This window comes from Olea europaea, chromosome 10 (genome assembly GCF_002742605.1).
Source record: "Olea europaea var. sylvestris chromosome 10, O_europaea_v1, whole genome shotgun sequence".
In the NCBI taxonomy this organism is placed as follows: Eukaryota; Viridiplantae; Streptophyta; class Magnoliopsida; order Lamiales; family Oleaceae; genus Olea; species Olea europaea.
Window position 1 is genome coordinate 43,251,093 of NC_036246.1, and position 56,976 is coordinate 43,308,068.

Here is a 56,976-nt window from a genome sequence, read left to right on the forward strand (position 1 = left end):
CTAAAATTCTCACTTGCCTTTTGATTTCTTTATTTAAATTTCAATTTTAACCCAATTACTTACTGAATTTTTTTCATTCACAAAGCTCCAACCCGAAAATTTATAAATATTTGATTCACATAACTTAAAAGCCTCAAAAATGGTTTACCCATACTAAACCATCAAGAATTTGAACTTCTTTATCACTTATTGGAGCCAAATAAGAAATTTAAGTTTGTATAAAACTTACCTACTTGTGATTGTAGAACCAATGAGGATATGAAAGACAACCCAATACTTGAAAAAGGCATCTCGCCTCCTACATATCTCCGCCAGCATTTTTTTTCCTTCCCTCGGTCTCTCTCGATTTCTCTGGTTTTTTCTGCCTGTCTATATGTGTATATATGTAATGTAAAATGGAACAATGGATTGTTAAGTTGACATTTGTAATCCACTATCAAAAATTTGCATGGAAGCCCCTCATCTTCAATTTAATATGACATTTAATCCTTTTAACTTCCATTAATAGAAAGTAGTAAATCCCCAACTTTAAATTGTATCCAACTTAACTCTCATATATTGCCAATATATAAAATAAACCCAAATAAAATATTTTATTACATTTTAGTCCTTATTTGATTTTGACTTTGACGAGTCAACTTTTGATTTTTGACTAAGAAAAATTGGGTTGTAACAAGTATACTCGCAGAATCAGAGAAGGGATAGAGGGAGGCAACTCTCAGTTCCCGGTTTCCTCCAGTTTACGATACTACAGTTTTTTCAAACATGCAGATAATTTCACCCAAATAAAATATTTTATTACATTTTAGTCCTTATTTGATTTTGACTTTGACGAGTCAACTTTTGATTTTTGACTAAGAAAAATTGGGTTGTAACAAGTATACTCGCAGAATCAGAGAAGGGATAGAGGGAGGCAACTCTCAGTTCCCGGTTTCCTCCAGTTTACGATACTACAGTTTTTTCAAACATGCAGATAATTTCGTTTTCTATATAGAGTACAAAAATCATCGCATATTTGGAGGATATTCGGCTTAAAATTTTGTTTCATGGGCCTGGGCTTTTGGATTAGCATAGGTTATGCCGTAGACTGGTGGCCCAATAAGTAACAATCCTTTTACCTGGTACACAACTCTATAGCTGTGTAAGTTGGCCCATTAAGTGAGCCTACTTTACTAGGTTAGGCTTCGGATACGAGCCCAGTTGCAATTAGAAGTTTAGATAGTATTGTTTGCAGTGAAGGACACAAGGTGATGTGAACGCACGTAACAATAATATGAAATTTTTCACTTTCTATCTTGTTATTAATTGAACAGAACTTATCAAATATTTTCAATATTTGTGGTGTTCAAACTGTCCGAACTTATCAAATATTCATACTCTTTGTGGCGTTCAACAATTCAAGTAAGGTTCGTAAGTTTTTTTTATCGTGGGATCAAGATATTGTTTGCAATTGTCTCAATTATTTGGTTCAATAATTTATTGGGTCGAGCTTTCAAACAATCCGGGTGAGATTCTTGAGTAATGTGATCAAGGGGTTAACATATTGTCGGCGATTGTATTGGCTTCTTGGTTCAATATTTTTGGGTCAAATTCTAAATTTTGATTTCCTGGCTTTTTTTAGGTCTAATCAATCTTTTGTGGGTTTTGGAGCCGCTATTTCTACGTGAATTCACATCATGACGTTGCATGGTTGGAAAAATCTTTTTTTTTTCCCCATATTTTACCACCATTGATTTTTCTATGTTTTTGTCAATGGCGCGCGAAATGACCGATCGTAGCTAATGTTACGGCTTGTCAAATTAAACTGTTTTAAATTAGTATTTCGAGAATTTCGATAACACATTAACTTTAAAAATTCTCAGTAGATTGTCCGCTAGACGAATTCACAAATCACCCACGTCATCTCGAAACTTATTTCGAGACCTATATCATAGATATATCAAAATGATCTAAATAAATATTGAAAATAGTTAAAAGTAAGTCAAACATGCGTCATTAAAAAGAATCTAACTCATCTTTTTTTTTTTTTTAAATATTTCAATTATTTCATTATCATTTATTATTTTTATGCAACAAAATTTTCAGTATAATTTATATCATTTTATTAGAAAATTTTACATGGGATATCACATCAAAAAATTTCAAAATTTTACATCCGAAATGGTCATATCCCATGTAAATTTTCTGATGTAAAACTCGGTATAAATTTACATAGGTATGATTTTTTTTTAATGTAAATTTTCAAATGTATAACTTTTCATAACTTTTTTAATTTTAAGTTTAATTGTAGCCTTAATTCAAAATGTCTGCATCTGTCACTGCTTGTTTGGCCTCAATTTTTTTTAAAAAAAAAAAATTCAAATCCATTTTTAAACATATAATTTATGAAATTCATAAATTTTATCAAATTTTTATTATATGTTTCATCAAATTTTATCTGTATGTACTAAAGATTTGATTTTCAGTCATGCAAACTTAAAATATGTATACATTCGCTCCCCAAAACTTGGCTCGACGAAACCAATACTTGCTCTTTTGGGCTCAAGCTCGAAGCTTGATACAACCCATCCCGCACCAACCCAATAGACTCAAGATATAGTTCGTACGTTAGAGGGACAAATTAGGTCCTATACCCTAAAAAATTAATTTATTTGATAAATACTTAATATCTAATTAAATCACCTAAGGACCGTAATTAATAGGTTATAAAACCCCAAAACTTCCAAAACACCCCAATATATATCTTATCCACGACCACAATTGTAATCGGCGAGCACTATTTCATCTATTCAAAACCGTCAACTTCTTGCAATATTCATCCAAAAACTGCAGAGAAATTGCAAAATGTTGATGATTCCAAGCTTTTCTAGCCGTCGATCAATCGGTTACTACCCATTTTCCCTAGAAGCCTGGTACTATTTGAAGGCTGGCCACTAAGCACATGTTCTTATCTACTCTTGTGTAATTTATGTGTTGGAATAATTAATAATTCTATATGTGGGCTTCACATTCGACTGAAAATTTTATGGGTTAGATATATGGCTCATAATGATATTTGTATTTGGGCCAAATTTATTAAGTGATCAATTGAGCCCTTTGCACCTTACGGGTTGTGATTTATTTGGTGTGGTAATTTTCAAGTATGTGGGCCAGAATTGTGCGTAAACCCTAATTAGGGTTTAAGTCGATAATGGGACGACTAAATAAATTCCTATGTAAAGGCTATGTCTCCTCTCCTCTCCACATTGTATTTTCATTAGCTTGCCCCATTGATAGCTAATATTTTGTGAGGAGTAAGGAGGGGAAGATTTGGCTGCTATTATAACTATTATTCATATCAACAATGGCTTCCGCAAATATTAATTTATTGTATTGTGATTCTCGATTCTAAATATGATCAAAATTAAATGCAACCCTTGGTATTAGAGCGTGTTAAGATCAGAATCCATAATTAAAAACTAATCATTGTTTTAAACCTTTTTGTCCCTGCATCAAAAGGTTTCTGTGCATATAATTCGTGTATGTATATATAATTATATGCATAACTTGAACTCGCTGTGATGCCCTCTTTCTGCTTCCCCAAAATTTACAAAGAATCAAACCAGTGAACCACCATATTCTTGCCGCCTAAGACCTTCCTCACGGCCACGGCAAGTTCTTGAAACACCACCATGAATGCAAACTATGTTTACCAATTTATTTTTTTTTTGGTGTTGAAAATCTTGCAGACTTGAATCTAAAATTAAACCACTATTGGATGATGAATGTTATGTATTGAGTGTTGGATTAATATGGGTGGTAATGACCACAGCGACGGCGTCGACAGCCGCTGCTTGCCGGCGGGACAGAGGCAAGCAGCAGTGTTGCTGCTGCGTTTTGTCTCCCTCGGGAAAATGCAGCAGCAACGCTGTTGTTTTGGCCATTGGGTACTGCTGCCCTTGTGGCAGTAGCACCGGAAGTACCTGCGCCGCAAAACAAAAAAAAAATTACATTTCTGCGATTTCAGATGTAAGGGGAAATTGGGGTTCTTTTGCAAATATTTAATTTCCAAGCCCCTGTTTGCAATTATAGATTGGGATTAGGTTTTGTAGATGATCAAAGAGGGCCCTGTCATGTAATTTGTATAATTAGAGGACCTGATTTTAATTTTTTTTATTTGGGTCAAAATGCATTTTTCAATAAGGGGCTCTTAATTTGAACATTTAAAGTTTTGACCCTAGAAATTTTAATTCTTACCCCGTTAAAAATTTTATTCAATAAATGACTCGATTGAAATATATTAAATAATAATAATAATAATTTAATTGACGACTTTTGTATTATTTCATTAAAATGTTTACGTATTTAAATGTAGTCATTATTTGAGTGCCTAAATTTCAATTTTTTGAAATATTGAAATTTGTCGCCTATTTTGTTTCCAAATCATATATAAATTTTGCTGTTTATCAATTAATGATTATGATTTGTTATATAATTATTGTTTTGTGATCGAATTTTTTTTTATGAGCATTGAGACGATTCTTATTTTCCCACTGAAAGAGAAATATTTTGAAATAAAAATGGGTGGTAGCTGCCAAAGTGGCACACTCATTTTTATTTATTCGGTTTTCTCTACAATAAAATATTTTATTTTTTTTTGCACAAAAGTTTTGATTTATTGCATGTAATATCTTGCCCAAAGATGTTATTATATGTAATAGTTTTGAAAAATAGCATAAGACAGTTAACGAGCTCATTTTGGTTTAGAAATTTCATTCTCCCCAAAGGTGTTGGTGTTTTCGAAAATCGGTGTAATTTTGTTTAACTGGCTACATGTGTGTTTTAAGAGTACCTTATAGCATGTTGTATTGTCGACCCAAATGTGACTTTATGATGATGCATCTAGGCTTTTACCGTAATAAAATTCATATGTTTCGATTTAAATTACGGATTATCTAATTAATAGCCCATATTAATTAGTTGAATATTTTATCATCCGTTTGACTACATGCATTATGTTTGGATGATATCGAATATGATACTTTATGTTTTCACAGTTTATAATGCCTCATCTCTTTCAAATCAATTGTCTGCTATTGAGACCTTGACTAGAAATAACTATGTGAGATTGAAACGAGACGTAGAAATAATACTTGGTCTTTTAGGCTTGGATTTTGCATTGGAGAAAAAGTTTGAGAAATCCACAGATAAGAGTACTGTTGAATATGTAGCCGAGCATGAAAAGTGGGAAAGGGCTAACAAACTCTGTTTGAAAATCATTAAGTAATCCATATCTGATTCCGTTCTAGGTGTCATACCCGATAATGAAAATACCAAAAGTTTTATGGATGTCATAGGAGAAAAATTTATTGAGTCTGATAAAATCGAAATTGGGGATCTGATGGATAAATTGATGAGCATGAAATATGATGGCACAAGCGGTGTTAGGGAGCATGTCATGAAAATGATAAATATATCATTTAAGTTAAATGCTCTTGACATTCCTATTACAGAGCATTTCCTGGTCTATCATGTTTTGAATAACCTTCCTAGCAAGTTTAATTAGCTTATGGTTGTTTACAATGCTCAGTGGGATAAATAGGATTTGAATGACCTCATAGCAGTGTGTGTCCAAGAAGAGTATAGGATGCGCCGTGCAGCTGTTGAAACTGTGCAATTAGCTTTTCAGCCATCACAGAATAAGGGGCCTTCTCATAATCATAAACCTAAGTTTCGTAAGGGTAATAAGTTCCACCGAAGTTAATAGAATAAAAAATGTAGTGGTCCCAAAGGAGTTGTAAAGAAAAATGATCAATGCAAGTTCTGTAAAAAGAAGGGTCACTGGCAGAAAGACCGTTTTAAGTTCAAGACTTGGTTGGAAAAGAAGAAGAGTTCTCCAGGTATTCCCTTGGCCTTAGTTTGTTTTGAATCTTCTTTAGTAGATGTGCCTTTGAATTCTTGGTGGTTAGACTCGGGAGCTAATATTTGTATTGCGAATTCCTTGTAGGGTTCACAAGCAAACGAAGGCCAAATGAGAATGAAGTAAGCTTAAGCGTTACAAATGGAGTTCAAGTGAAGGTTGAGTTTATAGGAGTAGTGAAGTTGATTTTAGAGCCTTGTTTTGGAAAATACAATTTATGTACCGCAAATGAGACGGAATTTAATTTCTATATCGAAACTTGATGCTTGTGGTTTTACATTTAATTTTGGTAATGGAATGGTTGAGTTATTTAATGATTCTCGTTTGATTGGGAATGATATTTTATGTGATGGTTTATATAAATTATCTTTGGCTCCTCTTGGTGATGTCTCGTGTATTACAAATGTATCAAAGAAAAGAGCTTTAATTCGTGAATCATTCTCTATATTGTGGCATAAGTGCTTATGTCATATTTCTAAGGATAGAATGGAAAGATTAGTAAAAGATAAGATACTTCCCTCTTTAGACTTCTCTAATTTTGAAACCTGTGTAGATTGTATAAGAGGAAAGCTAACTAAATCTACAAGGAAGGGTTCAACTAGGAGTAATGGAATTTTAGACTTGATACAGACTGATATCAGTGGACCTTTGCCTTCCACTATATGTGGGAATAAATATTTCATAACTTTCATTGATGATTTCGATATGTTTACTTGATTAACAATAAATCGCATGCACTTGAGAAATTCAAAGTTACCAAACTGGAAGTAGAGAAACAATGTGGAAAAAGTATCAAAGTTTTAAGGTCTGACCGTGGTGGTGAGTACTATGGGAAATACGACGAGTCTGGTCAAACTATGGGTGATTTTTCAAAGTTTTTACAAGATTGTGGAATAGTGCCCCAATACACCATGCCAGGGATACCTGAGCAGAATAGTTTTTCTAAAAGACGTAATTGAACTCTAAAAGATATGGTTAGAAATATGATGAGTAAAACAAATTTTCCTGAATATTTGTGGGGTGAAGCTTTGAAAATTGCTATGTATATTTTGAACAAAGTTCCAAGTAAATCTGTTGCAAAGACACCTTTTAAATTATAGATAGGAAGTAAGCCAAGTTTGGCTTACTTTAAGGTTTGGGGATGTCCAGCTGAGGTTAGGATTTATAATCCATTTGAAAAGAAATAGACCCTAAGTCATATCCTGGCTACTTTATTGGGTATCCGGACAGATCAAAAGGATATAAGTTTTACTGTCCAAATCGTGGAGTCCATTACTGCTAAATTTCTGGAGAATGATATTGGAGATAGTGGGAGTAGCACATTGTTAGAATTTTTTGTTGAACTAAGTCAAGTTGTTGTTCCAATTCCTCTTATACATGAAAGAGTTAGTTCTTAACCAGTTGAAGTTGTTAATAAAGAACCAAGAAACCAATGGGAACTTCTAATCCCCCTAACAACGATTGAGTCAGTTTCTAAGCCACAAGTTAGGAGATCACGAAGAGAAAGGAGATCCGCATTGCCAGGTGATTATATTATATATTTATTGGAGAGTGATTTTAATATTGTGCATATTGTTGATCATGTAACTTATAATCAAGTATTGACAAGTCCTGAGGTAAATAAATGGATAGTTGCCGTAGAAGATGAAATGATTCTATGGAAAAGAATAAAGTTTAGGATCTTGTTGAACTTTATCCAAATGCTAAAGTTATAGATAACAAGTGAATTTTCAAAAGTAATTAGATTCAAAAGGAAATTTTGAAAGAAAGAAAGCAAGACTGGTTGCAAAAGGTTTCACTCAACGAGAGGGCATTGATTATGTTGAAACCTTCTCCCCTGTTTCGTCGAAAGATTCTTTTCTAATTATCATAACTCTTGTGACACACTATAATTTTGGAGCTTCGTCAAATGGATGTTAAGACAACTTTTCTGAGTAAAGATCTTTCTGAAAAGGTTTACACGAGACAACCTGAAGGTGTCGTTGTGAAAGGAAAGGAAAACTTGGTATGTAAGTTAAATAAATCCTTATATGGCATCAAGCAAGCATCTCGACAGTGGTATTTAAAGTTTGACGAGGTTGTGACGTCTCTTGATTTTGTTGAAAATACTGTTGATCAATGCAGTTATCTCAAAACCACTTGGAGAAATTTTAGTTTTCTTGTCCTATATGTTGATGACATTTTGCTTGCTAGCAGTAACTTGGGGTTGTTTCATGAGATAAAAAAATATTGTCTGCTAAATTTGAGGTGAAAGATCTTGGAGAAGCTTCTTATGTGATTGACATTGACATACATCGTGATAGAAATCGTTGCTTACTGGGACTTTCTCAGAAGGGTTATATACGACGTGTCCGAATAAGAAAAGCAAAGCAAATGAAGTATGTCCAAAAGTCAACCAACCCGTTAGACTGCTACGAAAAACACCATCGAATTTCAAAGTAGCACGATCTAATTTGCTTAACCCAATTTTCTAGAAATGTTTAATATACAGAACTGTGCACCTAGTGATGTACCTATCATAAAAAGAGATAAGTTTAACAAAACTCAATGCCCAAGGAATGAGCTAGAAAGGGAATCTATGAAGATAATTCCATATGCTAGTGTTGTGGGGAGTTTAATGTATGCTAAAGTTTGCACTAGACTGGATATAGCCTATGCAGTCAGTGTCCTTAACAGATTTCAGTCTAATCCAGGACAAGAGCATTAGAAAGCAACCAAGAAAGTTATGAGATATTTGAAAAAAACTGAAAGTTATATGCTTACATTCCAGCGTATAAATAATCTTGAGGTGGTAAGATATTCAGATTCTGATTTTGCTGAATGTCAAGATGATTTGAAATCAACCTCAGGTTATATTTTCACATTAGCTGGTGGTATTATTTCTTGGAAAAGTACTAAATAGACTCTAGTGGCATCTTCTACTATGCAAGCTGAATTTGTAGCGTGTTATGGGGCTACAGTCCAAGCTGTTTGGTTAAGAAATTTTATCTCTGGCTTGAAAGTTGTTGATTCCATCTCAAAATCGATCACCATCTACTGTGATAATAGTGCAGCAGTATTCTTTTTAAAGAATAATTAAAGTTCTGGTGGATCAAAATATATTGATATCAAATATTTGGTTGTTAGAGACAGAGTCAAAGAAGGGCAGACGAAAATAAAGCATATCAATACGGAGGCAATAATTGCAGATCTCTTGACTAAGGGACTCGCTCCAAAAGTCTTTAAGACGCATGTTGCTAATAAGGGTATTGTGGAAACATTTGATATTTTTGGTTAGTGGGAGTTATTTATGTAAAGAACTACGTTTTGGGCTTGATCCCTTTGCGAGGTACGTAGGCAACCCATATGTTTTCGGGTACAGCCCCTTCTGATAATAAAATATTTTTTTCCCTATCCACGAACTATTTTGAGCATGCATTTGACTTATGTCTTTTTATTATAATATTATTGTGATCTCGAGATATGACAGATAAAGACATAAGATGAGTCTCTTTTAGAGACATATGGCTTCATTTTGATCTGAAGCATTATGAGGACCGATATTAATTAGCACAGTTTTGATCACATTTGGTGCTAAGTTCATACCACATACTACCACATTGGTTCGAGGATGGGGATCCATGTCAATAAGAATGTTGGCATTTGTAACTGTAGAATGGTCTTACATCGCTTAATTGGTGTAATGACTTCCATGTTCGGTGTTAATGTTCTTGTTGGATCGAATCATGTTACATAAGGTGTCATCATTGGAGCTATACTTTTGTGGCCATCTATGTACTCTAACCCGGGTGTTAAAAGTTTTGTTATAGCAATCAAATATTTGCCCAAGTCGGAGAATGTTGGAATAATTAATAATTCTATATGTGAGCTTCACCGTCGATTGAAAATTTTACAGGTTAGATATATGACTCATAATGATATTTGTGTTTGGGCCAAATTTATTAAGTGATCAATTGGGCCCTTTGCACCTTACGGGTTGTAATTTATTTGGTGTGGTAATTTTCAAGTATGTGGGTCGAAATTGTGCGTAAACCCTAATTAAGGTTTTAGTCGATAATGGGACGACTAAATAAATTCCTATATAAAAGTTAGGTCCCCCCTCCTCTCCACATTGTATTTTCATTAGCTTGCCCCATTGATAGCTAATACTTTGTGGGGAGCAATGAGGGGAAGATCTGGCTACTATTACAACTATTATTCATATCAACAATGACTTCTGCATGTATGAATTCGATATATCAATTTATAATTATATGTGATTCTTGATTCTTAGCCTGATTAAAAATTTAATTTCAACATTATGGTCCAAGTTCCGATGATCTTCAAATTCCGACACCACATCATTTGCCCATGCTATGATTGATTGAAAAGAGACCCCCAACGCTCATGTTTTCAAGGTCGTCGTGTTGGGCAGCGGAAGGAAGAGATGATAGGATTCTGCTAATAAGTGGAGATATTTTTGGGGTCGTTTAGCTTTTCAAGTTAAGTTGAATTTCTCGCATGTAGATGCTTGGCTTTGCAAAGGAAATTGCATTAACTTTTCTGCGAAATTGATTTAGAAGTTTATGGGTGGAGACCAGAGTGTCATTGGCGGATTAGGGGAGATTAATCCTTCAGTGAGTTCTAGTGCTTGCAATGTTGGTATTGATTAAAATGCTACGCTAATGTTGTGTTATTTATTTATTTATTTATTTATTTATTTTTGCCAAATCTATCATTATTTGGTATCATTTTGTATACTGACTTAGCTGTTTGTGGTGGGATGAATGGCTGGTGTATGTTTAAGCTAGTGCTTGTACTGGGCGTTTAAGCATAAGAAGGGGATTTGAAGTTCAAAAATTGGACTTGAAGAAATGAAAAGTCAAGTGTGGATATGGGCTGTGGGATTGTTTTATATATTCTTAGTTGCAACTATATGGATTGCTGCTAGTTTTGTAGTACAGACGGTCGTAGATAGAGATGTGTCGCCATTTCTTGTAACATACATTTGCAATTCATTGTTTGTTGTACATTCCTTTACTTGAAATTGGGCATTTTTCCATCGTTTTTTTTTCGTGTTTGTCACCTTCTTCATTTCTATCACTTATTTTTTGAAAAAATTCGTCATTTTTTTTTTAGTGTTTGCCACCTTTTTAAATTCGTCATTTTTTTTTTAGTATTTATCACTTTTTTTTCGATCACCTACTTGAAATTTCTATCACTTTTTTTAATGACAAACTTCATTTTTTTTTTAATAAAAGTGAGATTGTATGTCATTTTTTAATAAAAAAGTGACACTAAAGTTTTAAAAGTGATATTGTGTCAAAAAAAGTGACATTGTGTCATTTTTAATTTCACAAAGTATTTTTTACTTTTAAAAAACTTTTCATATGATTTTTCAAAACACCCCTAATTTTAATTTTGAGGGTAATTTTATAAGTTGCCCTACGTTACATGGAACAATATGATATTTCATAATTTTGTGTAATTTTTCATGTAATGAATATGTCGCAAAAGATGGTATATTAAAATAATAATAATAATAATAAACAAATTTATAATTTGTTGTTTGATTATTAATCTGTTTGGCCCTAATTTTTTAATACTTATTTTTCTCAAACTCATTTTCAATCATGTATTTTATTGGACTCCAACACTTTCATCAACTTTTCAACCTCACACCACGTAACCCTTATAAAAATCTACTAAAAATTTGATTTTTTAACCAAGCAAAATCGACGTAATTATTTCAATTTATAAACTCATAGATATGCAAATCATTTTAAAAACAGGAGGGATAAATAGCAGAGTCCACGATCGATCTAAGATCCTCCCAGTCTGAATGCCTTGACAACTCGTTCGTGTCCGATGAACACACAGATGTTGAATATATTGAAGATGGTGCTTGACCATATACTGGATTGAAGTGCCCTATAAACTGTTGATTTGCAATATTCTCCACATGATTGGAAAAGGGTTTCTTGATCTGATAATCAGGATCACTGAAACTGATAAAGCTTTGATCAGATTTCATGCTGCATGATTTGGAGCTTGAATCCGCTGGATTACTCTTCTTACCAGACATTTCTCTCCAATTTAGTACGCACTTTTTGTAGGAAACATTTCTCTTTAATATTCTACACAGTGTCCAAACTTCCTGTGTAAGGAAAACTCATCTCAAAAAAACCAAACATAACAAAAAAACCCAAAAAAAATAAAATAGTAATAATAATTGGATTTTTCAGAAATTTCTTACAGCTTCTTGAGCAGTGCATTGATTATCAATTAGTTGTTTTGTATTGCTGTGATGAGTAGCCGGAAGACGAAATTCGTGCATCATCCAATCAGTTTTGGTGCCTTTCCCAGCACTTCCTCTGTAATAAACCAGTGATTTCTTTAAGCCAATGCAATCACGGCCTTCTCCATAGATTGGTTTATCAATTCCAGTTGCTTTCCAAAACCCAGAACCTGTCACTCTATTGGGTCTTATGCTATTTCTGTATTTTCTTCCCCTTTTGCAAAAGAAGTACCACTCCTTCTCCCCTACGTTGCTGCCTTCTGAATGTCCACAATAAATAAATAAAAAGCTTACAAATCGGTAGATCTCATAAAATGTTAGGTTTTCATTCATTAAAAAAAAAAGGCCAAAAATTTAAGAAAACACGAGAAGTTCGGAAATAAAGCATGAAATCATGACATACTTGGAAGGTCCCATGGATCGTACTTGTAGATATCAGCCTGCTTGATAAGTTCAATACTAATCGGTTTGTTCTCGACCTTTCTTCGAAGATAAAACTCTACAAGTTCTTCATCGGTGGGATAAAATCGAAACCCTGGAAGAAGAACACCATCTTCTTCATCTTTAACATCAGTTACACTGTTAATATCATTCGATTCCATGGTTCCAATATCTTTCCCCACCTGCTTCTTGTTTTTGAGTGTGAAAAGGTTAATAGAAAATTAGGTTAAGTTTGAAAAATAAAAGTTAAGAACATTCTGAATATATAAACGAAGGTAATGTGAAGAAGGGTTGGAACAGGTGGGTAGGATGGGGCCTCTGCGTTTGGTCAAGTCATGACATTTGACTTCTTGTGGGGCCCTTAGCCCGCATGTTTGAATATGAAGCAGTCTTCAGTCTTCCATTGGCTCATTTGTGGAAGTTTTTGTAGAGCTTTGGGGAAATTTCATAAACTAAACTTCTACGCGATTTATGATAATCTTAGATAGTCTTTTTTAATTTTAAAAATTTCAGAAATTCTCCGCGAGGTTTTTTATTATAATTTATATTTCAAAAAATATGAAATAAATGTAATGGCTAATTTTCACAAATATATTAAGCCCTGTCTAATTTAGATTAAATTTCGATTTTTTAAAATTTAAAGATATGATGAAATGTGTAGTTAAACAAATTGATAAAATTGTAAACTCAATAAAATGAGAGTCAAACAGAGGCTAAACAAAAATAAATGAATATAGTTTTATAATTAACAAAGAGAAAAAGGTAAAATGTAAAATTTATGCTAATAGGGAAGGTTTCTAAAAATTTTATAACTAGAAGGGGTGTATTTGAAATTGTTATAATTACAAGGGAAGGTTTCTGAAATTCAATGAAAGATAAAATTGATTAGTAAATAATTTAAACCTTGCTGATTGCAGGCTTGGCCTTGGCATTGGCATGACCTTCTCGTTAATTAACAAAATCGTCAGGACAACACGTTTGACTCAACTTCTCTTAGTCTAGTAGAATCTGTTTATGTTTGTCCTTCCACATTCCTTTTTAGAGAGTCACTACACTTTGACTATGTGACAACTTAAATATTTTTTAATTTTCCATAATTTGACTAAAACGTATTGTGATGTGGCATTGTAGTTATTTGTTAACTGATCTTATCAATTAGGCCTGCTTGTTCGCATTTTTCTTTAAAAAAAAATGTTATTTTCTAGATTAAAGTAAAAATTTTCAATTGGAAACAAAATAAAAGATTAATTTTCTTATTGTTATATTAGTTGCTAAAAATCTTATTATTTTAAATGTTTTAGTAGATCAATGACATAAGAAACGATGATCGAAAAAGGAATCGTACAATTAACTTCAAATTAATTGGAAAAAAAAAAAAACCTTAAAAAACTTGTTTGCTAAGCTTAAAAATTTAGGATCCCTTTGATTGCAAAGATGAAATTTTTGTGGAAAGAAAACGAATTCCAAGGAATTGAATTGCCTAAAAATTATTTTCTGAGAATTATAAATTATTGTATTTGATTGGTATAATTTTCCACGTGGAAAAAGTTAAAATAAAAGTGTTTTTAATGTTTATTTGACTTGTTTTACATGAAAATTATCAATTAAAGAGATAGATTTTATTAGTATTGGGAATGAAATTTATTTTCATTGTCAAAAAAATCAAAAAATCATCTATCTTTTGGTGTTCGTTTAGCTTTGTTTTACATGAAAATTTTTCAATCAAAGAGAAATATTTTTTTACAATAATTTTTAGAATTTGTTTTCATTTGTCAAAAAAAAAAAAAATTAAACGAAAAAAAAATACCACAATAATTGGTGAGAATTCATTTTTCTCCAAAACATGGAAATGTCTATGTGGCATAAAATTGTAAAAAATGAAATCCAAGAAATTTTTTGACAATCAAACATCAAAAAAATGAAAAGATAAAATTACAATTCCATTTTTCATGGAATTTCCACCCTATCAAACCCACTCTTGTAAATAAATACGCACGCGAGTCTTGAGCAAAATAGTTTTTGCATCAAAATTAGAAAGTTTATAATATTTAGCCCTCGTTTTATGAAAATTAAAATCAGATTTTTAGTAAATTTTGATGAAAGTTACTAAAATATGTGTTTTGAAAGTTGTGAATAACATAAAATGTATAATTAAAATTAATTGTTGATTTTAACATAAATTAAAATTTTAATTTTAACTTTCACCAAACAAGAGCTTAGTATTCAAACGTTCTGGAAGATGACGTGTAGATAATTAATAATGGTCTCCCGGATATGACATATATCAACTAGATGTTGACAACAAACTATGCTCCTTATTATTATTTTCCTTTTTCCAAATTCATTGATTTATATTAAAAAAATAAAAATTGTTTGATTACTCGAGAACACGAGACTCAGTTCTAAATAACCACCACCATTTAGAAATTAGAAAAATGGAGAACCAAATCCGATACATCTAACAATTTCAATCCATTAGCACTCTCATATCAAGAAAGATAAAGTACCAAACTGAAATTAACACCTAAATAACTTCAATTAGAGAGCCAAATAGGTCCAAAAGAACGTTAGAGATTGAGGAGTTTTACGACATGTACTTTGGCTGTTTACACCATCAATTAAGGTGAAGAGTGGCTCCTGAAACTGACTATTATAATGAATGAATATACTAAGGACCCATTTGTTTCTCATTTTTGGGAGAATGAGAATTAAAAATACAACCGTTACGAGCTCCACACAAAAGATAAAAATTCAAATTTGACGACTTGATATGATGAATAACGGTCATATTTTTCATTTTAATGAGAAAAAAATGAGAACCAAACATGGACTAAATCATAGAATTCCAATCTAGTTCATAGTCTAATAGAAGTAAAACACGCTCGACGAAATGAACACAAACATAAAAAAACCGTTGTCTGTTACAAGAAAATAGTACAAAAAGAAGCAACAAATTCTCTTGTCATGGACTTAAAATTTGTGGGGTTAGCATGTCCCCTAGCAAGATGTCCCTTTTTAAATAGCCAAAAAGGAAGAACTGAAACATTCAAAGTCCATGGTCAAGAATTATAGGATCTGAAACAGACATGTTACCGTTCATATGTGACTGACTGACTAGCAATCCTTTTGAAATTTCTACAAGTGTTTTTTTTTCCATCTGTAATCAGTTCTGAAGAAGGACCAACACTTCGAAATTTGAATTTCGCAAGCCACTTGTTTTGAATTTCCTCATTTCAGATAAGAAAAGTGCACTTCATCTTACAGTAGAGTAAGAAATGAACTCTGTAGAAGTGAACTGAAATGGTTGGCGTGGAAAAGGATTCCTGTCATATAGAATATTGTCATCTTAGTTAAGAAAAAAGGATTCGTAGTAAAGAGGCCAAAAATGGTATTTCTTTACGCACCGTCGAGGTCCATAAACTTTGATTTGGCGCACATGAGTATCCCTTCCATTAAGATGATTTGACAAAACTGCTATTTGCAACATGAAAGTATTCACAAATGTTTCCCTGCCACGTACAACTAAAAATTTCTTTAGCTTGATGAGTATCAAGACAGAATAAAAAACATTTGTCTGATTTCAATACATGGACAGAAAATTCCAGAAAAATACATGGACATATGACCGTGCTTTATTTCTATGTACCGAACCAGTCTCTTCTCGAGTATGTTTCTGCCAATTGAAGCATCAAAATACAGATTTGAAGTTATTTTTCCCTTGAGAGCATAGCAGCATATGAAATTGGAGAAACAAAAGCTGGGTCTAAACAAAATGTGGATATGTAGAAGCAAAAGATACAGATCAAGAATGAACAAGGATGGCTTCAAGTTTCAACAATTGGCGAGTCCAAAACGTACAAGCAATTACAATTTTATCCATATGAGAGCTAAAAAGAGATTATCAATTCAGAATCCTTATTGAACCATCCTCAAAACTGGAATATCATATTTCAAACAAAATTTATTTTGAAATCAAAGTACGGATGTATGCAAGCAATTTTAAAACTGTCATAGGCAAGTCTTGACCAGGATGTCAACTACTGCATCTAGTTACCATGCGAATACATAAGGTTATAATCAAGCTGCAACTAGCAAGAAGCATGAAATTACAAAACCAATTTATACAATAGATATGGACATTCAAACCCTTAGATTGAATCAAAGAACTACAAAGCATCAATTGCCCACCTTGGATCGCTCCCCGATAAAGATATATAAACCCAGCCAGTTGGCTTCACAAGCTCCACTGCTTTTATCTCCTAAAAACGTCATTGCAAGAACAAAACGAAATCCAAAAATTCCATATCCGTCAACACAATTATGAAAGCAACATCTACAGAAAAATTATCTATATAATTATGTTCAATGGAAAAGGTTACCTTCAAATTGTGGAAACCATCACCAGCACGAATTGAAATCTTACTAGGCGTATAGCTCTCATCAAGCTTGAAATCAACATAAAGAACAACCAACTGCAGTTTAACTTTCTTTTGGAATTGAATATTCACCACATCAGGCTGTGCACCGTCTGATCTACCAATTTCCAAATACAATGCTGTCACCATTAACAAAAATCATTACCTTGAAACCATGAAAAGCATCCATCAATCAACCATCCTTCCGAGCTATATTTAGCGGACCCATTGAACTATTCAACTCTATACTCTAAAAAGTTTTACAAAGAAATTTTTTTCAGCAACATTATGACTATCCAAACATTTTTTTTTCTCAACATAAGCAAATAAAATTAGCCAAATAATCATGAATACATTCAATTTCGGGACAATAAGAGAGAAAGTTAATGTACTGCCAATAGGTGTCGAGATTGTCATCACGGAGAGAGAGGATGCCATTTCCGGGCTTGCATGAGCTGACACTCCAGGCGGCCTTCTTGGCCATCTCATGAAGATCGTCATCCACTACCAGCTGTTGGTCCCCTCCGGTCAGCTTCCCTTCCTCCTCCCCCTCTGATGACTCCGCCATTCACTTAATGTATGTATCACTCCGTAATTTATTAAGTTTTTGGCGTAAACCCTAATCCAAGGTAAATTTGAAATTATGCCAAAATTCAAATTTCAGATCTCAAATCAAATGGAACAAAAACTGGACTAGGCATTTTACCATATCCTTAAGAGTTACATAGCTAATCATCAAAGGACGGAAACAACAACTAGCCCAAATCAAAAGCGCATGATTAGAGTTAAGGATATTATTAGTGCATGAGACTCTATAACACAATAAGTCATAATTCATAACATCTTTTTCTTTTTAGTTATGTCAATATACCAAACAAAAGAATAAAAATAAATTCAAAATTCAATTTACTTATCATTAGGGTGTGCCAGGGTCAGTTGGGTCAGTCTTAGGCCCAAATCAAAAGCGCATGATTAGAGTTAAGGATATTTTTAGTACATTTGACTCTATAACACAATAAGTCATAATTCATATATCTTTTTCTTTTTTAGTTATGTCAATATACCAAACAAAAAAATAAAAATAAATTCAAAATTCGATTTACTTATCATTAGGGTGTGCCAGGGTCAGTTGGGTCAGTCTTAGGCCCAACTTGACACCAAACCGACCAAGTCAGCTTGGGAATGTTGGACCTAAACCAACCCAACCAGAATCTGAAACCAACCCGGCCCTAGACGAATTTGGTCCTTTGGGTTTTGGTTAGGGTTTGCGCCCAACTAAACAAATAATAATAATTTTGGGCTTTTTTGCCCTCTCTCTTGGCTTTGTTTGGAATTGGGCCTAAATCATTGTTAAAATAAAAAATCTTGGCAGCTTTCACACAATTAAATGCGAAGAAATGATTCTGTGACCAAGAATTGCAATTCAAGGTGTAACTCGAGAAATATTTGCTTCACAAGCTCCTAAGAACTCGATTCGAGATTAAACATGGGTGGAAAAGCCATTACTTCACCAATTGATTATAATTATTCTCACTATATTTTCAGCTCAACGTAAAGGCTAAAGCTACGCAAGTGAAAGACAGCTCAAGCTCCTAAACCCAAACAAATAACATTTTTTAAAATACAAATTAAAAAAAAAATAAAATTAAACCAAACCCAACAAAAATATAGACATAAGACCGTACAGAATATGGATAGTAAATGAGGGGAAAAGATGGGTTTGATTGGAAACTATCACTATCTTAGGTCAATGACAAACCAAGCAACAATAATCATATGCCAATACACCAGCACGGCAGCATTCGTTCAATTTATGAATCCATAACGACCATCAAACAACAAAACCTTCTTCACATACAAAATAATCAGACACCTGCTCTCTAATAATAATTATAACACTAATACCTGAGGGAGATTGAGGCGAGACCGCGAAATTATGGGTGGAGCACAGCTTCTTTCTTGAACCTAGTAGCAATGACTCTGCTCAGATTCTTCAATGCAAGCGAGAAAAATTGAGGTGAGACCGCGAGATTGACTGCAGTCGCCACTCACCAGGGAATAATTTGGGCCTCCGGCGACTGGAGAAAGACGAGAAAGAGATGCAGATGTGGGCAGTGGGCTAGGGTTCGGACGATAGAGAGTGAGAGACAAGAGGCAGAGATCGCAATTGTAAACTGGGTTTCGTTCGGTTTCGGGCCCGTTTGGGATAGCTTTTCGGAAGCCAAAAGGAGCTTTTGTGGTCCAAAAGTACTTTTGAACCTGTTTGGCTAATTTTATAAAATGACTTCTACTAATTAAAAGAGCTTTTAGAAGAAGCTCTTCCACAAAAAAGACGGGAAGCCAGTTTCTACTTTAATGAAAATTTTAAATTCCAACATTACCCTTACATTTGTAAAGAACAAAATGAAATTCCAACCGTGTCCTAAGAAATTACGACCTTTTCAATTCTCTTCATTCTTCTCCAATCCCATTCTCCAGTCTACAGGAAGTCCTCTCCTCTCTAGGTAAGATTTTGCAATTTACCTTCAATTTCTTATCATTTTATTTTAAAATAACATTATTTATCTACAACACATGGGTTAACTACAATAGATTCGTATCGTTGCCTTTTTATTTTTCTTTTCTAGGTTTTATTCAAGAAATGACGGGTTTAATGTGTATTTATCTGGGTATTTTAATGTGCCTTCGGTTTTAGAAGATGGGTTTGTGATTGGGTATTTCCTGTTCATCTACATGCAGTCGATTGATGTTCCGATAGAAATTTCTTTTATCATTGACATTTTCGTTTTGCCGTATACATTTCATTTTCTTCGAATTTCTTGCTTCCGAGTGCTGCTGAGTGGGTTTAATAATGAATGCTTGTGCCGTGTATTTATATATAAAGTGAGAAAGCAGAGCTTGGGAAAATAATTTTTAAATGATTGCAACAATGGATTTAGCATGAAATCAGTAAAGACAAACTGAATTTTTGTAGATATATTGCTCATTCATCAGTCCATCTTCTAACTTCAATTTAAATACAATTTTGCTTGAATATGTCTCCAACATTCCTTGATTCAAATATGTCCCTGTCTCTCTACATTCCTTGGTTCAATTCTTACTAAATACGTCCCTGTCTCTCTACATTTTCTGATTGAATCTATGGTATATTCGCCATTTAATTTGACTATATAATTTATGTCTATGCTTTACTAATAAAATTTTAATATGATAATTAAACTAATACATTCTCACCATTAAGGGTAAAAATGACATTTTGAATACCGTAATAGCTTTTGGCATGATCATGCCAAACACAAGTAAAAGCTCTTCCGGAAGAAAAAGCTCTTTTAAAATTAGTTACCAAACGCTAACTCAAAAGCTCGGACTTCTGCTTCTCTTCTTCTACTTGTCAAAAGCATAAGCAGAAGTTATCCCAAACGGGCCCTTCGTTCTTTTTCCTTGAGTTTGTGTTATTTTAAATAGTTAGCCCCGGTTTGTTATCCATTCTTTTCTCATTAAAATAAAAAATATAACCGTTATCCATTATATCAAGTCATCAAATTTAAATTTCTATATCTTATGTGGAGTTCATAACGACTATATTTTTCATTCTCATTTTTTCAAAAATGAGAAACAAACGCCTCCTTAATTAAAAAAACAAAAACACTTTTATCGAATTGGTGACTTAAGAGATCCAACCCGAATTGAATTGGATACTAATTGAACAAACCCGTCAGACTTGATCAAATCGATTGAATAAGCTCGCTCGAGTTGGATGGTTATTAGCTTACACACAATTTGTTAAAGCAATATTCTTAAAATTATATTCAAATTTTTATATAAAGGCGTCATTTGAAATTGATTTTTCACCCTCAAAAAATTAATTTTTTGATCGTTATTTCACTATTCTAGTCGTAATTTTTGACTTCTTCTCTCATAGGTGGCCCTCACTTTTTTTCTAAATGTCAAAAAATTAATTTTCAAAATCCCTCCCGAATATGCCCAAAATTACTATTATTGCCTTCAATTATATATTATAACTAAAATAAAGTATCATTACTTCTTCCGCCTCTCTCACTAATTCAAAATATGGAGTACGCGAAACGATGTCGCATCGACTTCTAAATGGCACCAATTCAAAGACGCACCCCAATATGCCCTTCAAAATTTGACCGTTGCACAATTCAAAAATCAAATTAGACCGTTACATACTAATAACTCTCCCTTCTTCCCTGTATTTCTTCTAAATCTCTCCCCCCCTCTCTCTCTAAATCATCTCCTTCACTCACACTAAATCTCCATATTCATGGCTGATCAAGACCAAGACAACAGCAAGAATTTGACATCGTTAATAATGGAGTCGAAGCCTCTGCACCCACTCCACCAAATAGCTGAGACCCCATCTCACAAGCTCCTCCTCAAGCAATGGCTGAAAGAAGAAGAGCTAATCCTCAACAGAATCTCCCTCAAAGAGACGCAAATCGACTCGGCCAGGAATGAGATCACGCAACTCTACTGCCTGTTCTTCCTCTTCCACTCCATTGCCCTCATCCTCCTCTTCAGCGCCTCTTCTTGGGCCCCAAATGGAAAAGGCCACTTCTGTAAAAAATCCTGGATCCCATCACTCTGTTCTCTAGTTTGTTCATTGGGTTTAATCTGGGCTATTCGGTACAAAACCGACGTGGAATCCCACTTGGAGAAGCTATTGGAAAGAGAGAAAGAGGATGGGAAATTGTTGGCTAAGTGTGTGGAAGAGTTGAAGAAAAAAGGTGTGGAGTTTGATTTGCTAAAAGAGGTTGATGCTCTTAGGAGAGCCAAGAGTTTAGGGATCGAATCAAAGGCGGTTCAAAAATGGTCGAGTAGGGATTTTGTGACCCTGTTTTTCTTCACTGTTTCTTGCTTGGTTCTTGGATTTACAAGGGTTATTTTGTGTAGTTAATCGTGTACTGGATTTTGGAAATCCCAGAAGATATCTCAGATGTTGTCAGGATACTTAAGAAGAAAATAGGTGAATGGGGTTAATGGGGAGGATCGGATGCAGAACACACTGTTCTTATTTGTTAATTTTTTAGGATGACCCTTGTAATAAATGCTATCATCTTGTTAGTTTTGCTAACTTTGTGTCAATTTGGTCGGTCTCCTTAGTTTTCCTTTTTGTTTTACGAATTTTTTGTAGGGTGCCAGGTGGGAATCTGGCTTTCTGTATTTTAGGCTTTTAGCAAGTATTTTTTAGAAAATAATAATAATGATGATGATGATGATAAATCGTTTTAAACACAGTTAATATTCCATCAAATCATCTGTTGTCAACTGAGATTATGCCACTGCATATGTTGCAATTATTCTGTCAAAGTGGCAAAATCCTTTATTCTATTACAAAAATAGTAAAACCTCTCCATCTGGCCTAGCATTTGGACTTGTCATCGATGTCAAATTGTATGAGAAAATTACCTCAATTCCTTTTTAAATTTCAATTTCAAAAACCAAATTTTAATTAATTTTTTTTAGTTATATTTTTCAAAAAAACAATGCTACATGTACATAATTTTTTTATTTAATTATTTACCTACTACTCACAATAGAAGGTGAAGACCACATTTGAAAATTTTTATATTCACGTGGGGCGGCGTGCATTATGAGAGGGGGGGACAACTTTCGATACCCCCAATTTAATACAAACCGCACTATCTCTCTCTACACAAATCCCAACCCATCAAACCCCTGTCACACTCTCACGCACACAAACAGCTTTATGCACAGTTTTTCAATGGAAAGTTTTTGATATGTGAGATTTAATATTTATTTGGTGAAATCCAAATTAGAAATACTTGAGAGATTCGTTGATGGAAGGGAGGCCCAACCTTCTAGTCTGTGGTGACAAAACTTACTAGACTATATCTGGGTCATTTGATCAATATCAACCCGAATTTCATCAATCTTAGTCGTATGTTCAACACCACATCCACTTGCACCTCAACTTCGTCGTCTTCCTCCTCTTCTCCTTTGAACTTGGTTTGACACGTTCAAGTCGCCTTCAGAATTGAACTAGAATTCATGATTTATGCATGTTACGATGGTTATACTAATTTTTTCTCCATGATTTTTTATCTTATAATCTCTAAATAATTGTGATCAATTTTGACCAAGTCCATATTCGTTGTGGCTATTTGTGATCAGATATATCTTAATTGTAACTGTGTGTGACCAATTAATAGTGACTTGATCACGTTAAGACTAATCTAATCACAATTAGTCACGCTAAAGATAGGTTTGATTATAGTTAGTTACAGATAACACGAGTTTAGTCAGTATGATTCTATATCGAGATTTAATTTGTATTTACTTGAGGATTTATGTTGAAATTGGTGGTTAATGTAGCTATATTAGAATGTGTAGATTTTAAATTAGGTGAGTAGGGATTTTGAATTTGAGGAATATGTGCCGTCTTATGAAGAAGAAGATAATCAATGTGAGGTTCAAGACAATTTTAGAGATTTGATTTTAGGTGGTGGCGGTGGTTGGGTAGCGTACTGGGTGTCCAATGACAGTGCAGCAACTGGCTTTGACGATTTTTGGTATGGGAAAGGGTTGGATTTGTGAATAATTGAATTAAGTGATAGGGTGAGTTCAGGTGGCCGACGTAGGGTATGATGCAATGATAAATTGATTTATTTAACACTTGATTTTTTAAAAATTTCAAAAAGTTTGATATTTTTGAATTTTTAATCTTAATGTATAGTAGTTATGATTTTTTTCCCAAATCGAATTTATGCTAGGCCTAGAAGATTGCATCAAACAATTTAGGCTGCAACCCAGCCAGGTGGCACTTTGCATTAGAAATTTAGATTTCATTTAAAAATGTCAATATTGTTAAGAGAAGTTATTCAAACTCTTATATATTGATTTATATTTTCAATAATTAGTCGATGTTATTTTTATCCAAGCAATGTTGTTCATAGTGACCACTGTAGCCATTTTATGTGACATATGTTTAATCGCTAATTTTTTTTATCAATTAAATATATGCGGTAGTCGCTCACTGTGAATAACATAATATTTTTATCTGTTAACATGTCTCGCAAAATAGTGATTCATGTAGTAGCTTTCAAATTGTTAATATTGAGTAGGGATGACAACGAGGTGGGTATGGGATAGGTCGGCCATTTCCATCCCCGTCCCGTCAAGTATTTTTGTTATTTTACCCCATATCTATATCCGATGAAAGCGAGACGGCATGTTCGGGGCGGAATCAAGGTGGGACGGGGTAGATTTCATTTATCACCCCATTTATTTTTTCTTTTTATTTATTTTATCTTTTTATGTCCTTAGTTAGTAAATATTATTATTTTTTTACCAATTTGTTAAAAACGACTTATATATTCTCCTTAAAAATGATGATAAAATTATTATTTTTTTTTATAAAAACTTAAATTTGAAATTAACTTTAAACATGGCGAATAGTGGGGCAAGTATTATGTTTTCCGTACCCGCCCTATACACGCTTTGAGGCGACGACCCTCACCTTGTACCTGTCGTCGCCTCAAAGCGTGTATAGGGCGGGTACGGAAAACATAATACTTGCCCCGCTATTCGCCTTGTACCTGTCCCATTTACTCGGTTAGGCTAGTAATTTCCGTCCCATTTAAGACGGGACCCCACATTTATTGAATTGAACGGATTTTTTTGCCAATCCTAATACAGAGGCATGGTAAGTCCTGGAGTGTGCATGACTGTACATAATCACTACCTACAAAAGTTGATAAACGTCCATATTAAATTGGCAAGACAAATAGTAACATGGAGCGTAAAAATTGATCAAATAACTTCTACGTATATATCACGTAAGGCGATTACGATAGTTAGCGATTTCAAATAACATTAATCATAAAAATTACATCAATCACAAGCAAAATAAAATTCCCATTTTGACCAAAAAAATAAGGGGAAAACTAAAAGCTTAATTATAAGTATTTTTTTACTTCCTTCTATAATTTTTATTTTTTTTTCTAAGAAAATTTAATACCTAAAATAGAGTTGAAATCTCTTTTTCAATTTACAATTCTTCAATTATAAATTGACACATCGTGAAAAATTAAAATTCATATTATGGTTAAAAACTTAAAATTGATGACAATTTAATTTTTCTTGATGTGCTAATTTGTAGTTAAATGAACAACAAGAATGGACATCAGATTTCCCTAAACTAACCCTTTAAAAATAAAACCCAACCAACTTTTCCAATCAACAGCTTCTCTTTTGACTTTTAGCAACCAACCAAACCCGTAGTTAATGTTCTATTTTTCTAATGAAAAAACTATTATTTATTACGTGCTTAATAATAACATTTCAAACTCAGCGCGCTAGTTAAAATAGAAAAGTATTTTAATTTTCATGAAATTTGTAAAGCAGTTGAAAATTTATGTATGTCTGTAGAAACGACAACGTTTCACCACAAAAATAAATAAGTAAACGAATATATCGTACAGTAGGACAAAAAGTTGAACAATATTTGAAGAAAATGCTCTCGTTGAGAGTCGAACTCAAGACCTCCCGCTTACTAAACGGGTGCTCTAACCAACTGAGCTACGAGAGCTTGTTGTCAATGTTTTGTCAATGCTAATAATTTACCATTGTTATCTGTAAGAGGTAATTTTTATTAACACACAACTTTAAGCCGATGGCAAAGACGTTATTATGTAACTCTCAAATATAATTATTCGATTTTTCAAGTACAATGTAACTCTCATATAATGTTATTATTATGATTATTTTGCATAAACACAATTATTCATTTTCTCTTTTTAACTACACATTTTTTGATAAAATAATATTATACGTAAAGTCAAAATTTTTCCTTAATTTTTAATCACACATTTTCCATCAATCTACTGTTCAAAATGCATTATTTACCTAAAAATGAGGCTCAAACAAGTATTATATAAGAATTACAAGTGAAACATAAGATAGACTTGATCATATATTTATGTAGAATATAAATATTTATATCTCATTCTTGCATTTTCTAACACTACTAAAAATGCTCCAACATAATTTACTGACTGCAACGTTATCAACAACGATGTTGTTTTAAAGATGAATATTATAAAAAAAAAAAAACCCAATAAACATTAGTGACTTGGGTTATGTGACACATACTAATGTAGAAAGCATGTCATGTATGAAAATTTTGTCAATCATGTCATCAGGTCCATTAATTTTTAAAACGGCAAGTAATGAAGTAATTGATGAGATTTCAAATTTTTTTAAAAATTCAATGATAAAAACAATTCTTAAAAAAATTCAATCAACTCAAAATTTTTAAAGTTCGAAATTATCTGAAAAATATGTTCACGACAATTTGAAATATTTAGCTTATATTTGGCAGGGACTAAAATTAAGCTATTAATTTAAATTAAAGTTAACGATTAATTTTAACAATATATTTTATTGGATTTACAACCTTTCATTACATATTTCGTGAACTTTTATTAAAATTTACTAAAAAATTGATTTTAATTTGTGTGGGTTTAATTTGATTTATCAAATGAAAATAAGTCCTTATTTGATATTTATTATTTCAAAATTCTTTAATTCACATACTCATTTTTAATCATATATTTACATAATAAAAGATTCTGCATGTAAGTTCAAATTTTTTTCTATTTTTAAACCATACATTCTAAAAAAGAAATCACTATTCAAGATATCCTTATTTTTTTTTTCAAAATAATGACCATCGAGCAGGGGCTAAGTATTTGGTTAAAAAAAGAAAAAAATAATAAATATCAAGCAATTTTTAAATTTTTAGTGATACACAATAATTTTCTATGGGTACCGTTATTTGTATCACACACACATTTCCATATTAAAATTTTAAAAAATTACTATTTTCATCCACGTCAAATTTCAATATTATCCTTATTAATTTCATTCATTTAAACATTATAGATCCATACAAAGATTATATATTCATCCCACTATTAATACTTATACAATTTCAAAAATCACTGTTAACATTTAATCTTATTCTTACTTTTATTTTCTATATTGTAATGTTAGTGTTGTAATATTTAATTATAAATGTTAGCAAATCTTTTTCTTTTTTTCTTGGAATTTATAGAATTCTCTCAAAAGTGTATTGATCATGTAACCAAAGAAATTTATCTTCAAATCATATATTAATTAATTTTTATTCTTATAAACTCATAATTTTGGTTGTTTGTGTTTCGATCGATAACAGTTTGTGTCTTTTTATAATGTAAGAATATTTGGACAAGTATTGAATTTTTAAAATTTCTCATATATTTTCATATGTCAAATCAATACTTAAAAAAAAGTATAAAAAATAAGATTCCATTTTTATATCATGAAAAAATGAAAAAATTATAACTCTAAAAATGTGTTTATTTATTATTATTTTTTGAATTTCCATTGAAGATGGTATTTTATGATTAGGATTTTATGATATCAGTAAAAGATGATGTTTTATGATTGTTATAATTTTAGTTAAACACAAATTCTAAAAGAATATAAAAAAGTTTGAAAGAATTTACGAAAATAAATATTAGCGGAGGAGTTTAGAATAATATATTTTTATTTAATGATGTATATATAAAAATTGTGGATTTAAATAGCAATATCCATTTTCTATTTACCCGTATTTTTTTTTCACGCTTCACAAACCTTAAAAACGCCGAACCCAAGTTTCATTTCCACTGAGTCACTGACAGTCCCTCCTGTAAAATACCAGCCCATAGCTCATCGGCGGCTGGCCGATTCCGATCTATTCGAATTCTCGTTAGATATATTGCGAATTCAATTGGAATTCTCTTTTTGTTGACAATCTTGGCGCATAAGAAGGAATTCTAAAGAGAAAAAACGTCCCCAGTTCTTCCATACTTGTAAAAATTTTTACGGTAATTCGTGCCAAATATATACAAATGGCATCTTCCTTTCTGTCCAGAGCTCTCTTTGCCCATCGCTTCCTTCAATCTTCTTCTACTCAGTTTCACAAACCCAAATTCTTCACTTCCATCTTCTCCGTAAGTTCCCCTCTCCCTCTCTCTATACTTCCTGGATTTCGTAGATATTTTGCTGTTATTCTACTGGATTTTTTAATACCATTTTAGTTGGGTTTTCTATGTGGGATTTTTTTTTCTGGTGAGAAATTGGACCATAAAAATTTGGATGGACTAATGATTTTTGTATTAGCTGCCCATGAGGTGACCTTTGCTTTACATATTCTATTTGTTACACAAAGATGTAAGTACAAAAATATAAAACAATCAAGAATGAGTTACAAGAAAATATTCCAGATCATAATTTGTTCTGCAGCTCGTAGAAAAACTCAAAACCAAAAGGCATGAGATGGAGATCCTTTTAGTTTAGAGCTCAGACTCATGAAAAACACAAGATTGTACCCGTCTGTTTGACCCACTCGATCCCCCCAACCCTAAAGTTTTCCTCTATCAGTTTAAAGGAAACCACAAGGGTAAAATCACACACCAAACCTTTACCAATCTCTTAGTATTCGGTGTCAGACAGAAGTTTCACTCAGAAAATGAATCCAATCAGAGATTGGATGTTCACGAAGAAGAAGTGGGGTTTTGGAAGGCTCTCGAAATCTCAGGCAGCTGCTCAAGAAAAAGAAAAATGACGTTCCAACTGATTAGGGCAAGGGGTGAGTTTTATTTATACCCACAAAAGGCAGCCGTTGATCAAAGTTTCATCCAACGATCAGGGGCTCCCAAGAGAAACTGAAGAAAGCGTGTTTCTGGCTGCGTTAAAAACGCCACGCCATAGAAACATGCTTTTAAACCTATTTTGGGCCAGGTGGATCGGGTCAAGTTATTGGGCAAGAGCCTAGTAAGTTGTAAAACCAGTAATTTGGGCTTTAGCCCATTTTTGTCATCACAGCCCCTAAACAAAAAAGACCATTGAGCATCACAGCCCAACAACCTCTGCCAATGGGGTTTCTGTACACTTGCAGCTCTCCTATTGAAACCAAGTTGTACCTGTATTGGAGAAATTAACCTGTATCAATATTCAAAAGTGCTAAACATGATTTAAACTTAGAAAGGGGCAATACCTTTGTCTCCATATCTGATGGATTATACTGTGTAGGAATTTTTTCAAGAAGAACAGATTCATTTGTGACAATATCCCTAATAAAATGCAACTTTACATCTATGTGTTTAGTTCTTTCATGAAACACAGGATTCTTACACAGGTGTATTGCACTTTGGCTATCAGAATATATAACAACAGGTTCACTTAACATTTTAATTTCAAATAATAGTCCCTTAAGCCACAAAGCTTCTTTTACAGCTTCTGTGGCAGCAACATACTTAGCCTCTGTGGTTGATAAAGCAACTATATGCTGTAATTGAGACTTCCAACTCACACAGGTACCACAAAGTGTAAATATATAGACAGAAGTGGACTTTCTATTGTCCCTATTACCAGCAAAATCAGCATCCACAAAGCCTTTAACCATTATTCCTTCATTACATTTTTTAAACACTAATCCAGAACTAGATGTGCCTTTTAAGTACCTAAGTAGCCACTTAAGTGCTTCCCAATGTTCGGGACCAGGATTAGCCATAAACCTGCTTAAAGTGCTGATTGCATGAGCCACATCAGGTCTAGTATAGACCATGGTATACATTATAGACCCTACAGCATTTGCATATGGAACCTTTTCCATATACCTTATATCAGATTCATCAACTGGGTATTGCTCTTTACTTAATTTGAAATGACTAGCTAGAGGTAAAGACACAGGTTTTGATTCATGCATGGAAAACTTAGATAAGACCTTTTCTATGTAAGCTGATTGTGTCAAAATCAAAGTGGATTGTGCTCTTTTTCTAAGTATATCCATTCCCAATATTCTTTTAGCATGCCCCAGATTTTTCATTTCAAACTCAGCCCCAAGTGTCTCTTTAATATTATTTATCTGTTTTAAATCAGGCCCAATTAACAGCATATCATCAACATAAAGTACCAGAAAAATAGATATCAAAGAATTAGAATTTTCTTTAAAGTAAAGGCAATGATCATAAGAGCTTCTTACAAAACCAACATTCATGACAAAATTATCAAACCTTTTATACCATTGTCTAGGTGACTGTTTTAAACCATATAAGGATTTCTTAAGTAAGCACACAAAATCAGAGTTAGATTTATTCACAAAACCTTCAGGTTGTGACATATAAATTGTCTCATCTAAATCACCGTATAAGAAAGCTGTTTTTACATCCATTTGTTCTAATTCCCAATTATGATGTGCAACTAATGTAAGTAGGACTCTAATAGTTGTGTATTTTACAACAGGTGAAAATATCTCATTGTAATCTACACCTTGTTTTTGTGTAAACCCTTTAGCAACTAATCTTGTTTTAAATCTTACAGGCTCATTATCTGAACTGCCTTCTTTCACCTTGTAAATCCATTTACAGTCAACTATGGATTTATTTTTGGGTCTAGGCACGAGATCCCAAGTTTTATTTTTCATTAAAGAGTTCATCTCTTCTCTCATGGCAGCTTCCCACTTACCAGACTGGTTGCAACTCATGGCTTCATTATAGGTCTTGGGTTCCTTATAGGCTAGGTCATTATAAGACATGACAGAATAGGATAAATAGTCTTCATATCTTGTAGGTTCTCTAATGTTCCTTTTAGGCCTATCCCTAGTTAATTGATAGTCACTAAGATCATTTTGTTGACTGGGATCAGTTATTTCAGTTTGTTCATGTTCCTGCACACTTGAATGTTCTAATTCAGTCTGAGTTTGAGGTAGTATAGGTTCATTTTCTCCCATATTATTATTAGGAACAGAAACTGTTTGAGATTCCAACTCCACCTGAAACCTTGTCACACTTGGGTTTTCAGGGTCTGCAGACCTTTGTTTTTCAAAACAGGGCATCTCTTCCTCATTGAAGGTAATATCTCTATTTGTTATCATTTTATAGTCCCCATGACTTCTAGCCCATAACCTATAGCCTTTAATTCCTTCAGGATAACCTAAGAACACACATTTCTGAGCTCTTGGTTCCAATTTCCCCAAATTCTGGTGACAGTAAGTTGTACACCCAAAAATTTTAAGGTGGGAATAGTCTGGTAGTTTCCCAGACCCCTTTTCTTCAGGTGTCTTTCCTTTCAAAGCACTAGATGGGGTTCTATTCACTATATATGTGGCTGTCATAATAGTCTCCTCCCACAACACCTTGGAAACTCCAGACTCCACCATCATGCACCTGACCTTATCCAACAAGGTCCTATTCATTCTCTCAACCACCCCATTTTGTTGGGGAGTGTATGAGACAGTTTTGTGTCTTAGGTCACAAAATTTATCGAATTCTGAATTACAAAATTCAAGTTCATTATCAGTTCTTAAAATTTTGATCTTTGTTGACATTTGATTTTCAATAAGGACTTTCCATCTCTTAAATTTTTCAAAAGTTTCAGATTTGTGTTTTAATAGAAACACCTACACTTTTCTTGAAAAATCATCTTTTATTGAGAGGAAATACTTATTTCCCCCTTGGGTAGTTGTGGAGGCTGGACCCCACAAATCAGAGTGGACATATTCCAATGGGGGAGTAGATTTATGCTTCCCAGAATCAAAATGGAGTCTGTGATGTTTGCCTAAAGTACAGCTTTCACAGAAGGGTATTTTTGATATTTGGTCCTCACCAAATGCCCCCCTTTATGTAGGATTGTAAGACCTTTTTCACCAACATGTGCAAGCCTTTTATGTCATTTTAGGGTGGAATCAGATTCAGTGTTAGAAACAGTAGCATTATTTTCAAGTACTGTTTCAGCTTTAACTACATAGATTCCATTTTTCTTTATACCCTTAAAGATGACAAGAGATCCCTTGATCACTTTCATCAACCCATCTCCAATCCTACCACACATCCCTAGGTCATCTAATTCTCCCATAGAAATTAGATTCCTTTTGAGTTCAGGTACAAACCTCACTCTCTCTAGGGTATACTTGTATCCATTTTCAAATTTTAAGGTCACATTACCTAAGCCTTCAACCTTGCAGGCAATGTTATTCCCCATAACCACTTCACCACCTCCTACCTTTTTAAAATCTTGAAGCCAGGACCTTTCATGTGTTATATGAAAAGTGCAACTTGAGTCCAATATCCACTCATGGACATATCTGTTGTGAGCATAATTTGCCACTTCCAGGTCAGGTTGCTGAGCCACCACATATACATCAACTGTATTGGGTTCAGCAGGCTCAACAACATTTCCCTCATCAACTTTCTTTTCTTTAAGTTCTATTTTCTTGTTATGGCAATCTTTTACGTAGTGTCCAAGTTTACAACAACCATAACATTTCCTGTTATTTCTTGATTTACTCCTGAATTTCTTTCTGTTACTGTTTCCCGAATGATTTTGATTTGGATAGTTATTATATTGCCTATTTGGTTGTCTTCCCCTCATGAACAAAATCTCAGATTCCTTCCCTTGTCTTTCAGTTTTAAGTTCCAATTCTTTACTTCTTATAGAGTTTATAATAACTTCAGGAGTCAAAGTGTCTCTGCCATACTTAATGGCAGATTTGACATCCCTATATGCCTCTGGTATGGCATTAAGAAGTATTACCGCTTTATATTTTTCAGAAATTTTATCCCCTGCATTAGTGATATCTTGTACCAATTTATTGAAGGTATCAAGATTATCATCTAGGTCTTTGGTTGGATCAATTTTAAAACTAAAAAACCTTTCTAGAAGGAAGAGTTTATTAGGTAAAGACTTTACTAAATACAGCTCCTCTAGTTTCTCCCATAGAGCCTGAGCATTTTCTAATTTTCCTACTTTTCTTAACACTTGGTCAGAGAGGTGTAGGATGATTGAGGTATAAGCTAAATCATTTGATTCAGTTTTCTGTTCTTGTGTCATTGTTTCAGGAAACTATCTAGTTATTGCCTTAGACACTTTCTGTTGTACTAAAACCCCTCTTATTTTTTGTTGCCATATAGGAAAATCTCCCTTCCCATTAAAGACTCCAAGTTCAAAGCTAGTGGTGGTCATTTTATAGATCAAATAGGTAACACTTAGACTAAAACTGTTTTGATCACAATAAGGCAGATAAGAGGCAGAGATTTTTACTATTACAGACAAGACAGCAAAATATGTGTAAGTGCGGAAATAATAACTTTAACATACACACTATCCAGTACAAAGCTTAAAGATCAACTACCCAGTCCTACCAGGATTTCGTGAGACTCAAGATCTCAGGTCAAGGCTTGGGTGGAGGGTAGAGGTTTTTTGTTAAAGAAAAAATTTAAGAGGTATTAATACAAAAGACCGAGAACAAAGATAATCACAAGCATTGTTATAATATTTCAGTATAACAAGAATCAGAGACAAAATTTTCAAGTATACTTCAATACTGATTAATAGACAAGTATAGGCAGATTATAACTAATCACACAGTTCCAAATGCAAAATCAATTTAGAAAAAAAATCATTATTAGTCAATTAGGACATGTAAAAAAAAAGATCAGACAGTAAAAAAAAAAATTTTGGTTGGGGGTCAGAGAATTAAACCACAGGGGTGGTCGTTTCACTTGACCACCACAGATTTCACGAAGCCGACAGTCTACCATACCCAAGATCGTACTACTCCAGTCACAGATCTACAGTATCTCGCAAGAACGTAGTTCGATTCACCCACACGAGCCAACCGAAGGCTCTGATACCACTGTTACACAAAGATGTAAGTACAAAAATATAAAACAATCAAGAATGAGTTACAAGAAAATATTCCAGATCATAATTTGTTCTGCAGCTCGTAGAAAAACTCAAAACCAAAAGGCATGAGATGGAGATCCTTTTAGTTTAGGGCTCAGACTCATGAAAAACACAGGATTGTACCCGTCTGTTTGACCCACTCGATCCCCCCAACCCTAAGGTTTTCCTCTATCAGTTTAAAAGAAACCACAAGGGTAAAATAACACACCAAACCCTTACCAATCTCTTAGTATTCGGTTTCACACAGAAGTTTCACTCAGAAAATGAATCCAATCAAAGATTGGATGTTCACGAAGAAAAAGTAGGGTTTTGGAAGGCTCTCGAAATCTCAGGCAGCTGCTCAAGAAAAGAAAAATGACGTTCGAACTGATTAGGGCAAGGGGTGAGTTTTATTTATACCCACAAAAGGCAGCCGTGGATCAAAGTTTCATCCAACGGTCAGGGGCTCCCAAGAGAAACTGAAGAAAGCGTGTTTCTGGCTGCGTTAAAAACGCCACGCCATAGAAACACGCTTTTAAACCTATTTTGGGCCAGGGTGGATCGGGTCAAGTTATTGGGCAAGAACCTAGTAAGTTGTAAAACCAGTAATTTGGGCTTTAGCCCATTTTTGTCATCACAGCCCCTAAAACAAAAAAGACCATTGAGCATCATAGCCCAACACTATTCTTAGAATTTACAGAACATATGCGTCTTGATTACTTTTGTATTGGGTAACTGCATGATTGGGTTGTTCATATTCCACCTATGGTGTACATATTTGTATACTATTTGTGATGAAGAGACACAACATTTTACACTTGCAGGAAGTAAGAGAGAAAATTTGAATGATTGAGACTGCTTTTGAGTTCTACAATCTGTTTCTGAAAATAGGTGGACTTAATTTAAACTTTCTAATTGATACAAAGATTGATTACCGTACTCAGAGCAGATTTATTCTTGAACTTGTCTGTGACCAATAGTGACTTTTGATTAGAAAAGGGATTTCGTTTCAATCCAATGAAGACTTGTGATCTGAACATAAACTCTGGAAAGAATTTACATAATGAAACTGTCTCATTTCAAACACATTGATCTATGGTTGGTCAAAGAAACTAGATGGCTGATTGACTGTTAAGGTGTGGTGCTATTATCATTTATGGGATTACCATTCTCGTGCCTATTATACATTATTTTCTTTTTTCACTCAGAAGAGATCATTACACTTGATGTTGGCTCCATCCCAATTGTCACATAAGGCTTCAGGGTCTGTTTGTTGTAGCATGTCTACATCAGCACTCGCATCACAAGCTTCATTTTCCATGCAGTCCCTGCCTACCAGCGAGCCTGTTGTATCAGTGGATTGGCTCCATGCCAACCTTCGAGAACCTAATCTGAAGGTATGCACTGTACCTTTTGACCTTGTTATCCTTTTATGAAAATGACCACTCCGAGTTATTTTGCGATGAAATGCCATGTTCTTTTAATGCATTTTAAGGTATAAGAATCTTAAGATGCCGTATTCAAAGTCTCATTACATACTCCTCTTGTAAAGTGACCATTCAAATAAAAAGATTAGTTTCCTATGTTATCTCCAAAAAGCTAATAGAAATTTTGTTATATTCATTAAAGTAGAAGGTTTACCTTCTTTATGTGATTATGTGCCAAGTTTAAGCTTGAAGACTTAGGTTCTGGTAAGAAAGTAAAATGAATATAGGAGAATTGGATTTTAACATTACTGATCCCCTCACTCGTTTTTTTATCATAAAGGACCTAAAATTCTTATATTGATTCGCATAAGATTCGGTTTCCTTCTAGTTTCAGTTTCCAAATTTGCTAGTTATCGTCAAGTGGGACCCCCAAAGTTTTTATCACCTTTTAGCATATGAAGTCCTTTTCCTCAGTAATAATGTTTTAGTTTCAAAGCGAAGGTCTTTATCATATCACTTAAATATGCAACTGTTTCAGGTATTGGATGCATCCTGGTACCTGCCAGATGAACAAAGAAACCCAGTTCAAGAATATCAGGTGCTTGCCCGTTAATATGTTTCTTCCTTGTACAGTGGCTCAATTAAAATGTGCCTTTATAACTATACTTTGTAGCATTTATAATGGTTAAAAGGCACCCATTTGGTGATGTATCCAAAGTTACTTGAGATGACATTTTATGTTTTCTACACTATTAATGTTTATTTTTTTCCCCTCAAATTTTTATTTTGGAGTTATCTTTTTTTTTTTTTTTTTTTAACAGGTGGCACATATTCCTGGTGCTCTTTTCTTTGACGTTGATGGAATATCAGATCGAATTAGCAATGTAATATGTTATTTCTTTTTTTATCACATGTTCAATGTATGTTCATTTTGAAGTCTAGACATGGTTTCCCACTTCAATTTTCATTTGTGAGATAGATGCAATTAACCTTTGAAATAATGATTTAAGTTAGTGGCAAGTTGTTAGGAAATCTATATTCAATAGATTGATAGCATATATATATATATATATATATATATATATATATATATATATATATATATATGCATGTAAATAATGTATAAATAGTTTTCCTCGGGAATGACGTGTACCAGTTGCCACATATGTTGCCATCGGAAGAAGCATTCGCTGCTGCAGTTTCTGCCCTTAGCATTGAGAATAAGGATGGGCTCGTTGTGTATGATGGAAAGGGAATTTTCAGCGCAGCTCGTGTTTGGTGGTGAGTTTTATCTTCAACACAAAATAAACAATATAGAAGCATTAAACTTGTGGATTCTCTGGTTATTACTGATAACTCAACTGCTTTTATATAACAGGATGTTCCGAGTTTTTGGTCATGACAGAATTTGGGTTTTAGATGGCGGTCTGTCAAGATGGCGTGCTTCAGGATTTGATGTTGAATCAAGTGCATCGAGCGATGCTATCTTCAAAGCTAGTGCTGCCAGTGAGGCAATAGAGAAAGTATACCAAGGACAACGTGTAAGTCATTTTGTTATCTATGTACAATTTAATTAACCATCTTTGGTTCATAATGTATTAGTTGTTTGGTGACTGACAGAAATCATCGATGTAAAAGGGTATGTCTTAGTCATCATGCTTTTAGTTTGTGCATCCCCCTTCCTATCCTTTTCTTTTGTTGAATACATGTGTTATGAGTTAAGATAAAGTGAAGGTTGTCAAGGCCATCTGATTTCTGGCACTGTTGGCCAAACATCTATTTCTTCTGCTTCCTGGAACACTTCATGTTTGTAAGTGACAAAATTATCGCATACAGAATGAGATTCAATTGTCCAAAGAATGAAGGGTTTACTTGGAATGTAATTTTATAATTCAACCATTTACAACACTCATAATGCAGCTTACCAGAAATGTGCATTTTTCAGTCGTATTAGTTAAAATGAAGGTAATAATATTTAGTCACTGATTATTTTACATAGTGCTGAGAGTAAGTTGCCTTCCATCTCTTGCCACTTCCTTAAATGGGTACTAGAATCCAAATTCGACCAGAAGAAGAAAACTGAAGATGAAATTGAAAACATAAAATTGAGAAACTTATTGTACTATATTTATAAATGGAGATGGGAAATGACTGGGCATGAACTACTAAGAAGATAGCAAACAAGATTTTTTATCAGAATGAGTTGAGATGGGTAAGTGATCTGGTCAATTGCAAGAAGGTTTGGAAGAGAATGAGAAGAGCGGCAGCACATTCAGTGTTGTCAATTTGTACATCCTTCATAATTTGGGACCCATCATTGTATTGGGGCTTCCTCTTTTGGATTACTGTTTGCTGATTAGATGGATTCCTCAAATTCAGATAATGGTTTCTTCATGTCAGCTGCAAAATCCTTTCCCCTGTACAGTTATGCCAATGCAACTGATGCGTTAAGCATCAATATGTGGCCTCTCTTCCATCCATTTTTTTTTTCTCATCAGTTTGATTCAAGCCATCATTCACTTAACTTTCACTCATCTAATGTGCCTCTAAGATGACTTTTTGCAATTGATGTTCAATGTTGATGTGTGGTCTGTTTTTGAACTTCTGATGGTAACATCTGCAGGTTGGGCCAGTTACCTTTGAAACCAGATTTCAGGCACATTTACTCTGGACACTTGAACAGGTCTATCGTCCTTTGTGTTGTATTTGATGATGCTATTTGCCTTATATATTTTTATACATTATCAATAATGGTTGTGCATCATGAGAAGGTTATGGCATAGTTTGTCAATATTTTGCACAGAACTATCATATCCTTTTTAAGTGTCTTACGCCACGTTGTAAATAGATATGGACACATATCTGTCATATACTGCTATTATATGAAAAAATATAACAATTCTTTTAATTAATCTTCTCCATCCTTATTAGGTGTTTGTTCCATGGGGCTCAGACTAAGTGCAGAAAATTTCCTAACAGGGGCTCAATCTTGTGCAGAAAAGACTTAAAGTGGGGCCTTATTTTCCAGGGTGTTTTCAGCTCATTGGATCATTATGTGCCATTATAACACAAAAAGAACATACGTAGAAAAAATGCACTCTTGAACTTTGAACTAATAAATTTAGCATAAGGATTTAAGTTTTACTTTTTTGAGGATTTTTGTTTAGCTGATGGTATGCTTAAAATTGGATTTGTTTGGTTCTCAGATCCCAAATTGGAAGCGAGATTATTAATGAATTTGGGTGATGTTCTATAAATGTGGACCAGGGTTTTCTGCAAGTTAGGCTTTGAGGAGGTTTCTCTGTGTCATATATATATACCTCTGGAAAAATTCATTTTCCAGTTTCAAAGCATAGTTTCTCTCTATTTTCAGGTCAAGGAAAATGTGAAGGAGAAAACATATCAGCACGTTGATGCTCGTTCAAAAGCTAGGTAGATGATCTATAATAACCTTTTTTTGTTGTGATAGTTCTTATGCTGTTTAATTGTGTATTCATCATACCAAAAAGGTGCATTCCATGCTGCTCTATAACGCAATTTATTTTTAACAGATTTGATGGGGTTGCACCAGAGCCCCGAAAGGGTATAAGAAGTGGCCATGTACCAGGGAGCAAATGTATTCCATTCTCCCAGGTTGAAAACTATCTTTAATTAGTGATCTTATGATTGGTAGGAAGTTGTCCTTTTGAAAACTAGATTCAGCTGTTTGTATATGTCAGTTCTGAAATCAAACTATTTTGCCTACAAAAAAGTATGCAGAAAGAAATGATCTTAATATTACACGATGTTCAAGCTGTTGATGTAGGATAGTTCTACTGGAATTCAATTAGTACTACTAGTTTTTTAGTATTTAATATTTTAGTAATCAGGATTTCTATAATTTATAGGATTCCATTCGTTTTGTTTCGTCTGTAATGAATAAATGAAGAACTTCCTAGTTTTATGACATTAAAATTTTCCTCGCAGATGTTGGATGGTTCACAGACACTCTTACCTGCAGACGAGCTCAAGAAAAGACTTGAGCAAGAAGGTAAGAAATACTGCAATAACCCTTTTTTTTTTCCCACATCTCCGTGATACTGGTCTGTGTTCTTATGCAGCAGGAACTTTTGCTTTAGACGTAGGACCAGTTTCCCGATCATTCTCTAAATTTTATGCAGTTTGTCCATTTTTGCCGTCTATTTGGGAGAAAAATTGTTGTGTAGTAAGTTGCAGTTGGTTAACTGAAGATTGCACGTTGACTGCAGGAATTACGTTGGATAGACCTGTGATAACTTCTTGCGGCACTGGTGTAACTGCGTGTATTCTGGCATTGGTAATCCCCTCTCTTTCTCTTCCCCGACCCCCCACACACTCGCAGACTGAGGCATGCACACGGTCACAGAAAATTAAAACTCCCATGATTCATCTCTCAGGGTCTCCATCGACTAGGGAAGACAGATATTCCAGTATATGATGGCTCGTGGACGGAATGGGGAGCAAAAGACGATACCCCTGTTGAATCGTCTGAAGAATAGGCTTCAGATGATGCTTTTGATGGTGGAGGTTTGACTTGTTCATATGAAAATGATTAAAATACGGATTCTGGAACATGTTATTTTAGTCCTTTGATATTGGTGGTGTATATTGTTTCTTTATTTAAATGTGAAATTTGCAGAGAACATGTCAAAAATATAATCTGATTCAAATCACCATTTGGCTAGAATCAATCATTATTTACATGGTGGAAAAAGAGGAAAAATGGGCTCTTTTCACTCGGGCCGTCTCTTAAGAGTAAGCTCGACCATCGCCAGAAGTTGATAATTCTGAAAAGTTCTGGAGCTGCCTTTGCCAATTGAGTATCGATTTCTTTGGGAGTCGAAAATATGGATTGTTGAAAAAAAAAATTGCAATGATTAAAATGTTTTTCCTTGAGGGTCCGTTTAATTGCAAAAATGGAATTTGGATAGAAAGAAAACGAATTTTAGGAAATTAAATTGCCTAGAAATTATTTTTTGGGAAATTGTAAATTATTGTGTTTGATTGTTATAATTTTTCACGCGAAAAATATTGAAATAAAAGTGTTTTTTAGTGTTCGTTTTGTTTTGTTTTACATGAACATTATCAATTAAAGGGATAAATTTTATTAGTATTGTGGATGAAATTTGTTTTTATTGCCAAAAAAATAAAAAATCAAGAAAATTATCTTATCTTTTGGTGTTCATTTGACTTTATTTTACATGAAAATTTTCAATTAAAGTGATTTTTTTACAATAATTTTTAGAATTTGTTTTCATTGCAAATAAATAAATAAATGAAAAAAAAATACTACAGTCCAAAACATGAAAAATGTCTCTGTGGCACGAAAATGTGGAAAATGAATTTTAGGGAAATTTTTGTCAATTAAACACCAAAAAAATGAAAAGATGGAATTGCAATTCCATTTTTCATGGAATTTCCATTCTATCAAACACACCCTACGTGTAATACAATGATTGGTATGTTGACGTGACAAGGGAAAATGAAAAGAATTAAGGTAGTGTTTGATGAAGCAAAGTTTTCCATGGAACTAGGAATTCCAATTCCAAGTTCCATTTCTTGCATGTTTGATACCATTATTTTCTAGGGAATATGTTTCTTCGTTTTTTCCAGCCATGTAGACAATTTCCAGCTTTTGTGGGAATTGATTTTCCGGGCAATGTTGACGATTTATTTTATTTTATTTTTTTTGAAAACAAATTCTATCCCTAATTGTAAAAAAATATTTCCATTTAATTGACAATTTTCATGTAAAATAAAGCCAAACGAACATCAAAACATGGATGATTTTTTTTTTTTTTTGCAATGGAAACAAATTTCATCCCCAATACCAATAAATTCTATATCTTTAATTGACAATTTTTATGTAAAACAAAGTCAAACGAACACCAAAAAATACTTTTATTTCAACATTTTTCACGTGGAAAATTATGTCAATCAAACACAATAATTTACAATTCTCAGGAAAATAATTTCTAAGCAATTCAATTCCCTGAAATTCATTTTCTTTCCACCCAAATCCCATTTTTGCAATTAAACCGACCCTAAACTACATTACTCAAAAATGGATGGTCAAATGGTTGACATTCTTTCACATGCACGTGGGTTACATGTGAATAAAAAAGTCCAAAATAAAAAGTGGGCCCCATCATTCTGAGGGTTGATCATCCCCTCTGTCAGCCATTTTCAATCACTGTAACATGATTGGAATGAAAATTTGTGTAGAGCTCCATCTTTCAATTAAAGATGACTCTGTTAATTTGGTATGGTTAGAATTCAAAAATTCTGGCTTATTTTGAAAATAAAATCGAATTTTTGAACAAAAATTACAAAAATGGAAAATCCAATTGAAATATTTATTTATTTATTTATTTATTTATTTTAATTCAAAATTGTTGGTTTGGTGTAACCTGGACATGTCAACCAAACGGTTTTGAAACTTTAATAGAAAAAGGGTCATTTGGTTAATTAATAGCAATTGAGCACGTCTGTGTTTATTTTTCTAAACTAGCTTAATCAGCACTAATGGTTGTGAAAACAACCTACTAATCAGTCAAAACATCTGATTTAACCCTTTCACATGCCTCAGGTCCCTGTTACTGATAAAAAAGATGATGAGATGAAGTCTTTGGAAATAGATTCTTAATCTCTAGAATTTGGTCCTTGGAATTCATCACTCGTTTAAGTCCTGCATTGCAATGAAGAAGCTCTTTTCGCTCAACCTAATTCAGAGTTTTGTGCAACTACAGCTATTTATAGCTTTTGAATTTCTTAGCAATGGCATTTATTTATTTTTCCTATCGAGGAAGGACTATTGCCTCACAATGAGGGACTATATGGTTCGAGGGAATAGCTGTCACTTTGGTCGCCTTCTAGTCGAGTTCTTGCAACATCCTTATCATTTCAATTCACATCACCTATCACATTATTTGGCATGCCACAGATCTTATCATTTCACTCCAGATCACCTGCCATTAATGACATTATTGTATTCTCGTATTGCTATAAATTCACACGCAATAAGATAGAATTTATCAAGGAGTGAAAGGATAAGGAGAGATAAAAAAAACCATGAATACTAAATGCTTGTTTGAATTTATGCTCTTTTTCGTGCTTATTTTAGCATCTTGTATGTCTCTCTGATATTTTTCTCTTTCTTTGCCTCGACTATACACTTAGTGTCTGCCCTGACAATATCTTTTTTATCAAAAAATTTCTAGGAAAGTAAATTTATTTAGAAATTTGAAAGTTTAAGCCTATTACTTTTATAACAAATATTTTTATTTAATAAAAAGTATTATTACTACATATGTTTTGAAATATCTATGATAAGGGCCCAAAATCTCATCGACAAGCTGGTAGTACATAATTGAGAATTGAAATAGAGAAACTAAATAATTGATTTTTTTTATTATATTCACACATATTTTAATAACTTACGATGTTCATACAGAGGATGTGATTGCTAAATGGTGCGAGGCACCAAGTGCAAATTTCAAAGGACCGTACTTCAATGTTAACCATTGTACGCGTGTTGGCAAAAGCGAAGATTATACCGAAGGTGATTGTACGGATATTCTACCGAGGTGTTTCTGCAGGAAATTTTGTTAGTTCACGAAACTGATAATATACATTTAGCTAGTGAGAAATTTGGTTTATGAGTTTTTATTTCCAATATTAAATAAAGTAACTTGATTTTGAGCTTCTTGTGAGGTATATTCCTCTTACCATATATATAGATTTATTCGAAATAAAAATCAAGTGTTATTTACAATAATTTTGAAATCGAGAAACTGTTCGACTCGTTATATGAAAAATAGAGGAAATTATACCAAATACAATAAATTAGATAAATATTCATCTTTTACATTACTACTTTTAAATCCAAAAATACTAAAGTATATAGAGTAAAAACGATAATCAAGAAATATTATGACTATCTTTCAAATTGAATGCTAACTCCAACAAACATGCCACCCCCACGTCATCCCACCCCAGCCCACCGCCACGTCATCCCACCCATCACACCCCCAATCATGCCTTTTTCTTGTATTCGAAGAATATTATATGCATTTCAGACAAATATCCAGAGATGATAATAATATGTATCTTGTCGGAGAAGCATGCATTCACACCGTAGAGAAAGTTTTGCAGCTGGCCACTTTTATCGAGCCAATGTGCAGATCAATTTCGAATTATAATTTTTGAATGGAAGAAAATATTCTTGATACATTACTCACGTCGTACTTTGTTACACACATTTCAATGACAAGTTAAAAAATAATTGCCAAGAAAATGGGTTTAATAAATCTATTACGCGGCCATCGTCCAAATACGTACTTGGTATTGTTTCAAGAAGTCACTTTGAACTATACGACACATAATTCGAGATGAAAAAAAATAAATTGACGGATTTAAAATATAACAACTTAAAATAGATTTGATAATTCTATTTCATTCCGACTATCTCTGATACCAACTTAAATAAAATTCAGTTTAGCATGAACTGGGACACATCTGATTTGATATATGAAAACGTAACGAATTTTCGTATCATTATAAGTTGTCTTAAATATGCAAATTGCGAAGTGCTCTTTACACAAAAATAAAAAATTGCAAGCACGGGGAGTCCTTACCAATTAATAGTGGATAGAGTTGGACAAAATTCTTGAACTGAATCGAATCACGATTTTTCTTAAGTTTAATATTCGAAAGGGTGTTTGAATCGAGAACCAATGGGTTCGGTTCGATTTTCGATTCTAAATCAAGAATCGAAGAACCCAATTTCTCTAATTTTTTTAATTAATTTATTTTAAATGAGCCAAATTATTTTATTTTTTCTAAATAAATTTGCTTACTAATTAATTTAACTCAAACCAAAATGTTATGATTTTCCTATTTTTAATTTTCAGTTCAAAGTTAACTTAATCAAATTGACCTAAGTTTTATCCAAATCTGTAACATTTACCATAATGCAATTTCTACCGTTTTGGAGAAATCGAATTAAAGTTCGACAACGTCTCTCTTAATTATTGTGAGCTCGCTATCTTTCTCTTCCGGTGATTTTAACAATTAAATCTATGAAGAACTCATCAAAAAGAGACGCAAAAAATACATAAGATTGGATTACGTTATTTTGTAAGAGTTGTGATTGAACATATCATTAGTTGAAGTAATGTAATTTTATAAATATTAAAAAAAATTAATTATAATATGAAAAATGGGAATCGAATGGAACCAGACCGAATTGAACTGAATCGAACCCGAACGTTTCTATAATTAAATTTGGATCCGACGATTCCACCTACTAAATATCCGAAAATTTTGGAGTTTGGTAACCATGTTCAGTCCTAATAGTAGGAAGAGAACCTAATTGGATCAAATTATATCCAGCCCTAATAATGGATACGCTCTGCAAATTTACTCAAAATCTATTGGAAATTATTTACAATCAATCAATTAATTAAGTGAAAAATTCACAAATCCTGCCTTAAATATGGAGACTTCAAAAACCAGGTTTTAAGTTTACAAAATGCAAAAATCAGGTTTCTTAGTTAATTAATATTTATTAATTAAATATAACAATATCACAATTATAAATTTAATGGTCACATATATATAATTATATGTCATAATTTATTTATTGATCACATATTATCAAATTAATTGATCACAGATTATTTCGATGTCACAAATCAAAAGTTTTGTAGGTCACAATTTATTTTATTGGTCACAAATAAAAAAAATATATAGGTAACAGTTTTTCTATCGGTCACATATTTTCAAATTTGTTGGTCACATATTATTTTTCGATCACAAGTTATCAAATTTTTAGGTTACAATATACTAAATACTTGGTCACGAACAAAAAATAATTGGTCACAGACCATCGCCACCAACACCATGCCAATCACCATAGTTTAATTATAGTTGATCACAGCCGCCAAAACAGTTGGTTACAGATTTCAAACACCCCCATCATCAGTCTTGATCCATCACCAACAATATTAACACAACCCACCACAATCCACATCTGCAACACAATTGGTCAAATACCACACACGAAAGTGTCGCCAACACCACCGCACTCACAGCGCGCACACACCACCACCGTATCCAACCACACACTACCATCGCCACCACAAGGAGCATCAACACCACTACCACACCCCGATGTCGCATTGTTGAAAACCACAAAAATCCCAAACCACCACCACAACCACTACCACAAGCAGCATCAATACCACCACCACACCTCAACGTCGCCCTTGCTGAAAACTGTAGCAGCTCCAAACCACCATTACTACCACCATAAGCAACATCAAAATTCAAAACCACCACACACCCTCATTCCGCCACTGCTGAAAACCACATCAGCACGAAAAATCACTCGTTGATCTAAAGATCTTCGAGCATGTAATAACACCTCCGGCGTTTAGATCTATGGGTTTTAGATCGTCAATGTGCCGTATACCAACACCAGAAATTGCAGCGTTGTTGCTTCATATCAGCTAAAATGGGGTGTAATCAATAGCATTTGTGTGGCAAGCATGAGCGTCGCATTTTGCAAATTTGCAGTGGTGGTGTCTCGCCAACAAAGCTCCAGTGACATATGCAATCGGAACCTCTCTGCATTTACAGATCTGTGGTGGTGTTTGCACGAGATTTGCATTCAAAATAGCTCGTTGGAACCTAGCTTATGGTGGTTTGTCTAGCGCCGAAGCTGTACATAGCGCCAGATCGACGACAGAGTACAGGGAGAAGAGAGAGGAGAGAGTTAAGATAGAGTGAGAGATTTAGGTTTTATAAAATGAGAGTGAGGTTGATTAATTATGATATTATTATAAATATTAAAATGTATAATTATTAGCTGATTTATGATTAATTAAACTTTGAACTTGATTTTTAAAAAGTAATCTTTTTAATACCCGTTACCGTGTAATTTCCAAATTAATTAATAAAAACAATCATTTTTAACTGACTTTATTGTGCTATCTTTATAAGGTAGAAGATCCTAGCAATCCATATAACAGACTATAATATCTGTTGACCTCGAGATTCGGACCCTCCACGTGGTCAACAAATAGTTACTCCACGTAATCCTCTCTGCGCACAACAACACACATTAGAAGCACACAGTCAGAACAAGCGACGATGGCAGCGACTGCATACACTTCGACGATCAAGTCAACGTTGGGTGATCGACATAGTGCTCAAGTTATGTAAGAGAGTGGGGAGGAGAATATATATTTCTTGGTTTGGAGAGCTAAGTTAATAAGAGTTTCATTACCCCTTTCTCTTGCCAAACCTTGGATATTTATGGATGTATAGCACCGTTGGATGTGAGACACGTGTATGTATCTGACGGTGTGAGGCGTCCGATCATAAGCGTCAATCAGCCGCATCTAGAGTGGGCGGGCAATTAGTTCTTCTGAGTTGAGTTGATATAAAGTCGATACGTCACGTCAACTAGACCTATGAAGATGTCATACTAATTGATCTTTGGAGTTATCTAACAGTGGCTGCGGAGGGATCTGTTAATGGAGTGCTTCGGGGTGTTCAACGCTTCGGAGTTGAGGAGCACTTCGGCTACTTCAGTGGATCTACTCTTCACCCTGCGACTCGCCATGTTGAGGTCGTCAGGAGTGGGCATCACTTCGTAACCACTTCGGACGAGCACGTGGCACTTTGAGGGGTGGCGTGACTATTTTTCCGAAGTGATTTAGTTAGGGGTGTAACAGTGGTCCCCCCAAGTTCAGGCATGAATATTCATATCATAGGTGGACTTGCTTTCCTGATTGTGTATGCCGGCCTTAGAGTAAGTATTGTGGATTCTGATGAAGTGCTGATGTGAGAGGATGGAATAAGCATGCGTGTCGAATAGGTATTGGCTGAAGCGGATGATGATCGAGGTGGAGTGGGTAGGGCGTTCTCTTGGTGTCGCCGAAGCTTGTAACAGTAGGCTGAGGAGTTCATCCACCACGGGCGCGTTGACCCACAAGGGACGACGCGTTGGGAGATTGTTGTAACCTTGTAAAGTTGAGGAACCGCATCGTCCGAGTTAATGACCCACAGGGATCTCCGCGTTAGGTGCGTTGAAGCTTGTAAAACTGGTTGAAGAGCTCATCTTCTACTGATGCGCTAACCCATAGGGGACGATGCATTGGGAGATGACCAAATTTTTGTAAAGCTGAGGAAATGCAGTGTCCGAGGAGATGACCCACAGGAATTTTCGCGTCAGGTGTGTTGAAGCTTGTGGAGCTAGTTGAAGAGCTCATCTTCTATCGATGTGCTGACCTACAGGGGACGACGCGTTGGGAAATGGCCAAAGCTTTCTAAAGCTAAGGAAGCGTAGCTTCCGAGGCCATGACCCACAGGGATCTTCCCGTCAGGTGCGTTGAAGCTTGCAAAGCTGAGTACTTCATCGAAGCGTATTGGGATGGACTGTCCCTGATCTGAAGCGTTTGATTATGATATTAATCGATGTGACAGCTGTCGCGTATTTTCAAGGCGACAGTTGGATGTGCTGCCTGTTCCCAGGAAAAGGGCTGCTGCGGCCACTTATTGCTGAAGGCTGTTGTTGTTCGAGGTGACGTGCTCTATGCATGCGTGAGGGGCACAGTCAGATCTTGGGTGTTGATCAAATCTGACGTTTCATTTCAATGATCCAGATTTGTGATGAGATGAACGGCCTAAATTGACATCGTTTGAATTCAACGGTGGGGGATCATCTGGGGTTTCCTATAAAAGGAGGGCTTGAGCGTTGTTAGAGATTTTCACTTTTACGAAATTAAGCTCTCGACGCTTTTAAAATTCTTTCCAATTTTCGACGATTTTCAAGTGTTTTCCGACGACATTCTCAGTTTTTGACGAGTACAGAGGCCCATTTCTCATTTTTTTACTGTAGAAAACCCCAGTCCATTCATTTTAGTAAGTATTTTTCTAGTTCTTCGCGTTTTTTGAATTCTGGAGATGGCTTCTGAGGGTAGTAACGCGTCGGGGAGGGAGTTGGAGATAGTGAGGGTTGACCAGCCAATGTTGGTGACTTCCTCGGAATTGTCCGAGGTGATATTAGGGAGGAGAACATTTGGAGGTGGCCTAATAGTCCAGTAGACACTTCCATACACTTAGGGGCGTCTGATTACCCTTTCAAACTTAAGCCTACTGACCTTGATAAACTTAGGACGAAGTATAGGATCCCAGATAGTGTGGGCCTGATTTAGCTAGAGATTGATAAGTGGCCTATTACCCTAGGTCGGGCTGTGTAGCTATGAGCGAAGCGTTGTCTAGGGCTTGTCTTAGGTTGCAGATCTACCATTTCTTTCATTATATTTTGAGGAGTTATGGTGTGACCCCGACCCAACTGAACCCCAATTTTTGGAGCCAAATGGTGGGGTCATAGATGCTATAGAAGGAGGTGTCGTTTGGGATAGAGATGCCCTTTTCGGTGTTTCAAACTTTGTATATCCCTAAGGTAGCGATGGGGGGTGATAAGACCGGGGGGTGGCACTACCTGACTTCATGGGGTTCCCACACTTCATTTGTGCTCGATCTATCGAGATCCATTAAGAAATGGAAGAGCTCATGGTGCTGGACCTCAGGGAAATGAGACACAATGGAGAAGGACCCTCTGACGCCTCTTACAGTCCCCATAAAGTATTCTACACTTAGTGAGTATTGAGCTTTGTGATTTTTTGTGTTTCGCATCAGCTCGATAATTAACTCTTTGTTATTCTTGCAGATACTCTTCCAAGGTGCGAGCTCTCTACCGAGGAGTTTGACATAATTTGTATCGTTTATCAGCTTTCGCTGAAGAGGAGGTCTTATAACGAGCTTATCAGGAGAACATTCACTTTGTTACGCACGAGCAGATGGCCTCCCAAGGTAACTATCTGGAGTGTACCTACTGGTGTGGTCATAAGGGAGAGGTCGGCGGCTCCTGCTGCGACTACTACTGCCCTAGTCGGTCTCTCTAGCACTGCCATTCTAGTCACACAAGTGTTGGGACAGCAGAGGAGAAAAATGGCTCATCCAGAAAAGGAGATGGACTTTCTGGGCACCAACAAAGAGGAGCCAATGAGGAAGGTGTTGGAAGCCTTGCCTCTGGAGACCGCGATCGTAGCCCTGGTCTATAGCAAGTATTGGACCGAGGAGTGGAAAGGCCATACCTCCTCCTGCACCACAAAGGACCTGGTTGCTGCCAACAGTGCTTGCATTGCCCGGGCTCTGAGTACAAGTGTCCAACTTCAGGGCTTGGTCAAGGATCTCGACGACAAGAGGGAGGATCTGGTCAAGCGCCTGGAGGAGACACTGCACTACGGGGATACGGTGTGAATTGCCCATGAGAAGGCCTCGGAGACGGAGAAGGCAAAGCAGGAGGCGGAGGGCCGGCTGGTGAGGCTGAAGAAGGAGCTCTACGAAGTGGAGTGCCAGGTGGCTGCTATGACGAGGAGGATTGATCATACCAATGAACACCACCGACTCGCCATTGAGGCTTTGGATGCCTCGAACCAAGAAAAGGCAGAGCTGAGGCTATGGGTAGAGGCCCAAGCTGAGGAGATCGAATCTCTGAAGGTCGAGGTGAAGATGGCAGGGGAGTCAGCGGTGCAGAATTTCATCAATCATTTTGAAGAGCACCCACTGTACGACGACTTTGCCAACTTATGGGCCTCGTGGAATGCCCAGGCAATGTTGGATCACTTGAGGAATGTCCACCCAACTCTAGATTTGACTTCATTGGAATCGGAGTTCGGTGGGCCTACCGGAGGTCGACCTGACATGGCCGCCGAGAAAGCTACCGAAGCCGCTCCAGAGGTCGAGCTGGAGTCCAGAGCAAGATGCCTCTAGAGTAGAATAGGAACACCTTGTAACGGCTTCAGCCCGCATTTTGTACTTTGTTTTGATATTAATGAGATAAAAAAATTTCCAAGTCTTGCTGCTTCTTCTTACTTTACTTTTATATTGAACTATTTGTATCTTATGAGTAAAGTAAATATTAAGCTCCACTTACCAATAGTAACCAGTAGATGACAGCAGAACTGACCCATATAAAGCACTGAAGAACTGAGGCACCAATTGGTTAACCAACATGATAATGGAATGTTACAATACCAGACAAAATGTTATAACTTTGAAACTTCCATCATGTTTTTACCAAGGCAGTTCAACACTTCGTAAGATAGGAATGTTACAATATCGGACAAAATGTAGATTGGATCAATACATACACATCATTGATAGTACTTCCTCAAGTGTTCAGTGTTCCACTAATGAGGCAGTACCTTTCTTGCCATGTCTTCGATTTCATAAGTGCCAGGTCGGGACTCCTTATGGATGCGATAAGGACCTTCCCAATTTGGTCCTAACACTCCAGACCCAGTTGACTTTGATGATTGGAAGACCCTTCTCATGACGAGGTCCCCCACACGAAGAGTTCGGTTTCTGACCTTCGAGTTGTAATAACGGGTCATCTTTCTTTAATACTTAGCCAATTTTATTTGAGAGGAATCACTCCTTTCTTCAAGAAGGTGAAGTTCGTGCACTTAAGCTTCATTGTTGTCGATGTCATTGAAATGTGTCCGACGATGAGAGGGGATACCCACCTCGACAGGACTCATGGCTTCGGATCCGTAGGTCATGGAGAAGGGTGTTTCACCTGTTACAGTTTGGCTGGTCGTTCGAATGGCCCAGAGGACATGGAGAAGTTCATCGACCTATGCCCCTTTCGAGGCGTCAAACTTCTTTTTCAGGGTATGCTTGATAGTTTTGTTCACTGTCTCAACCTGCCTGTTCGCTTAGGGATGATGAGGTGTTGAAAAGTCCTTCCTTATGTTGAGTTCGTCACACAAGTCTCGCATCTTTTTGTTGTCGAACTGCCTCCCGTTATTAGATACTAAAGAGTGGGGAATGTTGAACATGCAAATGATATTTTTCCAGACGAACTTTGTGGTGTTCGCTTCGGTGATTTTTGCCAGAGGTTTAGCTTCAACCCACTTGGTGACGTCGTCAATGGTAACAATGACAAAAGTAGCGCTTCCTTTTCCTTTTGGGAGTGGGCCAATAAAGTCTATGCCCCACTAAGCAAACGGCCACGAGCTGGTGACCACGGAGAGGCTTTGAGAATGTTGTCTTTGAATTTTTGAGAACCGTTGGTACTTGTCACATTTTTGAACGAATTGATAAGAGTCCCTTTTCAGGGTTGGCCAGAAGTAGCCTTGTCGAAGCACTTTGTGTGCCAGAGCCATTCCTCCGGAGTGGTTACTGTAGACTCCCTCATGGATTTCCCTGAATATATACACGGCTTCTTCCCATCCCACGCATCGGAGAAGTGGCGAGGCGAAACCCCTCTTGTAGAGTACATTATCCTAGAGAATAAAGTGAGCAGCTCTCCTCCTCAAATTTCTTCGCCTTGCTTTTCGAGGCTGGAAGTGATTGATCTTTGAGGTAGGCTACGATGGGTTGCATCCAAATTGGGGAGCCTTCAATCCACAGTACTTCTTCGCCTCCAGAGATGGAGGGCTTCGGTAGGCGCTCAATTGGGACAATTTTTAGCAACTCTGAATCCCTACTGCTGGCCAATTTGGACAGGGCATCGGTGTGTGTATTTTCGAGGCATGGAACTTGAACCAGTTCGAATCTCTCGAAGTGAGGGACTAGTTCATAACCAATTTTAAATACGCAGCCATGCCACTGTCTTTGGCTGCAAACATTCCGTTGACCTTACTTACCACAAGCTGTGAGTCGCTACTTGCTAGGAGCCTTTTCACTTGCATTTCTTTCACTAGTCTAAGGCCCGCTAGGAGGGCCTTATATTCCGCAGCGTTGTTCGAGGCTTTAAAGTTGAATTTCACCGCGCAGTTTAGCTTATGGCCCTCTGGGCTTTCCAAAACAACTCCTGCTCCGGAGCCAACTTCTCCTGACAATCCATCCATAAACAGGTTCCATGTTGGGAGCTCGGTCGGTTCCATTATCACCTCCATTTATGGGGCTTTGGCGAACTTGACCACGAAATCTGTGAGGGCTTGGCCCTTGATGACGTTTCAGGGTCGGAACAGTAGGTCGAACTCGCTGAACTCGATTGTCCATTTTAGTGAACGGTCCGAAGTGTCTATTTTTTGCAACACTTGTTTCAGGGGGAAGTTGGTGAGAACCTTAATCGAATGGGCTTGAAAGTATGGTCTCAACTTCTTTGATGCTGTAAGAAGGGATAATGCAAGCTTTTCCATATTTAGGTAGCGCGTCTCCGTTGGGAATAGTACCTTGCTAATATAGTACACCAACAATTGATGCGTGTTTTCCTCTTTGACAAGGACTGCGCTGATAGCCTCGTATGAAACCGTCGGTACAACAGCAGTGGTTCTCATGGTTCAGATTTTGATAGTAGAGGTGCCTCTCCTAAGTGCTTCTTCAACGCTTGGAAGGCTTCCTCGCACTCATACGTCCATTGAAATTTCTTTCATTGTTTCAAGACTTTGAAGAAGGGTAGGCTCTTGTCAGTGGCCCTGGAGATGAGCGACTGAGTGCAGCTATCTGACCGTTGAGGCTTTGGACCTTCTTTGGCTTCTGAGGTGACCTCATTTCTAGTAAGGCCCTTATCTTTTTCGAATTTGCCTCGATTTCTCTTTGGTTGACAATATACCCTAGAAATTGACCCGAAGCTACCCCGAAGGTGCACTTCAGAGGTTTCGACTTCATTTTGTACTTTCTAAGAATCTGAAAGGTCTAGTCGAGGTGACCTACATGTTCTTTCGCCTGGAGGCTTTTAACTAGCATGTTGTCTATGTAGACTTTCATAGTTTTGCCAATGAGCTTGACAAACATCATATTGACCAGCCTTTGTATGTAGCTCCGGTGTTTTTCAACCCGAAGGGCATTACCTTATAGTAGTCCAAACCTCTGTCTGTGATGAACGATGTGGATTCCTCATCAAGTCGGAACATGGGTCTCTGGTTGTACCCTGCGTATGCATCCATGAAACTCAGGAGCTCATGTCCAGCAATGGTGTCCACCAGTTGATCTATCATTGGGAGAGGGAAGCTATCCTTGGGACATGCCTTATTCAGATTTGTGAAGTCTACACACCCTCCATTTTTCGCTAGATTTCTTTATGAGGACCAAGTTTGATATCCACTTCGGATAGATAGCTTCTCTGATAAAGTCGCTCCAGCTGAGTTTTTCGACTTTTTCTTTGAGCGCCTCATATCACTCTAAATTGAGGGCTCATCTTTTCTGCCGGTGTGGGGTGCAGGAGGAGTTGATGTTGAGTTGGTGGCAACTGACCCTTGGGTCTATTCTCACCATGTCCTCGTGCTTCCAGGCGAAGACATCTAGGTTCCTTTTCAGAAAGTTCATCATTTCTTCTTTCACTTCGGGGGGTAGCGCTTTCCCTATGCGCAAGACCTAAGTGGGTTCTTCATGGCTGATGGGGAAAGTTTCCAGTTCTTCCATTGGAATCACATTTAGTTCGGACTCGATAATTCGAGGATCCAATCAAGAGGGTGCCCTTCTTCAAGGGCCTCTGCTATGTCGACGTCTTCCTCCTGTTCGTAGGTACGCCATTGTTCAGGGGTGTCGAGCATTTCTGTGTCCATGTTGGCTTCGTCTGTGGCACCTGTTATGATGATATTAATAGTGCGGGATTCGAATTTTCGCAGAGGGTTGAGGTAACATGCCCTTGAACCCATTTGGTCTCCTCAGACTGTAGCAATCCCCTATTTCGTTGGGAACTTCATACATAAGTAATGGATGGAGGTAACTACCCAAAGATCTTTCAAGGCAGGTCAGCCTAATACTCCATGGTAAGCTGATTTGTGGTCCACCACCAAGAACTCCATGAAGTGGTGGGCTACTAGGGGGGCTGACCCCATCTCGACGGGTAGAGTAATTCACCCTCGTGGGACGATACTGTCGCCCGTAAATCCAAATAGCGGGTTGGTCATGGGGATCAACCCATGTTCAATTTGCATCTTATCAAAGGTAGATCCGAACAATATATTCACCGAGCTGCCATTGTTGACGAGTATGCATTTGAGTCTATTTCGAGCTACTACGGCTCTTACCACTAACGCATCACAATGAGAGTGGTGAACTCCTTGTGCATCTTCTGGAGATAAAGTGATCGGGGCCATCCTTTTAGCCACTTAGGTCTGATCGACAATGTAAGTAATCATTGGTGGATCCTTTCCTTTCCTTGTGTAGTTCTTCTGGGCATTCCTGGTATTGCCCCCGATGTGAGGTCCTCTAATGATTGTATCAATTTTCCTGATAACTTGGCCTCCAGATGGGGCTTGATCCCTATGTCTGGATTCTCTTCGGGGCGATTGGCCTCTATATCGCCTTTCTCCCTTATTCGGGGAAGTGGACCTATGAGGTATTCTTCTCTCCGTGGGTTACTTCGGTTCGAGGATCAAGGAACATCCCTACATTTTCGGGTGTCGTGCCCGTAAAGTTGGTGAAAGATGCAGAACCTTACCCCTTCCAAAGGCCTGTTTGATCGCTTTTTTTTCTTCTTTCGATTGTTGCTTGTTCCTTCGGATGGTCCTGCTTCAGTGGGAGCATTTTCATATGCTAGTACTGGCACTGCATTTAGAGTGGCTGAAGCCAACGCCTGTCCGGATGTGGGGGCTACCGTGTGACCGGCCTGGGTCCATTGCTGGGTGACGAGGTATGCTGCCGGTATTCAACCTACCTTTCGCTGAGGTGGAGGGAGTCCCTGCGCTGCACGATTTCGATGGTCAATCATCTCTTCATTAACAATCTCTACCCACATCATTTCTACTAGTTCGTCATAGGTAGTGGGATTCTTGCTACGTACATTCCTCCAGAACAAAGTGCTCATGTTGAGGCCACCTTTCAAAGCTGAAAGGGTCTCTCTGTCAGTGACTTGCTCGCAATATGTGATTTCATTGGTGAATCTGGCGAGATAGCTTTTCAGCTTCTCGCCCGGAGCTTGCCTCATGTCTTGCAGGCGTTGCACTGTGGCCTCTCCTTCCCTTCGTGAAAGGTATTGATTTAGAAATGCCTTGGCTAGCTTCTGATGCTCAGGGCTGGTAATATGTTGTACCACACTTTCGTAGATCCGGTGAGGGTTAGATGGAAAGCCCTACATTTTAGTGTCGATGAGGCTCATTTGTATCATGTACTTAGTCAGGTGTTTCTGTGGGTCTCCCTTTCCTTCATACTTTGAGATTTTAGAGGGCATGAAGTTTGCAAGCATCGAGCAGCTTTGGATTTTTCTAGAGAAGGTAAGGTTGTCATCATCGTCATCAATTTCGTAGGAGCGACATGGCCCTTCGGAGCCCTCCTCCTCCGATTCATTTTGGGGAGGTGGAGGTGCCTCTTCTCGACTACCCCAATCCACTAGATTTCGCCTCTCCCATCTATTTCTAGGCGGAGGAGATACTTGTCCTTGTTCCTGCTCTTGTCGAACTGATTTTTGCATGGAGCGGACCCTATTGCTAGGGTTCTACCCTATTCTGTCGAAAACACTGACAGGCCTTTGTGGTTTGTATTCTGGTGGGAAGTTCTCTCCTAGCGGTGGTTCTGCTGGTTGGCTTCCCTATGCGTAGGATGTGACATCAACACCCACTTCTCTTTCAAGGGGGTGTTCCCGTCTTCGGCTTTGACCATGAGGCGCAGGAATTTCTTGGGTTGGATATGGCCCTTGATGCATTTGAAAGCCCTGATGACCTCGGGTCTGCATGAAGAATTCATGCATCACCACATTCTAAGCAGCAATATCCCTTATTCCAGCAGCTGTTTAAGCCATTCCTTCAGTGAGCATTGCTGTCCTGTTGCCTCGGTGATGCCGGCGATGAGGTCTCCGATGTGTGACATTGGTCCTAATTATCTCTTCTTCAGAGGCATCCCTGTGCGCTGCGTAATTTACATCTTCATTACTCTTAACTCATTTTGTATACCTTTTCGAGGGTGTTAAGAACTTTATAGGTTGACTTTGTTCTTTTTCAAGAACTTGCCCTTTTCAGGGTAAGTCGGTGGTTTGCCGGTGGCTTTTTCAGTGGACAATATGGAACTTTTAGATGGAAAATTTTCACAGACAGCGCCAATCTGTTGACCTCGAGATTTGGACCCTCTATGTGGCCAGCAGATAGCTACTCCACGTAATCCTCCTTGCGCACAACAACACAAGATCAGAAGGACACGACTGGAACCAGCGGCGATGGTGGCGGCCACATATACTCCGAAGATCAAGTCAGCATTGGGTGATCGGCACAATGCTCAAGTTATGCAAGAGAGTGGGGAGGAGAATATATATTTCTTAGTATGGAGAGCTAAATTAATAAGAGTTTCATTACCCCTTTCTTTTGCCAAACCTTGGGTATTTATAGATGTAGAGCACCGTTGGATATGAGACACATGTATGTATCTGACAGTGTGAGGCGTCTGATCATAGGCGTTAATCAACCGCGTCTATAGTGGACGGACAATTAGTCCTTCTGAGTTGAGTTGATATAAAGTCGATACGTCAAATCAACTAGACCTATGGAGATGTCACATCGATTGATCTTTGGAGATATCTGACAGTGGCGACGAGAGGATCTGTCAATGGAGTGCTTCGGAGTGTTTAGCGCATTGGAGTTGAGGGACACTTCAGGTACTTTAGTAAATCTACTCTTTACCTTGTGGCGCGCCATGTTGAGGTTGTCAGGACCCTACGACGCACTATGTTGAGGTCGTCAGGACCTGCGACGTGCTATGTTGAGGTCGTCAGAAGTGGGCATCACTTCGGAACCACTTCAGACG

The 56,976-nt window shown here is 36.0% G+C and overlaps 4 protein-coding genes, 1 non-coding gene and 1 pseudogene across 18 annotated transcripts; 2 read left to right on the plus strand and 4 right to left on the minus strand.

Annotated features, from left to right (window-relative positions):
- Positions 1-372, minus strand: part of LOC111402384 — a 20,260-nt pseudogene extending 19,888 nt beyond the window's left edge.
- An 11,244-nt stretch (positions 373-11,616) lies between these two features.
- LOC111402385 (transcription factor JUNGBRUNNEN 1-like) lies at positions 11,617-12,842 on the minus strand. The gene is made up of 3 exons (XM_023030629.1): positions 12,580-12,842; positions 12,135-12,436; positions 11,617-12,035 (listed from the first exon to the last, which is right to left on the minus strand). Exons 1-3 carry the CDS (start codon positions 12,776-12,778, stop codon positions 11,661-11,663), a joined length of 876 nt encoding a protein of 291 aa, XP_022886397.1. The 5' UTR covers positions 12,779-12,842; the 3' UTR covers positions 11,617-11,660.
- Positions 12,843-15,448: 2,606 nt separating this feature from the next.
- Positions 15,449-19,238, minus strand: LOC111402386 (anaphase-promoting complex subunit 10-like). 10 transcript variants are annotated; one of them, XM_023030631.1, is made up of 7 exons: positions 18,938-19,238; positions 17,425-17,651; positions 16,997-17,150; positions 16,806-16,876; positions 16,231-16,290; positions 16,022-16,126; positions 15,449-15,912 (listed from the first exon to the last, which is right to left on the minus strand). In XM_023030631.1, the coding sequence occupies exons 2-7, from the start codon at positions 17,598-17,600 to the stop codon at positions 15,876-15,878; spliced, it is 603 nt and encodes a 200-aa protein (XP_022886399.1). In that variant the 5' UTR covers positions 17,601-17,651; positions 18,938-19,238; the 3' UTR covers positions 15,449-15,875. The 10 variants fall into 10 exon arrangements, with proteins under 10 accessions (XP_022886399.1, XP_022886398.1, XP_022886403.1 ...); XM_023030630.1 differs by having other exon boundaries at positions 15,449-15,940; XM_023030635.1 differs by having other exon boundaries at positions 16,022-16,139.
- A 2,003-nt stretch (positions 19,239-21,241) lies between these two features.
- Positions 21,242-22,130, plus strand: LOC111402792. The gene has a single exon (XM_023031124.1). The coding sequence runs from the start codon at positions 21,321-21,323 to the stop codon at positions 21,951-21,953; it is 633 nt and encodes a 210-aa protein (XP_022886892.1). The 5' UTR covers positions 21,242-21,320; the 3' UTR covers positions 21,954-22,130.
- A 3,403-nt stretch (positions 22,131-25,533) lies between these two features.
- TRNAT-AGU lies at positions 25,534-25,607 on the minus strand. Its single transcript has one exon. It is a non-coding gene; the product is annotated as a tRNA-Thr (tRNA).
- A 2,092-nt stretch (positions 25,608-27,699) lies between these two features.
- LOC111402387 (thiosulfate/3-mercaptopyruvate sulfurtransferase 1, mitochondrial) lies at positions 27,700-39,947 on the plus strand. Of its 5 annotated transcripts, XM_023030642.1 has the most exons (13): positions 27,701-28,056; positions 34,978-35,166; positions 35,735-35,794; positions 36,018-36,080; positions 36,353-36,477; positions 36,575-36,737; positions 37,820-37,879; positions 38,570-38,628; positions 38,748-38,829; positions 39,163-39,226; positions 39,444-39,511; positions 39,612-39,741; positions 39,854-39,947. In XM_023030642.1, the coding sequence occupies exons 1-12, from the start codon at positions 27,955-27,957 to the stop codon at positions 39,711-39,713; spliced, it is 1,137 nt and encodes a 378-aa protein (XP_022886410.1). In that variant the 5' UTR covers positions 27,701-27,954; the 3' UTR covers positions 39,714-39,741; positions 39,854-39,947. The 5 variants fall into 5 exon arrangements, with proteins under 5 accessions (XP_022886411.1, XP_022886413.1, XP_022886412.1 ...); XM_023030643.1 differs by having other exon boundaries at positions 27,700-28,056; positions 34,981-35,166; positions 39,612-39,947; XM_023030645.1 differs by having other exon boundaries at positions 27,700-28,056; positions 35,095-35,166; positions 39,612-39,947.
- The last annotated feature ends 17,029 nt before the right edge of the window (positions 39,948-56,976 follow it).

What these genes read in the sequence shown, in the direction of transcription:
- LOC111402385 (XM_023030629.1), bottom strand. Translation starts at nt 12,778, where the DNA reads ATGGAATCGAATGATATTAACAGTGTAACTGATGTTAAAGATGAAGAA. An exon ending in CGATCCATGGGACCTTCCAA is followed by an intron (nt 12,437 to 12,579) that starts GTATGTCATGAT and finishes GTGGACATTCAG; the next exon opens with AAGGCAGCAACGTAGGGGAG. An exon ending in AATGCACTGCTCAAGAAGCT is followed by an intron (nt 12,036 to 12,134) that starts GTAAGAAATTTC and finishes TTCCTTACACAG; the next exon opens with GAAGTTTGGACACTGTGTAG.
- LOC111402386 (XM_023030630.1), bottom strand. Translation starts at nt 17,600, where the DNA reads ATGGCGGAGTCATCAGAGGGGGAGGAGGAAGGGAAGCTGACCGGAGGG. An exon ending in TTATCGGGGAGCGATCCAAG is followed by an intron (nt 16,291 to 16,805) that starts GTGGGCAATTGA and finishes TTCAATTGGCAG; the next exon opens with AAACATACTCGAGAAGAGAC. An exon ending in AAAGTTTATGGACCTCGACG is followed by an intron (nt 15,941 to 16,021) that starts GTGCGTAAAGAA and finishes TCTATATGACAG; the next exon opens with GAATCCTTTTCCACGCCAAC.
- LOC111402792 (XM_023031124.1), top strand. Translation starts at nt 21,321, where the DNA reads ATGGCTGATCAAGACCAAGACAACAGCAAGAATTTGACATCGTTAATA.
- LOC111402387 (XM_023030641.1), top strand. Translation starts at nt 27,955, where the DNA reads ATGGCATCTTCCTTTCTGTCCAGAGCTCTCTTTGCCCATCGCTTCCTT. An exon ending in TATCAGATCGAATTAGCAAT is followed by an intron (nt 36,081 to 36,352) that starts GTAATATGTTAT and finishes GACGTGTACCAG; the next exon opens with TTGCCACATATGTTGCCATC. An exon ending in AAGTATACCAAGGACAACGT is followed by an intron (nt 36,738 to 37,819) that starts GTAAGTCATTTT and finishes TAACATCTGCAG; the next exon opens with GTTGGGCCAGTTACCTTTGA.